This window comes from Henckelia pumila, chromosome 1 (assembly GCF_033568475.1).
Source record: "Henckelia pumila isolate YLH828 chromosome 1, ASM3356847v2, whole genome shotgun sequence".
NCBI classification, from domain to species: domain Eukaryota; kingdom Viridiplantae; phylum Streptophyta; class Magnoliopsida; order Lamiales; family Gesneriaceae; genus Henckelia; species Henckelia pumila.
The window spans coordinates 43,643,641-43,704,588 of NC_133120.1; the positions used below are offsets into that span (position 1 = coordinate 43,643,641).

The 60,948-nt window shown below is 38.0% G+C and overlaps 3 protein-coding genes across 3 annotated transcripts; all 3 read right to left on the reverse strand.

Moving 5' to 3' along the window:
* Positions 1-38,267: 38,267 nt before the first annotated feature.
* On the reverse strand, positions 38,268-40,848 carry LOC140875281 (uncharacterized). The gene is made up of 5 exons (XM_073278931.1): positions 40,497-40,848; positions 39,801-39,901; positions 38,974-39,623; positions 38,698-38,895; positions 38,268-38,589 (listed from the first exon to the last, which is right to left on the reverse strand). The coding sequence occupies exons 1-5, from the start codon at positions 40,658-40,660 to the stop codon at positions 38,551-38,553; spliced, it is 1,152 nt and encodes a 383-aa protein (XP_073135032.1). The 5' UTR covers positions 40,661-40,848; the 3' UTR covers positions 38,268-38,550.
* Positions 40,849-41,634: 786 nt separating this feature from the next.
* Positions 41,635-42,809, reverse strand: LOC140876373 (uncharacterized). Its single transcript, XM_073280330.1, has 2 exons — positions 42,503-42,809; positions 41,635-42,300 (listed from the first exon to the last, which is right to left on the reverse strand). Exons 1-2 carry the CDS (start codon positions 42,772-42,774, stop codon positions 41,964-41,966), a joined length of 609 nt encoding a protein of 202 aa, XP_073136431.1. The 5' UTR covers positions 42,775-42,809; the 3' UTR covers positions 41,635-41,963.
* Positions 42,810-44,149: 1,340 nt separating this feature from the next.
* LOC140891406 (E3 ubiquitin-protein ligase MIEL1) lies at positions 44,150-47,090 on the reverse strand. Its single transcript, XM_073299880.1, has 12 exons — positions 46,928-47,090; positions 46,212-46,299; positions 45,996-46,052; positions 45,868-45,900; positions 45,699-45,776; positions 45,492-45,535; positions 45,343-45,383; positions 45,140-45,222; positions 44,965-45,056; positions 44,794-44,863; positions 44,562-44,603; positions 44,150-44,479 (listed from the first exon to the last, which is right to left on the reverse strand). Exons 1-12 carry the CDS (start codon positions 46,981-46,983, stop codon positions 44,354-44,356), a joined length of 810 nt encoding a protein of 269 aa, XP_073155981.1. The 5' UTR covers positions 46,984-47,090; the 3' UTR covers positions 44,150-44,353.
* Positions 47,091-60,948: the final 13,858 nt, after the last annotated feature.

The window sequence follows — 60,948 nt, forward strand, 5'->3', positions numbered from 1 at the left end:
TACATTTGTCATAGTGTTTCTCCTTGAGGAGCGTCTGTTTTGTTCATGAAGAAAAAGGATGAGTCTATGCGTCTGTGCATTGACTATCGCCAGTTGAATAGGGTAACAATCAAGAATAAGTATCCTTTGCCTCGCATAGATGATCTGTTTGATCAGTTGCAGGGTACTTTGGTTTACTCGAAGATTGATTTGAGATCTGGATATAATCAGATGAGAGTCCAAGATCAGGATATAGCCAAGACAATATTTAGGACCAGGTATGGGGATTATGAGTTCCTAGTAATGCCATTTGGGTTGACTAATACACCGGCTATATTTATGGATCTGATGAATCGTGTATTCCTAGAATTTCTAGACAAGTTTGTCGTCATATTTATTGATGATATCTTGGTGTATTCACATGATGTGAATGAACACGCTTAACATTTGAGGCTGGTGTTGCAAACTCTGAGGTATAGACAGTTGTACGCCAAATTGAGTAAGTGTGAATTATGGCAGGATCGGGTGGTATTTCTTGGCCACATTATATCCAAGGATGGAGTGACTATAGATCCGATCAAGATTGAGGCAGTAATGAACTGGTCATGTCCGACAATGGTAGACGGATATTATCGTCTCTTTATCGCAAATTTCTCGCAGCTAGCTCGACCTTTGACACAACTTACTTGAAAGGGTGTGCATTTTGAGTGGTCCTCAGAATGTGAAGAGAATTTCTGTGAACTTCGTAGATGGTTGACTTCTGCGCCTCTGTTGGCTTTGACATCTAGATTTGGAGGGTATGTAGTGTATACAGATGCCTCTCTTTAGGGACTGGGATGTGTCCTGACTCAGAATGGGCATGTGATTGCATACACCTCTAAAAAGTTGAAAGTTCACGAGAGTAACTACCCAGTGCATGATCTTGAGTTAGCAGCTATTGTATTTGCGTTGAAGATCTGGCATCACTATCTTTATGGCGAGAGATTTGAGATCTTCACAGACCACAAAAGACTCAAGTATTTGTTTACTCAGGCAAAATTGAACATGAGACAGAGACGTTGGATGGATTTGCTTAAAGATTATGACTGTGAAATTAAGTACCATCCAAGAGCTGCTAATCTCACTGTTGATGCTTTAAGTCGCAAGGTGCGAATGTCTGCACTCTAGACTAGTTCTGTAACTAGTATTATTTAATATTTTAGTTCTTTAGGGTATACGTTCAAGCATAAGAAAGGTATGCAGAGTATCCAGATGTTTGCGATCTTATCTGAGCCTGCTTTGTATTCTCGGATTCGAGACGCTCAGATGGCTGATCCGAAGACCCGGTGTTTGACTCGTTTAGCCAAGGATGATAGTTCGTATGGATTCCATTATCAATCTGATGATTTTCTCTGTTTATCTGGTCGTATTGTTGTTCCAGAGGATGATACTCTGAGGGAGGATATTTTGTCTCAGACTCATCGTTCTAAGTTGAGTATTCAGTTAGGAAGCAACAAGATGTACAAGGATTTGCGTACTAGGTTCTGGTGGAAAGGAATGAAGAGGAGTGTGTATCTATATGTTTCTAGATGTTTTGTGTTTCAACAGGTCAAGGCAGAGCACTGACGACCTGGTGGGTTGCTTCATAGTTTACCTATTCCTGAGTGGAAATGGGAGTTGATCACGATGGACTTCGTGACCCATTTACCGATGAGCTCGAGGAATTGTGATGCTATCTGGGTTGTGGTGGACCGACTCATCAAGTCAGCACATTTCATTCCTTATAACCGAGACTTCAGTTTTGAAAGGATGGCACGGTTGTACATCCAGGAGATTGTTCGATTGCATGGAGTGCCTGTGAGCATAGTCAGCGATCGAAATCTCAGGTTTACATCCAAGTTTTGGGGGAGTCTTCAACGCGCTATGAGTACTACTCTTAGCTTTAGTACATCATATCACCCAAAGACTGACGAACATTCAGAGCGCACGATTCGTACTCTTTAAGACATGTTGCGAGCATGTTATTTGGACTTTGGTCCAACTTGGCAAGATCGGTTTTCATTGATTGAGTTTGCGTACAACAACATTTACCATCGCAATATAGGGATGGCTCCGTTTGAGGCGTTGTACGGGCGACGATGTCGTACTCCACTGTTCTGGAAAGAAGTGGGGGAGCGACAGATAAAGGGACTAGAGTTAATCAAATAGACTGCTGATATTGTTGGACAGATCAAGAAGATAATTAAGACTGTGCAAGATCGGCAGGCTAGATATGCGAATGTCAAGCGCAGACCTTTGCCGTTCGAATTGGGAGAGAAATTGTGGGGACCTCGGGTTGCTAATCTCATCTTAGGGAAACTAATGATTAATTAAAAAATTAATCAAAAAAATTAAAGAATAATAAATCAAGAGCAGAAATTTTTTTTTAAAAATTTCGGAGCCTCGCTCGATCGGGCAAAATCAGCCGATCGAGCGAGCACCAAAGCCCTGCTCTCGGGTCCCAAAATATATTGGCCTTGCTCGATCGGATGAACTCGTCCGATCGAGCGAGCCCAATATTTCATTTCTCTGTTTTTGCAAATTGATGGATGCGCTCGATCCTAGCTTTTCACAGGATCGAGCATGCCATCAATTCTAGAAAAACCAGAATCATTTTTCTGCTGTCAATCCTCAACTTTCAATCTCAACAATCCAAAACTCAACCTGAATCATGGTTGATCAAGATAGGAACATGCATATAATCATATATAACGACTTGAGCATATAATCATGCGATTCTTACATCAAATGGATAACGTAAAAAGCATTAAATCACAAGCTACACTAAAATCATAAGTGAGCTTCCCGTATCAAGTCTTCTACTAAGTTTGATGTACTCTAATACATATTCATTTAGCTATAACCCGAGTCCTCACGTGCTAAGTTTCGCTCCCAAGCTGTCAATGTCATCTCAGACCAGCTCCTACCCCATTTGTTGTGATGCACACATACAAAAAAAAATAACAGCCGACAAAACTCCGGTGAGAAATCATCTCAGTATAACCAACATATCAAAAGCGTTAAATAAATCATATCGAGTCTATTTAAACTCGACTCAACAAATAGATTAAATAACGCTTCAATCGATCGATCAGGAATTGATTCATACTTCTTCGTTGCCATCAAGATTCGTATCCGATCTTGACATGGATATCCATCTATCGTAGCCATTCTCGGGCTAGAAAATAAGGTCACCCTCCGACCTTGGCATCGAATCAATTCATATCATCATCGTATCAAAATCATATCGACTCAAAATCAAAGATCCACTACCTGGGATGGATCGACAACATCAAAATCAAATCAAAGCAATAAATACGTATGTGATTTTGGCGGAACAACTCAAGAAGAATCGTTCTTGAGTTTCAAAATTCCTGACTCTCGATGTCGTCATTATACCTTCGTATTTCTTCTATTTTGAACGCTTCAAATCTGAAACATAGCATCAAAACATTCATATCAATCTTCATTCTATTCAATCATTCCAAATTCGGTTCAAAATCATCAATCTAACTTCATTCAAAATCATTTCAAACCTCAACTTCTTTCTATTCGGTACTACTCGGAGTCGTGAGTCGTTAGCCTTCGAAACCCATCTAAAATTGAGAAATAAAATTGCTATATCATCGATAACATCTAAAAGAACATCTCATCTCAGTCATAGGCTATCAAAACGGTCCAAAAACACGAATCGACGGCGTAGCGATTAAAAATTGGTAACCGACGAAATATCGAATTCAAATCTAACTTCCTTTCCAAGCATTCGTATATTCAATTCAACAAAACAGCCTTCTACTCTTCATACCAGCAGTTATCAACATTAAATACAGGCTGTAATTCATAGAAAGTTCATTCAATACGCAATATTCGATTCGGTTTCGATATTAACTTGTATACAAGCTCAAGAACACCAAACTAACATCAAGTTCTGATCTCTGCTCATAACTGATTTCGAAATCTATCAAACACATCATAATACTTACACGCGATCGAAGCCCTCGTCTCAAGGATTCCAGAACATCTTTCGGAATTGAAATCAGAAGAGCGGATCAAAAGTTACGGGGTTTCGAATATCGGAAATCAAAAGAAAAGAAAAGGTTTCGAGCTCTATTCTTGGGATTTCTGATTCTCTCTGAATAATACACGTTACATGCTGATTATCTAATTCAAATTCAGATATGTATTGCATCATTTGCAATTTAGTCCCTCAAGTCTTCATTAATTGCAATTCAGTCCTCGGCCTTCGTTTTAATTCAACTTCAATCCAAAATAATTTAAGAATATTAGAATTAAAATCGAAAGTCTAAATATTCTCAAATTAAATATACTCGGATTAAATTAAATAAATTTGGATTAATTAAATAATCCTGGCCTTTTGCACTTGAGCCCATGAAACTTCGATATTTTCAAATCAGTCTCTGATCGGGTTTCATCGTCAAAATCAATCATATTAATTCCCAAAACGTGGAATTTAATCTTAAATTCCATAAATATTCAAATCTAATATTTATTCTTTTAATTTAAGAATTCTCGGAATTTAATTCTCAAAACCCATAAAATTCTCAAATTAATATTTTCGGCTCGGAAATTAAATCTATAATTTCCATAACTTCTAAAATCAATATTAGCCCATAATATGGAATTTAATTCTCAAATCCCATAATTAATAATTTAATATTTGCGGGCCTTACAATTCCTCCCCTCTAAGAAATGATTTCGTCCTCGAAATCACATTCAATCGAACTATTCAATCTGATAGACTGAATGATTATCTGAAGTTATTCTCACTTTAATCATATAACTCTGAACTTCGTATCTCATCTCTTCATCTCTTATCAGATTCTTTCTTCGAATTTGCTTCTATTCTCTTGTACTTTAAGTCCTTCAACAGAATTCATTCTGAACTGTTTATTTCTTCAATCAAGGATTTGTCGACTAATTGACTTAACTCAGAATCTTTTCGATATCTATCTCATCTAATTAAAGTACATAGGAAGAATCTACTGATACTTCCTTCACTTCGTTACGTGGAACAAATCAGATCCATCATATTAAACTGAAAAGAAGAAATCTTTCATTCACATCATCACGTTTGTTTGACATCTCAGTCAGTAAAAGTCAACTTCAGTGATGACTTATTTTTTTCTCTAGATCATTCTATGTTCTGCATAGAACATATATCAAGTCTATGCTGTCATTCAGTTCATCGCTTCAAGATCAGTATTCAACTTCATATTCTGAATCTGTAAATTAAACTCTGCTTTTTCTCTATTCTGAATTGAATGATGTTTCAAGAATAACTTTTTCGCTTAACTAATCAGTTTCAGCTTCAAAAGTTATATCTATCATTCAATTACTAATTCTGTTTCTTCTTCTCTGTTTTCATTTCGTACAGATTCATCTTCAAAATCTTTGTGTGTCTCAACTCAAATCTGATCTGATATCGACAAATCATGTCTGATCTGATATCATATACTTCAATAGTATCATTTCAACACAAAAAAAAAATCGGATTTCTTTTCATCATATCAACATAGCATTATCTCAAAATCGGCTCAATAGCTGTTACAGGAATTATAATCATCAAGTGGCAACACATCAAGTCAAGTAATACCGAATCAAGTATTAAAGTTCTGATAATATTCTCAATATCTGTAAAATTAACTCAAATAATCCATCAATCGAAGAATGGTATAATGCAATCACATATAACCAACTCTCAGAACACCAGTCAATCAATCGATGCCACATTCTGTCGAATAAAAGTCTTAATCCTGACAATAGATTTTAATCCTCTTGTAACTTCATCATATCTCTATCTTTTTCACAAATCTGAATAGATAGCTGTTATTCACATCTCATACAGTTTATTCTGCAAAATCTGATTCGTCTATTCGGACTATTCATTAATCATAGAATAATATGTTGTATTAACAGATTTCAAAGTATTCAGAGTTGTTAATAATCGGTATCATGTCAGATATAGGTCATTTTCGAAATTCGATTCTTCTTCTCCGACTATTCTTCCAATTCAAAGATAATATGTTGTACCTTTACCTCAAAAAGTACTCAAAGTCTTCTGATCATCTGTATTACAATTCACTAGTAACCTAATGTCTCAATTTGAAACAATAATTCTTGGCTTACTGTTCATCTTACAATGAATCTAATCACAATTCAGTGATTTAATCATACAGACAGATCATCGTATACGGTAATTTCAATCAATCTGTTCATAACTACCACATGTTCACCTCATTTGTACTGCTTCATCATGGTAGTTTCGCAAAATAAACTTTCAAATAATAATCTCGTTTCAATTTTTGGAGTTTCTAAACTATCACTAAACTCATCTGGTCAACGATTTTCAACTTTATCAAAAACTCTCTACACGTTTAACTTCGAAAACTTACTAATTCTGTTATATCTATTTGTTTTATCTTCTGATAAAACAATTATTAAACGAATCTTAAATTCATTGTTGTGCAATTCTTCAAATTCTGATATTTTTTTTTGGAAATATCAAGCACAATCAGATAATTAATCATAATAGAATTCATTCATTCTGATCGGAGACTTCAATTCATATCTCAATCTGACATTCTTTACTGAATCTCATCGCTTCAGTTTACTTTCTATGTTTATTTCATCTTCTGATCAGTTCTGGCTTACTTTTAATCGAAAATCATTCTGATTGGTGATATATTCGTCTGAATATTCAAACCACAATACACAGAAATCTGCAATCAATTTATCAAATGCCTATTTCATTCCTCATTTGTATCTCCAAAATACTGACAATTCATATCATCTAACCCAAAAATCATGGATCATATTCAAATTCTCCTATCAGTTACGAGCCAACAATCTTAAAATACGCTGAATTATCATCAACGAATCAATAATTCTCAAAATCTAAAGAAATAAATCAAGATTGAGAAAATCCCTCAATCAAGGTCATCCAAAAATCAAATCTTCTGGATAACAAACTCTGCAAAGTGAAAACAACTCACTTGCATCACATAACTCAGAATGAGTAAATCACTCAAGCTCTATGAACAAAACAAGGAGAGCCACTCGAAATCAAACATTTCAAGAATTATATGTCCAATTGATGTAGTCGATTCAGCATAATCAAAGAAAAGACTCATATGTAACTGATTTTCATATCATCATCTATCTTCTAAACCTCAAGATCAATATTCAGTTCATAATCTCATCAAGCCGGTACTTCATAAATTCATCAATTCATCAATTCGCTATAAAATTCCAGTTCACAACTTAAACTCAAGTAAAAAAAATCTTACTGGAACATAGCTGTAATCTCTATTCATCGGCATATCTATCAATGCTGATTTAGATCTTGAACATATCTAATGCATCGAATATACTGATTTTGGCATATTTCTGTAATCAAACATCATATACACTTAACCGAAATCAAAGAATCTTAATTCGAGATTCCATCACTATCATCATATTCATATGTACATCATGTTCTTGTTGATCTAATTCAATCGTTTCTTTTATTCATCAATTCTATTTCAGTTCTCCTTTGATCAGACCATTCATACTTCTCCTCAATAACTCGAGTTCTGATCAAGAACCAATTCTACTTCATTTTCACGGAATAAATGCTTCCAATCAACTCAGATATTCAGGTAAACATGTACTTCGTATAGCATAAAGCATACTGATTGGTTAAATCACAAAATCAAGTGATTCAATAATCTGAAACTATCACTAATCAGTACTTGGTTACAGTCTAATCATCTATCATGCATCATAACCAAATATTTCACATATGAACAACATCATGTTCAATTTCATTTCATCGAAGCAATAGTTTCATTCTTCAACTCAACTCACAAATTCTCTTTTCTGATACAGAGGTTAAAATATAACACAGCTTTCAGCTATCATGTATCTCTTGCACCTACAACATAAACAGGTTAAAACAACATAAATATGTTACCTGTAAGTCTCATTCTCAAGTGCAATGTTATTCTGATCCTCTGTATACTTTTGCTATTTGTTCTTCATTCGAATCTCCTTAGAATCTATGTTTTTTCGAACAGATTCTAGCACATCTGCCTAAATTTTCTTTACACTGCTTGTTAGAATATCTTCCTCCACAATGAGTGCAATAATCTCTAACATCTTCTGTATTCAGAACTAGACTAATCTGTCTCGGTTCACTAGAGTTAGAGAATTACCTTCATATATGCTCTGGAATTAGAAATTGTAACTAAAGCTGTGTTTATCTCACACACTGTAGCATATCTACAATTTCATTCATTCTGCCTCGTCATTCAACTTCAGTTATATTAGACAAGGTTGTGTCATTCATACAATATGTCAATCGTCAACAGTTAATCAAACATATTCTTTGAATTCAAGCCATAATTAAACAATTCAATCGCGAGCTTCGTCATCCTTTACAATTCAATGGATCGTAATAGGCTTGAAAATTCTAATAAGGCATTCCTCAAAATTCAAACTATTCAGCTTCTAGAGGGTATATTTTTTCTTTCTCATCATTCTATCTGTTGCAGCAAAGAAATATAAACAAAATTCTGTTCTAAGAACTTACCAACAATCAATATCCTCTGCCTTCTCATCATTTCTTCATCAAAATTCATCAGCTGATTGCTAGGTTTCAAAGTTGGTATTAAATCAATCTAATACTATATTCATCTGTATCTTCAAAAAAATGTGAACAACTGATCAAGTTCTTCAAACCAACTTCTACCTACAATAATAATCAAGCTCCCCTGGTGCCTATCAGAGATCACTTCAGGCCGAAGATCCAGGCTCACTACTCTGGAATAGCTCGTGGAACTATCAATGCCAACAATTTTGAGCTGAAGCCGGCCTTGATCAACATGGTTCAATCGAACCAATTTAATGGGAGCGCCACTGCTGATCCTCACTTACACCTACGCACCTTCTTAAAATTACTGATACGGTAAAAATTAATGGTGTGCCTGAGGATATTATTCGCTTAATTTTCATAATTCTAATCAAACTCAAAAGTATTAGGAAATGTGAGAATTCAGTTTGCACCTAAAACCGCACGATGAAATCGAATACTATTTCTAGTCAATTTTACCTCGTGTTAATTATTAGAGTGATCAAAATCAATTCCTCCTCTGTTTACTTTGAATCGATTAACATGCAAGCAAACAATTGGCCAGATCATTCACAAGAAAAATATAAATCTAATAATCAATAATAGAAAACTAAATCTAAAAAATCCCAAACAAACATCCAAATTTTCTACATAGATTTTTTCGGCCCAATCACGCCGTCTTGATTGAAGAAAATCAACTCAATAATTGGAAAAAATAATTCAAAAATAAAAAGAAGAAGAAGAAAAGAAGGAAAAACTCTGAAGAAGATGGAGCAGATCTCCAATCTCCAAGCCTCCCAGCCACCTCACGATCTCTGCATTTGGAACCCCTTTTCACGTCTGAAAATCTCTTATTTATATGTCTTTGAAAGTCCATAAAATAAAGCCCGGAAAGATAAGGTTTTTAATTCCCGAAAATATAATTTTTTCTGATCCGCAATCGCTCGCTCGAGCGGTAGAAAATCCCGCTCGAGCGTGCAACTTTCTGTCCCAATTCTTAAAATTTTGCGATATGAACGGACCCCGTGCCAGGTTTGTGCCTAGGTCCGTGCATACCAACTTTTCAGCGCGCATTTTTTTTGGAAAAAAAATCATATCTTGAGTTCTAGCCGTTGGATCAAGCGGAAATTTGGACAGCAGCTTCAAAAATATTGAACTTCATTTTGAACGGTGGAGATTTGATTTGGATCTCTCTATCATTAAAAATGAATTTTTGACCATTGCTGCTCCGTAATTCATTCTTTCAAAAATTCATTTTCCAACAAAATTAACCCGGAGAGTGAAATGCACACATATGCAATAAATCACATAAAAACACAATGAGATGATAAGAATGTATGCAAAATAAACATAAAAATAACATAAAATAATGCACACAAAAGACACTTATCACATGTCAATCTTGATTTTGTGTTGCTTGCTAGTTTGAGATATTTTGGTCCAATCTTGATGAAGCTTTTTAGTTGATCAACTTGTTTTATTTGTGTTGAAAATTTGTGTTCATTGCATATTTTTAAAATATATTGGTTAGCTATCTCTCTATTTTTATCGATTTCAAACTTTCGAAAATATAGGGGGAGAGCTAATTATAATTTTAAGTGGGGAGAAAATTTTGTGTTTAATTGGGGAGAAATATGTTGCATAAAAATATGATTCTTGCATTACTTGAATTTTAAGGTTCATATTTTTATCCAAGTTTTGTGATCATCAAAAAGGGGGAGATTTTTGGGTTGTGAAACACAAGCAATCTTGATTTTGATGATAAAAAAACTTTTTATTGTGTTTATAACATATTTCATCAAGTGTTGTAGTTAGTAGAACAAAGTTGGAAGTTTTTGAGCTGGAATTCATGTTTATCAAGCTGGCGCAGTTGATTGAATCGAACATATCTCATAGTTCGATGATCCAAATGACTTGAGGTCAAAACGGTTGGAAAGCTTATTCAAATATTTACAAGTCATATTTCAGACCAGATCAATTAGTTCAAATGTTATCTAGGCAAAAAGTTGGTTGCAACATCGAGTTGGATGCAAATCAGATCACTACTACAATAACCAGATCAAACATGACCAGCTCTAGTATTTTGGCAATATCTTAAAGCTCGCTTATCCAAACGGAATAATTAATTCAGTATGTGTTATGAATCTAAGAGAATGATCTACAAATCATCTTCAACCAGCTCAGTCTGAATCGGAGTGTAAGAAGCTGATAAAGCACGCTGAAGTCTCAAGTTCTGCACTGAAGTTTTGCAGAGCAGAATTTCTGGAATAGCCGAGTATTTTGAGTATATATTTCTTGTACGAACTCGAAATAGAGTGATTCTTGATTTGTTGAAAATCCAAGATAAAGGTCTACAACTTTCAGTTTTACCATTTTTCCCAGAAATCAGTGAATCAAGAGTTATAATCAAGTGAACAGATCAGATCAAATATGGCTAGACTAGATCAAGTGAACAAGACCAGATCAAAGTTGGTCTATACTGGATCAGATCAAAGTTCGACCAAACAAGATCAAAGTCATACCAGAAAAGATCAATCAACCAGCCCTATGAATAGTAAAATCATCTCAAGTTAAGAAAAATTCCAGCAACTCAAATATGACAGTTGCAACTTCAGAAAGTGTCCAGAAACTTCCCAAACGGTCATATTCTTGAATTTAACGTTCATATCATTCTTGGAGCTTATAAATACAACACTTTTAAGATCAAACACAATATTTTAATGGGGATTAAAAGTATGGGCAGATTATAGAAGCAAAAAAAAGCTAGAATGAGAGCAAGCCCAAGGTATGAGAAACAAGAAGAAGAGATGAGCTTTCAACGTTAAATCCTCTACACCAAACCCACTTTATAGAACACTCTTCCACATAAATTTCAGTTGAAGAGAGGTCACTCACACACATACAAGAGATTTTATTTAAAATATTAGTTGAGTGAAAGTCTTAACACAAAGACGTTAAAGTTGTGTTTGTATTCTTGGCATAAGAGACGTAAAACATTATGTGGATTGTGAGGTTGAGGACTACAATCGAGTGTTCTAGGAGTTCTTGTTTAGGCATTTCAAAAGAAAAAACTTAAAGAATTCAATAAGAATTCTACAAGATGGCAAACCAATAAAATTGGGTTAGGGATCATCCCCTAACCAGATTTGAGAACTCTGTTCACAAATAGAGAAAGAGACAACTCTTGAAGTTAGTGAATCATGAACATGATTTACTAGAACTTATTGAAGAAGTAGAAAAGATTAATCATAATCTACCTACTGAAGCCTTAGAAACATTAAGGCTAAATACTCTTAATCGGATTACTGAGTTACAACACAGTTTATTAAAAATGACGGGGCCATTTAGTAATCCCTTTAAGTAAAATGACAACAAGCCCTTTCTCCATATAAATTCTAATTGGGATGTTGTATGAACAATATAAGGCTGAATACTTTGCAGCCTATATTGATTTGGGAGCAGAAATTTACACAGCAAAAAAGGCGTCTTCCCTGGGAATTGTGAAGAAGACTTACCAAAAATTGTTGGACGCGATTTCTCTCAAAAGATTTTAATTCTTTGCAGAGGAATAAAACAAGCAGAGATTTTTATGGGCGGATCAGTCTAGACACCTTGGTACAAGGTAAAGACACCACCCATATATTTCCATGATACTAGAGCTGATATCTTGTTAGGAAATAACTTCTTACAAATATTTAAGAAGTGCACACAAGACAATGAGTCAAGATGACTTATGTTCACTACGATTTGTGATCATAAAATTATCGTACAAAGACTCAAGGTTGCCTTTTATCGACAGATACCGATAATGTTCCGCAACCAGCATGGTGATAAAGGACAACTTTTACAACCAAAAAATAAAAGATTCCAAAAAGTTTGGAGAAACCATGTTAAAAATAACAACGGAACAAGAACTCCAAACGAAGGATATGGATCTTCTCAAGGTAGCTCTAGTACAAAGAGATATAGATTTAGAAAATAAGGTACCCCTTAAAGATGTCAAAAAGAGGCTCAAAGAAAGTTATAATGAGAATCCTTTAGCATGGTGGGATAGAAATCAACTCAAAGTCAGCCTTACTTTAAAAGAAGGCAAAGAATATGAATTCATTAGATATAAGCCTATCCCAATGAACATAACAGATCAAAGAGATATGAGGATGATTATCAAGGAACATTTGGACCATGGTCTAATAAAATAAGGAGGCATGATTGTTTATGTGTTTTGTTTCCGTTTATGTCAATTTGTTCGTTTTAATTTTATTTTATTTGCATTTAGTGTCTTCCCTTGTGTTTTGTTCACTCCTCCTTATTTATGGTTGATTGGGCAGGAAAATTAGAAGAATCAATAATTTTTGGGAGTCAAAAGGGGATGCTATCGAGCTGCCAAATATTGCAGCTCGAGCGCATGCATCAAAGAGAAAAACAGAAAGTGGGGCAGAAACTGTGCGCCCGAGCGGTAATTTGTTACCGCTCGCGCGCATGCTTGAGAATCAGAGGCAGTAAAGTGGTGGAATTCTGAGCGCCCGAGCTGCAACTTTCTACCGCTCGGGCGCTCCCGAGTAATTTTTGAAATTTTTATTCCGAGTGTTTCAGAAGGAAAGGACTCTGAGAGCAATATAAATAGAAGATTTTCAGACTTTAGGAGGGTTGGACACGCAGAAGAACAAGGGACGGCGGCTGTGAAGAGTTGGAAGATCGTTCGGCTTGTTTTGAGTTTTCTTCTCTTCCAAAATTTAGATTTTGATATTGGAAAATATTGTTAGATTGATTTTTATTATGAGTTGTAGTAGCTAAACTTTTTTTTGTTGGAATTTAGGGGATCCAAACCCCGAAACACGTATGTGTGATTGAATTTGTTGGACGAATTGAGTTTGCTTAATATTATTATTTCATTTTGTCATGGTTGATTATTCTATGTTAAGGAGTAGCTAACTTTAGCATAGATTCGTAGGTCGTGAATTGTTATCGAGAGATAAATTCACTATTAGGACGAATGACACAATCCATAGACTTAAAATATGCATAGAGATATGATATTTAGTACATGTTGATAACCATAGACCACCAGATTGAAAGTTGTAGGAATTCAAAAAACGCAAAGAAATCAGTAACGATAAATAATTAAAGAGATTTAATTGTTTCATTAACTTGAATTATATTGGCATTAACTCGAGAGAGAGAGTGTCAATATATCAGGAATTCTTGTCGAATTTATGTGTATAAAAGTGAATGTCAATCGTTCAGTTCAATTAGGGGGAAGGTGAACCGAGATTCCAACAAAATATTCTCATATTATATTTTTTTGCTTTAAAAGTTGTTGTGGTTAATTTATTTTAATTCAAGTAATTTAAGTTGAACCCATTCATTTATAATTTTAGTATAATCATTCACCAAAACTTTGTTACTTTGGGTAGAGAATAAAATAATCGAATTATTGTGACATAGTCTCTGAGGACGAATCTCGTACTCAGTACACATTATTATTACTTGACCCGTGCACTTGCGATTTATTTGAGCTTAATTGATAGACATATTTGAGTTGATTTTCTGTGGTAGTATTTGTTCGATCAAGTTTTTGGCGCCGTTGCCGGGGACTAATGATTACTTTAATTTGTTTTTATTTACATTTCTCTATACAAATTTTAATCACTTTTTCCATCTGTGAACTGCAGGATTCTCTTGCAGTGCATGCAACATTCACCTGATTCGGAACTTGTACCTTTTGACCCAGATATCGAAAGAACTTTTCGTAGGAGAAGAAGTCTACAACAAGAAGCAATGGCGGACAAAGAACGACTACGTTTAGATGGAAATGCTGAGAATAATTCACCACATGTCTACAGATCAATGATGGATAGCGCCTTGCCATCAATAAAAAATGTCAGACCAAGTATCATCAGGCCAACCATAGCAGCGAATCATTTTGAAATCAAGCCTGCTATCATTCAAATGGTGCAAAACACAGTCCAATTTGGCGGGATGATGATAGATGTCCCATATGCTCACCTGACAAATTTTTTATAAATTTGTGATACTTTCAAGATGCAGGGAGTTTCTGATGAAGCTATTCGTTTGCGTTTATTCCCATTTTCTTTACAAGATAAGGCTAAAGCATGTCTAACGAATCTACCTGCAGGTTCCATCACCACTTAGGATGATCTCACGAAAGCTTTCCTCACCAAATACTTCCCACCATCTAAATCGTTGAAGCTAAGAGCTGACATCATAACATTTGCTCAAGGAGAACAGGAAACACTCTATGAAGCATGGGAGCGCTATAAAAATCTATTGAGGAGATGCCCACACCACCAATTACCAGACGGTCTTGTGGTACAAACTTTTATTATGGTCTTCCTCACTCTAATCGCACCATGCTAGATGTAGCTGCAGGTAGTAATTTATTACAAAAATCACCAGAGGATGGATATGAGTTAATTGAGGAGATGGCATCTAGTAGTTATCACCCTCAGTCTAAGAGAAGTGCAGCCAGAAGATCCTCAGGAATTTATCAAGTTGATGTTTTCACCTCAGTAGAAGCTCAGCTTGAGATCATGAATAATAGGATTGAAGAGCTAAGTTTAGGGCATTCTGAAATGCGTATTCAATAAGTTTGGTGTGAGAAATGTGGTGCTGAACACTTCACGAAAGATTGTCAGACTAGAAATCCATCATACTAAATAGAGGAAGGCATGGTAAACCAAGTGGGAAATCAAAACCACCCTAGGAATGATCCATTCTCAAATACATATAATCCAGGGTGGAAACAGCATCCAAACTTTTCGTGGGGAGGACAGAATAATAGGCCACATGGAAATCAGAAATATGGAAAACAGCAGCAGGAGGAGAAGTCTAGCATGGAACAGATGATGGAAAAGTTCATATCCTACACTGAAACTATAATGCAAAATCAGGATGCATCGATAAAGAATTTTGAGAATCAGATAGGGAAATTGGCTAAAGCGATGTTCAGCAGAGATCCGGGTACTTTGCCAAGCGACACGGAGAAAAATCCAAAAGAGCAGGTAAAACCAGTTGAATTGAGAAGTGGGAAGAGGATAGAATCTGAAAAACAAGAAGCAAAAGAGCCAGAAGATACTGTACCGAAGAACACTGCATGTAAGTCTTCTACTTCTACACAACCACCCACGTCACAAAATAATGTTGTTATTCCACCACCCTTTCCTGCAGCTCTCAAGAAGGCCAAGCTAGATTCTCGGTTTGCTAAATTTCTAGAGGTATTCAAGAAATTGAATATAAACATCCCCTTCGCCGATGCATTGATGCAAATGCCCAGCTATGCTAAGTTCTTGAAGGAGATTCTCTCCAACAAGAGGAAATTGGGGGAGCATGCCATGATCAGTCTAACAAAAAATTGTTTTGCCCTAGTTCAGAAAAAAAATCCCACCGAAGCAAAAAGATCCAGGGAGTTTCTATATCCCTTGCGTTATTAATGATGTAAATTTTCAAAAAAATTTGTGTGATTTAGGTGCTAGCATAAATCTCATGCCTTATTTTTTTTTTCAGAAAATTAGGTTTGAGGGAGCCAAAACCCACCAGGATGTCATTGTAGTTAGCTGACACATCTATGAAGTATCCACGAGGGATAATAGAGGATGTACTAGTGAAAGTAGACAAATTCATATTTTCGGTGGATTTTGTCGTACTTGACATGGAAGAGGATTTAGATATGCCGCTGATTCTGGGAAGACCTTTCTTAGCAACCGGAAAAACAATGATTGATGTCCAAAAAGGGAAGTTGTCCTTGAGAGTAGGAGAGGAAGAAATCGCATTTGAAGTATTTGATGCAATAAAAAATTCTATACGTGATCATGATTGTTATAGAATAGATTCATTGGATTCACTTGTGTATAACTTTGTTCAGGGAGAGTTAAAGGATCCAGTTGAGGCCGCACTCACCAATAGTGGAAGCGAGGACGTAATAGATGACAAGATAGTAGATATCATAGCATATCTCAATGAAAGTTATCCAGCAAAGAAGTCAATGAGGCTCCGACTAGAAGCTTTGGGAGACAGTAAGGATCTATCTCCTCAGAACCCAGTCTTGAAACACCATCGATTCTTGAATGAAAAACCTTACCTTCACATTTAAAATATGTTTATTTGGGCAAAGATAATAATTTACCTGTTATTATCTCATCTTTGTTGACAGATGTCATGGAGGACAAATTGGTGGAGGTACTTAAGGAACACAAAGGAGCATTTGCTTGGAATGTTGCGGAAATCAAGGGGATCAATCCATCAGTTAGCATGCACAAAATTTTAATGGAAGATAAATATACACCGTTGGTCCAACCATAGAGGAGACTTAACCTAAAGATGCAAGAGGTAGTGAAAGCTGAGACCATCAAACTTCTAGATGCAGGTATTATTTATCATATCCCTGACAGTGCATGGGTAAGTCCAATTCAATGTGTTCCTAAGAAGGGGGGTATAAATGTGGTGAAAAATGAGAAAAATGAACTGATACCCACAAGAACTGTGCCTGGATGGCGCGTGTGCATTGATTATAGGAAGTTAAATGATGTCACCCATAAGGACCATTCCCCCCCCCCCCCTTCATAGATCAAATGCTTGAGAGAATAACGGGTCATGAACTTTATTTCTTTTTAGATGGGTATTCGGGATATAACCAGATTATGATTGCGCCTGAGGACCAAGAGAAAGCCACTTTCACTTGTCCTTATGGAAATTTTGCTTATAGATGAATGCCATTTGGATTATGTAACGCACCAGCTATTTTTAAAAGGTGCATGAACGTAATTTTTCACGATATGATTGAGGATTTTCTAGAGATCTTTGTGGATGACTTTTCTATATTTTGATCTTCTTTTGATGTCTGTCTAGAAAATTTGCATTTGGTTTTATTGCGCTGCGAGGAAACTAACTTGGTGTTAAATTGGGAAAAGTGTCTGATGCAATCAAGGATAGCTCGCATGCTGATCAAGTGGCTAAGGATCCGTTGGAGATTCCAAGAGGACCAATTACGAGAGGTCGAGCTAAGAGATTCAAAGATGCGCTTCAATCTTTGATGGTGGATTGTCAAGAAGGCATTGGAATGCTTGAAGATCATTTTGAAGGGTGTTACAATGTTATTGAAGTCCAAAGAATTCAAGAGAGCGGAGAAAATGTCGAAGAGAATTCAAAAATATGCAACACATCTCGAGACGTATGCGCGCCCGCGCGCTGTCTAGCAATTTTGCAGTTTCGCGGACAAAACTTCATGCGCGCCAGCGCCTGACGGACAAAACTTCATGCGCGCCCGCGCCTTTGAATTTTACACAAAGTTCGGCGTGTTGTGTGTGTGCGAGACTTTTTGATATTTTGGCATTATTTTCTATATTTTGAGTCTTTTCATTATACTAGGAAACTTTCTAGATGATATCTTTGATATCTTTAGGCTATATTTTGCGTTATCTTTTATTTATTATTGTAAACTATAAATACACAGATGCATTCACCATCGATAATTCAAAGAAGGAGACGATGTCCTGTTATTTAACTCCCGGTTGAGGCTCTTTCCAAGAAAATTGAAGTCTAGGTGGTCTGGCCCCTACGAAATCACCAAGGTGTATCCATCGGGGGCCATTGAGATAAAAGATGCCAGAAACGAGTCTTTCACAGTCAATACTCAGAGGCTAAAACATTATGTGGGAGATGACTTCGATTCCATGCCAGTCATCACCACACTGACTGATCAAGACTAGTTTGAGGAGGAGAACAGTCGAACTCTAGACTCTAAATTGAGAACAGCTCTCTTAACTCTCTTTTATTTAGTTTATGTTGCTTGAAACATTTTTTTCATATGTTCGTTAAATTGTAGCATTTTTCTTTTCATTTATTTTTGTTAAAAAAAAAAGAAGAAGGCTCGGGCTGCTACATCTTGCAGCCCGAGCGAGAAAGTTCACTGCAAGCACTAGTTTGTTCAAAAGGTGGTGCGCTCGGGCTGCTAAATCTTGCAGCCCGAGCGCCAAATGCCACTGTCCCAAACCAATTTTTTCAAAAGGGGGTGCGCTCGGGCTGCTAAATATTGCAGCCCGAGCACAAAATAACACTGCCCCATTTTTTTCTTCAAATGGGTATGCGCTCGGGCTGCTACATCTTGCAGCCCAAGCGCGTCGCGAAATCAGAAAGTTTTAAACCCCAATCCTCTTTCCTTTCTTATCTATTTTCTTTCCTTATCTCACTCTAAACCCTACGCCTCTTTACCCTTCCTCTCAATCTCACCTTTTCTCTTCACAATCGCAAGTACTACTCCACCATATCTCAAATCTCGTTCAACATGGCACCAAAGAAAGCAAAAATCGCCTCATATCGAGCATCATCTTCCTCTTCCAACATCATCGACGAGAAATTCATCTCTGAGGAAGCCAAAGCACGTTACAAAGCGGCCAAAATCAATAGGAATCCGATCCCCGAGAGAGGAATTGATTTATCAAAGGTACGGCACCGTCTCTCTCGGCATCACTCAACGTGGCTGGACTGAATTTTTCCGCCAACCTCAAGCCGCCGTCATGCCTTTGGTCAGGGAATTTTATGCCAAAGCCCCAGAGCGGATTGATATCAAAGCTTTTGTCAGGGGTAAGTTGGTTTATTTCGATCCAGACACTATCAATACCTTATTGCAAACACCCACCGTCGATGACCACCAATTCCAAGCCTTTAAGGCTAATCCTGATTTGAATCTTGTCTCTGCTGAATTTTGTTATGAGGGTAATGTGTGGAAGGATCCGGTCAAATTTTTATCTTTCAAAGAAAAATTTTTAAGGATGGACCGGCACTGTGGTATTCGTTTCTCACTCATAGACTGATGTCGGTATCCCACATGAATGATGTGGTGACTAGCCGGGCGATTTTGCTGTTTTCTTTACACAAGCACTGGCCAATTAATGTTGGTCACCTCATCAACAAGGAGTTGTATACGTCCATCCGCACACCAAACGTTGGTTTGTTCTTCACATCCATTGTTTCAGCACTTTGTGTGCAAGCTGACGTGGTTGTTAGAGACGGAGAAGAAAGGCAACATCCAATGCAAGATGTGGACGATTCCATTGTGAGGACGAAGAGGATTGTCTGAAAAAGAGCGATTTCATCGAGCAGACAGGCGAGTTCCGGGGCCGGTTAATCGTCGAGGCACGTACCAAAACCTCCACCCAGTCATCGCTCCAGTACAGAGACGATCAATGAATTATCTGCATGGGCTCAATATCAAAATAAATGCCAGAACATTACTTTTGCTCATCAGGAGTCGACGAACGCTATGCTGCGAGGATTGCTCTCTAACGTCGTCTTGAATCATGTGGACTTTCCAGCACCACCACCGTATCCACCGCCGTTTTGTTTTCAATATGCTGCACCCATCCGTGATCTTTCTAATGATTCAGATGAAGAGCCAGCTGGCGATGACGAGGACCATTGATCAGGGGAGTTTGTGTTTTCTTTTTTTGTTTTTTTTAATTTTTGTGTGTTTTGCATCATAAGTTCTGTTTTTCCTTTTTCCGTGTTTTTAAGATTGTCTTGTGGTTTGTTTAGCATTGAGGACCATGCTCATTTCTAAGTTTGGGGAGGGTGTCTTTTATGTTTTCTTGCATTCTGTCTGTTTTCGGTGTTTTTGTGTCGTGTGATGCATGTTGTCTGTGGATGAATTCATAAAAGCCAGTGATGATGCGTAGGAAGAAATTTTTAAATTATAGCCTTGAAATAATAGACCTTTGGATTGATTGTGAACATTCATTGCACTGTAGTTCAACCGGTAAAATGCACTAAGAAAGATTAAGTTTCAGTGGCTAGATCATTGCACGGCACTAAGGGTTTATCGAACTCGAATGAATACTTTGTGATTTCAGTTAACTCTACTAATGCACTGATGATTTTGGAAAATTGAATGATTCATAGCACACCCGTAATTTTTTTATATATATGTTCCATCCGGGCTTTGATTTAGGGATTGAAATCCTAATACCTAAATCACAGCTAAGTTTGCGGATTTAATGGGGCATGAAAAACTGATTTCTTGCAAAAAGAAATCCAAATTTTTAACAAAGATACTCCATCTGGGCTATAGATGAGGGAATTGAAATTCAAATCCAATCAAAGTTATAGCTAAGTCTGCGGGTCAAATGGGGTATGAAAACAATTTTAAAAACAATTCCATCCGGGCTTGATTTGGGATTGAAATTCTAATCTCTAAATCATAGCTAAGTTTGCGGAGCAAATGAGATTAAAAATTTACTGGATGTAAAATTCAGTGGTGCGTAATTGATATATATGGATCATTCATTGGTAACTATTTTCTGCAAATTCCAAATGAGTTAAAAAGGTAGATGACATAACTGAGAGAACGGGTGTTTATGGGGTAGATTTACCTTGATGTGTCATTTTGATCTTATAGCCCAAGTGAATTGAGTTTCTTCGAGGTGCATAACACTGGGGCCACTATCCACACACTCACGTTCACATAAAATCTGAAGGGAAACCTGAAATTTTAATGCAAGGCAATGAAATCTCTGAGGCTTGGAAAATATGAGTTTATCCATTTTGTTGTGTTTTATTTTTGTTTTGTGTTTTTTGTGCTTTCTAGTTGTCACCTATTTTGTTCAAGAGCGAGCAAAAGGTTAGTTTGGGGAGGTTTTTAGGAGTCATTTTCGCTTGTTTTATTGCATGATTGTTTATGTGTTTTGCTTTTGTTTATGTCAATTTGTTTGTTTTAATTTCATTTTGTTTGCATTTAGTACTGTCTTCCCTTGTGTTTTGTTCACTCCTCCTAATTTATGGTTGACTGGGCAGAAAAATAAGAAGAATCAATAATTTTTGGGAGTCAAAAGGGGATGCGCTCGGGCTGCCAAATATTGCAGCTCGAGCGCATGCATCAAAGAGAAAAACAGAAAATGGGGCAGAAACTGTGCGCCCGAGCGGTAATTTATTACCGCTCGAGGGCGTGCTCGAGAATCAAAGGCAGTAAGGTGGTGGAATTCTGAGCGCCCGAGCTGTAACTTTCTACCGTTCGGGCGCTCCCACGTAATTTTGGAAATATTTATTCTGGGTGTTTCAGAAGGAAAGGACTCTGAGAGCAATATAAATAGAAGATTTTCAGACTTTAGGAGGGTTGGACACGCAAAAGAACAAGGGACGGCGGCTGTGAAGATTTGGAAGATCGTTCGGCTTGTTTTGAGTTTTCTTCTCTTCCAAAATTTAGATTTTGATGTTGGAAAATATTGTTAGATTGATTTTTATTATGAGTTGTAGTAGCTAAACTTTTTTTTGTTGGAATTTAGGGGATCCAAACCCCGAAACACGTATGTGTGATTGAATTTTTTGGATGAATTGAGTTTGTTTAATACTATTATTTGATTTTGTCATGGTTGATTATTCTATGTTAAGGAGTAGCTAACTTTACAATAGATTCGTAGGTCGTGAATTGTTATCGAGAGATAAATTCACTATTAGGACAAATGACACAATCCATGGACTTAAAATATGCATAGAGATATGATATTTAGTACATGTTGATAACCATAAACCACCAGGTTGAAAGTTGTAGGAATTCAAAGAACGCAAAGCAATCAGTAACGATAAATAATTAAAAAGATTTAATTGTTTCATAAACTTGAATTAGATTGGCATTAAATCGAGAGAGAGTGTTAATATATCAGGAATTCCTGTCGAATTTATGTGTATAAAAGTGAATGTCAATCGTCTAGTTCAATTAGGGGGAAGGTGAACCGAGATTCCAACAAAATATTCTCATATTATATTTTTCTGCTCTAAAAGTTGTCGTGGTTAATTTATTTTAATTCAAGTAATTTAAGTTGAACCCATTCATTTATAATTTTAGTATAATCATTAACCAAAACTTTGTTACTTTGGGTAGAGAATTAAAATAATCGAATTATTGTGACATAGTCCCTGAGGACGATACTCGTACTCAGTACACATTATTATTACTTGACTCTTGCACTTGCGATTTATTCGAGCTTAATTGATAGACATATTTGAGTTGATTTTTTGTGGTAGTATTTGCTCGATCAAAAATAAAAAGAGGTAAATTCATGCTATTTATTAACTACCAAGGTATTAATAAAATCCTGAAGTTTGATGGGTACTTCATACCCAATAGAGAACACTTAATCAGCTGTGTCCGAAATGCTAGAATTTTCTCAAAATTTGATTGCAAATCTGGGTTTTATCAGATTCGGATGGAAGAAGGTAGTAAAAAAATTTACAGCCTTCTCTACACCACAAGGATGTTATATTTGGAAAGTTATGCCTATGGGATTGGCTAATGCTCCCCAAATATTTCAAAGAAATAAGGATAATATTTTTAAAGATTATTTTAATTTCATTTTTGTTTGTATTGACGATATTCTTATAGCATCCAAAAATATAGATGAACATCTTAAACATTTAGAGATTTTCTCTAAAATATGTAAGCAAGAAGCACTGGTTTTATTTGAAAAGAAAGCAGTCATAGCAACAAGGAAAATCGAATTCCTCGGCATTGAGATTGATGAATCTGGAATAATTATATAGCCCCATATTGTGGAAAAGGTGTAAGAGTGGGTGCCCAGTGAGCCAACTGTGTGGCTATGGGCTTTGTTGACTCTTTGTATAAACAATCTTTTGTTTAATATTATTTACACTTTTATGGCAATGACTTTATATTACTTCATATTGTTATATTGTGATATACTATTGTTGTTTTGATAAAGACCTTGAATATACTATAGTGTATGTAAGATGTGGTAGAACATGGGGATGTCTATCATGAAATACATCTTATAGTCACTGTATATTCTAAAACCGTTCCTAGTCGATTGAGCCGTCCGATAATAAGGATAAGGATCGCTCGAGTTTGAGACTAGCATTTGCGATGCGGAGTACCACGTTTCATTGGTAGGGAACATGGAGATGTTCGAAGCATGCAAATGGATATTCATAGGATGAATAATCGAACTACCCTATCCGGACTTTCCAAGTGGTTATCACTTATCGAGTGGATTAAGTCCGCGGTTTTGGTTGTACACCATTAGTCCTTACGACTTGAAACATCATGGAGACTCTATATGCTAGTGCTGTGCTTTGACTCGTTTACCGACTCTATGGGGGTCATCAGGTGTCGAGATTGGGTACAGTTACGACACATATAGGAGTCAATGCATTGTTGTCAAGGATTCACCACATACTTGCGAGTGTGGATATCCTATGCGATCTGAGGAGATATTAGTGTGACAAATCTCTGGCCAGAGTACTTGATGTGATTTAAGAAATGGTTTCTTAGTAGCACATGCGATGTCACTAATTTGATCTTCAAGATGTATTGCATAGTTATCGAATCTTGAGCGACTCTCGATATACCAATGGTTGTTGATTCGATCGGGATATATGGATGAAGGGACCGTACTGTACGTTAACCAAAATCTACTGGTTCTTGTAGGCACTATCAGTGATACCTAGGGAATCATGGGGCGATGTTGCTAGGCGCTTTACCATGATTCGTTGGGCAAGTCGGAAAGTGTTGTTCCGAGTCACAAGGAGTTGTGAGCCCACGGCTAGCTGTATCCCTGAACCATTGAGGGTCACACAGTGTAATGGAGTTTTAATCCCCGTTGAGATAGTTAAATTTAAAGAGTTAAATTTAATGAACTAAGGACTTGGACTTCTTAAATAAGAGTAAGGGAGTAGGATTTCCTAAAATGACATAGGGATGGACATTTTTGGAAACCACTGAATTCGGATTCAGGAAAATTTATTTTGACTTTAAAACGTGCAGAAATGGTTTCTGTGCACATTGGTGAAATCGTTTCATCAATCGGAGTCACGATGAATTTTATATTAATTTCTGAACGAGTGGGCTTTGCTTGTCGGGCCCCAGCTTATGACTAATGGGCCCTAAGGTGTTAGTGGCCTGCATTATAAATAAGGTATTTCAGTACAGAAATTACACACAACAGGTCATTATTTTGAGAGCAATTTTCGAAAACCCTACCTCTCTCTCAAACATATTTCGGCCGCCCCCCTTCACTCTGCCCGAGAAATTCCGGTCTGTGATTTTGAATTGCAGTCAGGAATAACGAATCAAATTCGTGTATTCTCTTCGCAGAAAACTTCTGATAGATTTTCTAGTGCAATCTATCAGAGGGATTAAACCTCTGTTCGTGGACCTGATTGAAGGCGTTCATCGGTTCCAGGGAGAGACAACAAGAGCAGAATTGTTCTGTTGGTGTCCATTAATCTCGTTGCGAGATTTGAGGTAAAATTTATTTAATTGTTATTTAAATTTTACACACACGTAATTCAATCGATGAACGGTTGATACCCATACCATGGAAACGTTCCATGAGAAAATTTTTAAACTTCCGCTGCACCGGGTATCAATCGTAATTGGTCTGGGAACTCGCCAGTTTTTCAACAGTGGTATCAGAGCCAGGTTGCTCAGATCAATCGATTGAATTAATCAATTGTACAAAATTTTGAGTCTCGGTTTATGAAACAAAATAAATATTTTTAATAAAAAAAAAAAAAAAAATTTTCGGGGCAAAACCCGGGCAGCGATTGGATCGCTGCCCGGTGGGGCAGCAATTGTTGCTGCCCCGGGCGGCGCACGGCGCCGCCCAAGGCGGCGACCGTCGCCGCCCAGGGCGGCGCACGGCGCCGCCCAGGGCAGCGCTGTGCGCTGCCCAGCGCAGCGCTGGGCGCTGCGCAGGGCAGCGCTCGGCGCTGCCCAGGGGCGGCGCTCGGCGCTGCCCAGGGGCGGCGCTCGGCGCCGCCCAGCGCAGCGCCAGGCGCTGCGCAGGGCGGCGCTCGGCGCCGCCCAGGGCAGCGCACGGCGCCGCCCAGGGGCGGCGCCAGGCGCTGCCCTAAAGGGGCAGCCGGGCTGCCCCCGGCCCGCGCCCGGGTGCGGGCCGGCCCGGGAGTGTCCCGGCCCGCGGGAAAAATTATATTTTAATTTTAATATTTAAAATTTTATTTTTGGTCCGGTCAAAAATTGTTTTTGATTGGTTCACGAGATTACGGATCGAATTGTTCGAGTCCGTAAATTTTAAAATTGATTTTGGATAAATTTGAATTTTTGGAAAATTTTAATATTTTATCCGTAAATTGAATTTTGAAATCAATTATTTTGGTACAATTGATGATAAGATATGATCTTATGATATATTAGATAAAATATGATTTTATTTGTAAAATTGGATTTTATAGATAAAATATGATTTTATTTGATATGGAGATAAAATATGATTTTATATGTGAAATGTGATTTTATATATAAAATATGATTTTATCTTGTTTAAATTTGAATTGCCACAGCATGTTATCCAATAAATTAATTTTGAATTAAATGTTATTGGATAAGGATGATCGATTGCCATGACCAATTTTGTAGGTGTATGTTAGGAATTTACATTTTGTCTTTATTGTTGTTGGTTTTATTAATGGGCCTGGTTTATGGCCCGATATGAATGTCATATGTAATAAAAGTGGGCTTGGTTTATAGCCCGTTCCCACCCCCTAAAAAATGTATCCCCTACTTGTCATTGTTATTTATTGTAAATACATTAGATTTAGTGGGAGATCAAGATTTGAAGATGGTGGGCCCAGCAGACAATGAAGACTGAAGAAATGTAAATTGGAAGCATATGTAATAGGATTGCATTTGCATACTGCATATTACCTAGGATTGGACTAAGACCCGTGATTGGCAACCACGGGTCAATTAGAAATGGAATCGATCATCCTATATAATATGTGATATTATGATTGTATGCATGTTTAGACATAAATTGCGTGAATCCGGCAATGCATGCAATAAATTAAATATGATGAGACAAATATTTTTATAAATAAAATCCCTCATTTTAAATATGATTTAAAATTTATATCAAGATAAATAAAGGAAATTTAAATATTGTTTAAATGTTCCTACCTTCCATCAACGGTCAATGTATGTGATGCTACGCGGATACGGTCCGGCTCATATTATTGGGGGCCCGTCCGTCGGAAAGCTGTACATTGGATCGACAAATGTTGTAAGTTGGGTGGAACTCCCATGGGATCGGCTCATATTATTGGGGGATCCACATGGCGACCGTCCATCACAACTTAATATTGATGGGTCATCTTGACATGTCACTTTAAACGGCGTCATATTATTGGGCCCTTATTGGACATGAGGTAAATACATGGGGGTTGCTTTGGAAGCAATTGGGCTCTACCTTTTGAGAATTATGGTTGGCTGATATTATTCGGGACCATAAGTTTGTCAATTGGACTCCATGTTCTCACTAAGGAAAAAGTTTCCCGTTTTCACTAGAGGGTGGTGAAATCGTTAAAATAGTGGGAGTGAGATTCATAAAATTAAATTCGCCTATTTTATGTCTTAGTAAATTGTTAAACAATCATTGATATATGTCTGTTTTCCTTTTCAGTATTTCATACAATGAATTCGCGAAATCCTTTATTCTCGATCCTCGAACAAAACAAGCTGACTGGCGCCAACTATACGGAATGGTTCCGGAAGTTGAAGATTGTCTTAACTTCGGAGAAAATGCTCTACGTGTTAGAGAAAGCACCTCCGAAGGAAGCACCAGCTGACATAAGTCCGGAGGAATTGGCCAAACTTGATGCATGGTGCGACCATGACATCAAGACCAAATGCTATATGCAAGCCTCGATGTCTGATGAACTCCAGAGGCGATTTGAGGACACGGTGAATGCTGCTGACATTCACACGCAACTCAAGGAACTTTTTGGGGCTCAGTCGAGGGCTGAAAGGTTCTCTACTGTTAAGGAGTTGATGACGTGCCGCATGCGTGAAGGGACTTCGGTCCGTGATCATGGGGTACGAGTGATTTGGCTCATACAGAAGTTAGCGACCCTTGATTTGGTGTTGGAGCATGAACTCAATGTGGACTTGCTGCTTCTATCTCTTCCTTCTTCATTTGATGGATTCGTGATAAATTTTAATATGAACAAGATAGAGGCCACCCTTGAAGAGATGGTCAATATGCTCGTTACATATGAATCCACACTTAAGAAGGATAAGCCAGCTTTCTTGGTGGGCTCCTCATCTTCTGCTAAGAAGGGGCCAAGTATGAAGGGCAAGAAACGTTCTGCCCCACCCAAGAAAGTGGAACCCGAGAAGAAGCAAAAGACAAAGGCTTCAAACGATGGAAAATCCAAGGATGTTTGCCATTACTGCAAGAAGCCGGGTCATTGGAAGCGCAACTGCAAGGAGTATCTTGAGCAGTTGGGAACTGCAAAGGGTATGTTCTATATCGAAATAAACATGTCACTTAATAAAACTTCTTGGGTATTGGATACCGGATGTGGATCTCACATTTGCAATGATTTGCAGGTGATGACAAGAAGTCGCAGGCTTAGAATGGGTGAGACCCAGCTGAGGCTCGGGAATGGTTCCAGAGTTGAAGCTACGGCCATTGGAGATGTTTGTTTGATTTTGCAGAATGGTTTTAAATTATTGTTGAGAGATGTTTTATTTGTGCCAGATTTAATTAAAAACATTATTTCTATTTCTATGCTTGATAGAGATGGTTATTCTTGTAATTTTGTGAATGGGATTTGCAATATTTACAAGAATGAATGTTTAATTGGAAATGGACAACTTGAAAACGATCTATACAATTTAAAACTAAAAGACGTTCCAGTAAATTGTATTGACAAACGGCGACAACAAACAAAAGGAAAATCGATAGTCAAAACCCGGCAAACCTTTGGCACGCTAGACTAGGTCATATTTCCTCAAGGAGGATGAACAAGCTAGTGGGAGAGGGCATGTTTGATATGTCTGATATTAACTCTCTACCTACTTGTGAATCCTGCCTAAAAGGGAAAATGACTAAATCTCCTTTTAAGGGGAAGCCTGAACGTAGTCAAAATCTGTTGGATTTGATCCATACAGATGTTTGTGGTCCATTTAGAGTAGGGACTCAACATGGCCACACCTACTTCATTACCTTTACTGATGATTATTCTAGGTATGGGTATTTATATTTAATGAAATATAAGTCTGAAGCATTTGAAAAGTTCAAAGAATTCAAGGCTGAAGTAGAAAACAAGCTAGGTAAAAGTATTAAAGCACTTCGATCGGATCGAGGTGGAGAATACTTGAGTACCGAGTTTTTGGACTATCTAAAAGAGAATGGGATTCTCTCTCAGTGGACTCCTCCTATGACACCACAGCTTAATGGTGTATCGGAGCGTCGTAATCGAACTTTGTTGGACATGGTTCGATCCATGATGAGCTTCACTGAGCTTCCACCTTCGTTTTGGGGCTATGCGCTTGAAACGGCGGTATTGTTGTTGAACAACGTCCACACTAAAGCAGTGGACAAAACACCATACGAGTTATGGAATGGCAAAGCTCCTAAGTATTCGTACTTGAGGATTTGGGGATGTCCTGCTTACGTGAAGCGGACAGTGGGAGATAAGTTGGATAGTCGATCCAGCTTATGTTATTTTGTAGGGTATCCGAAGAATTCAATCGGATATTATTTCTATTATCCTGCTGAAACAAAGGTGTTTGTTTCACGGAATGCCACCTTCTTGGAGAAGGAGTTCTTATTGGATAAGAAAGGCGAGATGATGGAACTCGAAGAAGTTCGAGAAGAACCCGAAATACAAAATAACGATCCCACACCTCAGGAACCATTGCTGGACACGCCTGCACCTAGAAGATCCGAGAGGACTTCTAGACCTCCAGTTCGATATGGTCTTCTTCTTGAAGAGGGTCAAGATGAACCCGACATTGGATGTGATCCAAGAAGCTTCAAGGAAGCAATTTCTGATGCGGATTCGAATTTATGGCTTGAAGCTATGCAGTCAGAATTGGATTCGATGCATACTAACCAAGTCTGGTCTTTAGTGGATCCTCCCGATGGAATTGTTCCAATAGGGTGTAAATGGATCTACAAAAGAAAGCTTGGGCCTGATGGTAAGGTATTGACCTACAAGGCGCGATTGGTGGCTAAAGGTTATACTCAAAGGCAAGGAGTTGACTATGACGAAACCTTTTCACCAGTTGCAATGTTCAAGTCCATAAGAATCCTTATTGCCATAGCTGCATGGTATGACTATGAGATATGGCAAATGGATGTGAAGACTGCTTTTCTTAATGGAGACATTAAGGAAGAAATCTATATGAAGCAGCCTGAGGGGTACACATCCATGGGAAGCGAGCATAAGGTATGCAAGCTTCAGAGATCAATTTATGGTCTAAAACAAGCATCAAGAAGTTGGAACCAGAAATTTGATGAAACAATTAAAGATTTTGGTTTCATCAAGAACCGGAGGAACCTTGCGTGTACAAGAAAGTAGTTAAGGATGCGGTGACATTCTTAGTACTTTATGTTGATGACATCCTACTCATTGGGAATGATGTAGGGATGTTGCAGTCAACAAAGATATGGTTATCAGGTAGATTTTCGATGAAGGATTTGGGTGAGGCATCCTACATTCTTGGGATACAGATCTATAGGGATAGATCTAAGAGAATGATAGGACTCACTCAATCAACCTACATCGATACCATATTGAAACGGTTTTCAATGGATGGGTCCAAGAGAGGACATCTACCCATGTGTCATGGAGTTTCTCTATCCAAGTCTATGTGTCCCAAGACTGATGCAGAGATAGAGAATATGACACATGTACCATATGCGTCAGCTATAGGTAGTATCATGTATGGGATGATATCTACCAGACCGGATGTAGCATTTGCTCTGAGTGTCACGAGCAGATATCAGTCTAATCCTGGTCAGATGCATTGGAAAGCCGTGTGAAGGACATTCTTAAGTACTTGCGAAGGACTAAGAATATGTTCATGGTTTATGGAGGACGAGAACTCAAACTGGAAGGCTATACCGACTCTAGCTTCCAAAGTGATGTGGATGACTCGAAGTCAACCTCTGGATTTGTGTTCATGCTCAATGGCGGTGCTGTCTCTTGGAAGAGTTCCAAGCAGGACACCACAGCGGATTCCACCACTGAGGCTGAATACATTGCAGCATCAGCTGCTGCTAAAGAGGCCGTTTGGATGAGGAATTTCGTCCAAGAGTTGGGCGTCATTCCTGAATTTGTTGGTCCAGTCCCGGTGTACTGCGACAACACGGGTGCCGTTGCTCAAGCAAAGGAACCAAGGTCTCATCAAAGATCCAAACACGTACTGAGGAAATACCACATAATCCGGGAGATTGTGGAAAGAGGAGACATCAGTGTCGAACGAGTGGCCTCTGCAGACAATATCGCTGATCCACTTACTAAGCCTTTGCCAGGACCATTGTTTGACAAACATCGCGAAGCAATGGGTCTACGTAGTATGACTAGTTGGCTATAGGGCAAGTGGGAGATTGTAAGAGTGGGTGCCCAGTGAGCCAACTGTGGCTATGGGCTTTGTTGACTCTTTGTATAAACAATCTTTTGTTTAATATTATTTACACTTTTATGGCAATGACTTTATATTACTTCATATTGTTATATTGTGATATACTATTGTTGTTTTGATAAAGACCTTGAATATACTATAGTGTATGTAAGATGTGGTAGAACATGGGGATGTCTATCATGAAATACATCTTATAGTCACTGTATATTCTAAAACCGTTCCTAGTCGATTGAGCCGTCCGATAATAAGGATAAGGATCGCTCGAGTTTGAGACTAGCATTTGCGATGCGGAGTACCACGTTTCATTGGTAGGGAACATGGAGATGTTCGAAGCATGCAAATGGATATTCATAGGATGAATAATCGAACTACCCTATCCGGACTTTCCAAGTGGTTATCACTTATCGAGTGGATTAAGTCCGCGGTTTTGGTTGTACACCATTAGTCCTTACGACTTGAAACATCATGGAGACTCTATATGCTAGTGCTGTGCTTTGACTCGTTTACCGACTCTATGGGGGTCATCAGGTGTCGAGATTGGGTACAGTTACGACACATATAGGAGTCAATGCATTGTTGTCAAGGATTCACCACATACTTGCGAGTGTGGATATCCTATGCGATCTGAGGAGATATTAGTGTGACAAATCTCTGGCCAGAGTACTTGATGTGATTTAAGAAATGGTTTCTTAGTAGCACATGCGATGTCACTAATTTGATCTTCAAGATGTATTGCATAGTTATCGAATCTTGAGCGACTCTCGATATACCAATGGTTGTTGATTCGATCGGGATATATGGATGAAGGGACCGTACTGTACGTTAACCAAAATCTACTGGTTCTTGTAGGCACTATCAGTGATACCTAGGGAATCATGGGGCGATGTTGCTAGGCGCTTTACCATGATTCGTTGGGCAAGTCGGAAAGTGTTGTTCCGAGTCACAAGGAGTTGTGAGCCCACGGCTAGCTGTATCCCTGAACCATTGAGGGTCACACAGTGTAATGGAGTTTTAATCCCCGTTGAGATAGTTAAATTTAAAGAGTTAAATTTAATGAACTAAGGACTTGGACTTCTTAAATAAGAGTAAGGGAGTAGGATTTCCTAAAATGACATAGGGATGGACATTTTTGGAAACCACTGAATTCGGATTCAGGAAAATTTATTTTGACTTTAAAACGTGCAGAAATGGTTTCTGTGCACATTGGTGAAATCGTTTCATCAATCGGAGTCACGATGAATTTTATATTAATTTCTGAACGAGTGGGCTTTGCTTGTCGGGCCCCAGCTTATGACTAATGGGCCCTAAGGTGTTAGTGGCCTGCATTATAAATAAGTTATTTCAGTACAGAAATTACACACAACAGGTCATTATTTTGAGAGCAATTTTCGAAAACCCTACCCTCTCTCTCAAACATATTTCGGCCGCCCCCCTTCACTCTGCCCGAGAAATTCCGGTCTGTGATTTTGAATTGCAGTCAGGAATAACGAATCAAATTCGTGTATTCTCTTCGCAGAAAACTTCTGATAGATTTTCTAGTGCAATCTATCAGAGGGATTAAACCTCTGTTCGTGGACCTGATTGAAGGCGTTCATCGGTTCCAGGGAGAGACAACAAGAGCAGAATTGTTCTGTTGGTGTCCATTAATCTCGTTGCGAGATTTGAGGTAAAATTTATTTAATTGTTATTTAAATTTTACACACACGTAATTCAATCGATGAACGGTTGATACCCATACCATGGAAACGTTCCATGAGAAAATTTTTAAACTTCCGCTGCACCGGGTATCAATCGTAATTGGTCTGGGAACTCGCCAGTTTTTCAACAAAAGGTACAAAATTTTCCAGATAAAATCAAATATGTAAAACAACTCCAAAGTTTTCTCGGAGTGGTTAATTTTGCAGGGATGTTCATAGATAACCTATCAATGTACAGGAAGGTGTTCAGTCCTTTGTTAAAAAAGGATGCAATGTTTATATAGACCGATAAATATACTAAATGGGTAAACCAACTGAAGAAGATATGTAAGAAACTCCCAAAAATGGCCATACCCGTAGCTGAGGATGATTTGGTATTATTTACAGATGCCAGCGACGATTGGTGGGCAACAGTCCTTACTAAACTCACTCCAGATGGGGAAGTACCATGCAGATACTGTAGCGGCATTTTTACAGAATCTGAGGGTATTAGATGACATATCAACGAAAAGGAATTTTACGCAGTTAAAAAGGCTTTTGAAAAATGGTCTTTATTTTTACTTGCTAAAAAATTTACCTTGAAAGTTGATAATACCCAGGTAAAAGATTTCTTAAAGAATAAGATTGAATCTAAACCAGAGAAAGCTAGATTATTAAGATGACAAGCTTTATATCAAAATTATATTTTTGATATTATTATTATTAAATCTCATGAAAATATTCTTGCAGGTTTTTTAACAAGGGATGAAAGGCAGTGACGTGGATTTCATCATGAAAATGCAGAGGCATCTGATCAGGGAACACCTTGAGTTGCTTCAAACCGAGTTCAACCAGTTAGTCATTAATGCTGAAATGGCTGGCAGGTTACAACAAGCTGATCAGATCAAAGTATCTAATAGAATTACAGGATGTTTGCAAGTTCAAACTCAACTATGGGCTGTTATTCAAGGGCCAATTGTGGAAGCTATAAAGAAACCATTGGTTTCTCATAAACAAGAAATGACAAAACCATTGGTTTTACAAGAAGAAAAAATACAGCCACTGGTTGTAGAACAAGATGTTGGAGATTCTAAAACCCAAGAAATAAGTGCTAATCTATCATCATGTTTTGATGAATTGGATGAAACAACAATTGATGAGCAAAACTCATCAAGTCAACCCTCTGCCTTTGGGGTAAAAGAGGAATAAATCAATTTTAGGCCCAACACTGACAAGATAAAATCTAAGATTGATACTAATCCAGCTATTATTTCTCCATTCCAGGTTTATCAACATAGGTGGGAGAAATTGAACACAAGGAGTGAAATCAACCCGAATACTTGCAGGGTTGATGTTGCAAGAATATATCCAAGGGTTTGGCTAAAAAACAATGTCAATTCTAAGGATGTAAAGCTCTAGTATGAATTTGGGGCTTTGGCCTCAGTTTATACAACGTCACTAGGCTTTCTGGAGATATCACAGTTACCAAAATGGATCCAGGAAGCAGTCCAAGAAACATGGGCAAATAATGATCATTTGTCCAGAGGAGATGTGCTAGAGTTATATTTTTTCAGTGCAGCTCCAGAACCATTAGAGAATGGATCACACGAACCCATTAATTTCATCAAGCTGAGGAGACCTGATATAAATATTCATAAATTTATCAAGGATCCTAAAACTAAATAAATACCCTTGGTGTCCACTTTCGGAGAAAATAAAATGTCTTACCGAGATGGACACAGTCAAGTTTTCATTCAAATTTTATCAGAATTCTGTGAATGGATCGTTCCTGTTAAACACAATGACAGGAAAAACTACGACTTTCGTGGAAGAACTCTTCGAAAAGAAGAGAAAACTTTTGTGGAACAATAAGCTGCCGGTAATTAAAGAAACTCGCAGAAAATTTTGTAACATGACTCATGTTGGACGATGGTCAGAGAATATCCTGTCCAGAATGTCCAAATCAGAAGGAGCCAGAATTTGAAAAAATCTTTAGACCCCGAACGGATCGAAAGGATTTTTTCGAGACAAGCAAAGGTGGACAGGGACCACTAAAGATGCGTTTTCACAGTGGCCCACTTCAAAACCAAAAGATGCCCCGATAACAATAAATAAGGCGTGTGAGGAGAATAAAGCCAAAAAAAAGTGGCAGACATGTGACTCATCCATAGGGGTGTAAACGAGCCGAGCTACTCGTGAGCAACTCGCGAGTAGCTCGGTCAAAGCTCGACTCGAGCTCGATTTGACCGAGCTCGAGCTCGAGTAGCTCGAGCATACAATCGAGCTCGAGTCGAGCTTTGAAACTATGTGATCGAGTAGCTCGCGAGCTACTCGATAAGCCGCATATATATATATATATATATTAAAAAATAATATAAATATATATAAATATAAATATAAATATAATATATATAATATAATATTATATTTATATATTAATTTATTTATAATATTTATATATTTATTTATAATATTTAATTAATTTTATTTTATTTATTATATTTATATATATATTTATTTTATAATATATATAATATAATATTTTATTTATTTATTTATTTATATATTTTTAATTTTTATATATATATATAATATAAAAGCTCGAGCTCGAGCTCGAGTACTCGAACTACAACCGAGCTCGAGTATTGTGCTACTCGAGCTCGAGTAGTGTTCGAGCTCGAGTACTCGAACTACAACCGAGCTCGAGCTCGAGCTCATATTTTACCACTCGATCGAGCTCGAGCTCGAGTAGTAAAATATGAGCTCGAGTAGTGTGCTACTCGAGCTCGGCTCGACTCGATAACACCCCTACTCCTCCACTAGTAAAAGATGTCATCAATAATGACATAAAAAATACAAGACAGCTGTAAGATTCCCTGATGTTTTTCGGTGAAACCAGTGGAACTACAACTATAAATACATGCATTTGAAGAAGCTGAAGACATCGAGCATTTCCTTCAGTTTTCTTACGAATAAAATTGTTGTATTTCTCTTTCTAAGTTTTGTAATAAGTTCTTTATTTTATGTATTTCAAGAACAAGACTATCATGAGTAGCTAAATAAGTTATCTCTTCCTCTTCAAAGAAAATCATTTATGTAATAATAATATGTCTGAATAAATTTCTATAAGTTTCTTGTCCTTCTATGCTCATATTTTATAATTAAATTTATATACCATATGCCTTAAAGTAGAAAATGAATTAATGCTGTGTTGGGTGTCGTTGATGGAACTTGTGAAGAAACCATCTGTTGTGACCGCGTGGTTGGAATGGGAGGAGCACTTCATAAAATTCGGCAGGTATGACCCGACGACATTATGGTCAAAGAGGTATTGGAATTTAATTCATCTTACGGAAGCATATGTTGGACCCTAATTTAGAGTATATCGGCTGGAAACCTTGCATAACCGATAGTCTTGCATGGCCGGAACTGGTTTGATAGGTATAACAATGCCACATACAAAAGAATAATTTTTAATTAATTATTAATTCAAAAATGGTGACCACTAGGGAGTGAAAACAAAAAAAGAGGTGGGTAGGGAGTTAAGATAAAGAGAAGTTTGGTAATAGGGAGTTTTAAATAATTTGCCCATTTTCACCACTTTATACTTCCATCTATATATAATTTTGTACTCAATGTGTTAAATATTTTTCTAAGGTATCTTATTTTTTACTTATGATATATTAACCTATAAAATGTAAAATATTCTTAAAATGTAAAAATATTTGACTAAATGTTGTCTGTAAAATTTTATATTATATAGTATACATAGTCTATCAATAATTAATTTTGATATGATAATTGAATATAAATAAAAACTTAAATACACTTTCATTAGTCATAATGCATTAAATCACTCCTTAAGGTTAAATCTTAATACCTTTTTTTCCCTTGATTTTTACCTCATTTTTCAATAATTGTCCATACATATTTTTTGATCCATACACAATTTGAGAGAGTTAAATCTTAATCCCTTTTTTTTCTTGTTTTTGTTACCTCATTTTTCAATAATTGTCCATACATATTTTTTGATCCATACACAATTTGAGGAAAAAGTTCTAAATTTGCAATGAAAAAACTTTTCTCATCATTCATATTTTTATAGTAGAGATTTTATTTCACTTATCAAAAAATAAAATAAGACATTGATAATTATTGATTGAAGAGAGCATAACCTTGAGCTATGAATAATTCTTATTGATTTTCTAATACTTGTTAAGAGTCTTATGTTTGAATTTTAAATTTATTTAGGTAAATTTGGATTACGTTTTGACATTTGTTTTCAATAATTATCTTTGATTTATTTATATTGATGAATTTAATTTCCGTTTCTACTAATAAAAATAAGAATGATTCATTTAGAAAATTCAACAATAGTTTATAAGAAAAAATAGATAGTAGAAAAACTTTATATTTATAATTTTCTTCTCATTATTGTATTTTTTTTTAAGAATGAATTTAGGAATATGATGACAACCATTGAAATGTTGCATTCAATGGATAAAAAATTAAATAAATGCACCAATTAAATGAAAAAGCATACATTGATTTCCACAAATTCAATATCCCAAATTTGACTCTAAATTTTACACCATTTTTTCACTCATGCTCATGCAATTAATACAAATCATTCATGTTTTTTAGGCAATATAATAAAAACACAATGCAAAAACTTTGTCCTTCATTCATACTTTTATAGTAGAAAATATATATATATATTCCTTAATCATACAAAAGATAAAAAAAAATATATGGAAGTCTCCCAAAATCTCAAAATGGGGCTTCTAAATTCCGTCTCAAACAAACATTTATTTGGTTTGAAGCCCCAAGGAATGGGATCTCCAAATCCTTTTTCTATGTTTGGTTGAAATTTAAAAATTCCATTTCTTACGTGGAAGTAAATTAAAATTAAATTAAATTTGAAATTTTAGATTCTTATTACTAAAGCAACATTTAGGAATTTTCTATTACTTTTTATAAAACATATACGTTAAGAATAGAGATACATTTGTAATGAATAAATAAAACTTTTGAAATTAGTTTCTATTAAACTATTAAGGAATTTTTATGAAAGTCTTTCATCTCTTCGATGGAAGTTTTATTTTCCCAGAATGTCTCCTAATTTTTTGCCTTCTTCTGATGATCGATTGAAACTCTGATAAAAAAGATTTACATTGGTTATATTTCATCTCTTCAACAAGTTTAGTAATTAGCAAAACATGCCTATTGTTCCGATGTTCCGCCAGTAGAGCACTTCGATGACCGTGTAGATACTATCACAACTGGCATTGATGATTCCTCTAAATTTAGTTGTAATTTCAAAATGTTTTAAAAATAATAAATCTTTCTTGAACAATTTTATATGCAACTATATATAATATTGTCATATTTCCAATCTGTTGAAAAATAAGCTAGAGGTACCAACCTGGTACCTAATTGGGATTTCTTGAACAGGATGATTTTGACGATTTTGAGAAGATAAATGGGCAAGAGAATCTAATAATATCTGAAATGTAAATCGGTTTAACCCATTTTAAAGACATAAACGCATCCTCGGCTACTAGCTCGTTTTTCAGAGCAGATATCTTGCTCTTCACAAGGTGACGTACCAAGGAGGAATAGTATTTGTATACACACGCTTAGCAATAGCTGCTCAAATATGTCATGAAACATATGTTTATTTTTCATTACAATAATGTACACAAGTAGCTAGAATCTTTGAATCCCAAGTACTACACATATATATAGCTTGTAAGCAAGTGTAACAAAGCATGTGCCACCTTTACTGAGCCATGCTACTAAGAATAAAAGCTCCTCCCAAGCAAATACTACACGGAAGTTGCAGTTTCGACTGCTATGGCGATTTCCTGCAGGGGGTTTAGTGATTGGCAAATGAGCAATGTAAGCAAAGTAATGCAGCAACAGGTACTTATTTATACAATAGCGATAAGAAAACAAGTGTGTACTTAAATTACCTTGACCTCCGCAGCACTTGAAAAGGTGCATTTTGAGGTGATGGCTTGTCCTTGATCCAACAGCCAGCCAACTTCACAATCAGTTTCCTTGTTTTCTCGTTTTTTGATTGAGCACCAAAGATTTTTTGGCAGTAATATGAGGTCTCCTTCATCTCTAATTGACTTGCGTGAGTATTCATCCCCAAGGTGTTGGATCATCTGTGGAATAACAACGCAACTCCATCACGTTCGTGTAAGACTGGAACATAAACAATAATTGAGTTGAGTGGTTATTACGTTTTGAGTATTATGGAATGTGGCGATAGCACCAACGCCTTGCCAAGACCCGGCAACTTTTGAACCACTCAAGGGTTGAGTAGTGGCGAAAGCATAATTGCTTATAGCACATCCACCTAGTTGATCACCATTTCTAAAGGGGCCATACCATTGCTCAGAAAACACCTTTATGTTCAGCAACCTCACCTCAGAGTCATTTAATCCGAGGACTTGAATGACCCTCACTCGTGACTCTTTGTCCCTAGGATCAATCAAGCAATGCTCCAACTCCAATACTTCATTGGCACTTTTAATCTTGTAATCGGAAATGGGCCATACAGAAACATAACATCCACTAGATTGATAAGCAATAGCAGAATGATGGGGTGGAGTTATAATCCTTTCCTGCACACTGTACCTGGTAGCGGCATCAGCTTCACATCCAACAGTTGGAAGAAGCTTAATGGCTTTGTACATGAAATATGGGATGTCATGATTGAAGTGAGCAAGAGTTGGACATTGGGTTTGCCAATCAAAAACCTCAACCTCCCATTCTCTGTAAGCATCTGGGACCACCGATTCTGGCAATTCAACAGGCTTCCCCTCCACGGTGAAATCTGCTCCAAATCCATCCCATTCTCCAGATACTCTCTCAGAAAATTCTTCCCAACCTGTATTAGCCGATGAAAAGACATACCCGATATTTTAAAAACATCTAAATCTATTATTCACACAACAAATTAGTATGAGTTTACTTTTGGCGACATGCTTACACACCTTACATACCTTCCAAGTAGCACGAAGTAAGTTAACTACTGAACTAATTACAGGGAAATTATAGGACATACCAGTGTTGGTGATGCTAGTACTAGGACTAGTTAAGGTTGTTTCTGCAGAAGTTACTCGAAGGCCGGGGTGATTGGCAGGAGCCGCAAAACTTTGTGCATCCCTGCAAGTATTGAAAGTTGAACAGATGTTTATCTATAGAAAATTGGTGAGATGGAGTAGAAATGGAGAAGGTTGCCGCCATAATTTTAAATTTATTGCTGTACACTCTCCTATCTTCATCCTCATCTGCCCACACTCTCCGACTTTGCCCCACTGCCCCGCCCCGCCCCAACCTCCACCTCCACCTCCACCTCCACATTTGATTATATTTGCATCATCAAGACTAAAGAATGAGTAAGGTTGACAATTTTCAACTTTTTCCAAACTGCTTAAGTTTCTTTACCCAAGAACTACTTCCTTTATATCACAAAATCTAAAATTCAGCAATTCATAATCCAAAATTGTTCATCATAACATGATAGAATGAGGCAAATGCGTTACCTTAATTTTTGTTCCCGTTTTACCAAATTAAGGAGAAAATTAATGTCAAATTAACAATTAAATTATCAAAATTCGAGACTCCACATTTATTGAGTGTATTGATTAACTGATGAATTCATATCTACTTTCTGCTTTCATTATCAAACGAAAAAGCTGAAAAAACTGAAGTTTAACACCCAAAATCGATTAAATTAAAAGAGTCAATGAAAAATTACTTGCTGAAGGAGATTCCGGCGTTCTTGGAACGGCGGAAGGCGCATGCTGCTGCTGCTGCTGCGGACGAAGAAAGCCTCAAGTAGCGCTCCTGCTCATGAGTTTTCGGTAGAGACACCGGAAGGGATTGCTTTCCCTGAATCTGGAACATCGACCGGCAGCTCATTCTCCGATTCTATGAGCTAGGACTCTTTAGGCTATATATATGTGTGTATAAATATGTATATATTTATCGAAGCTCTTAATTATACACGAACAAGTTCCGTAGCGGTAACGGTAAATGCGGCGGCGGAGAAGGCGGTGGAATGGCGGCGGCGCCAGAATCCAAAGGATAGGAGGAGGTCTGGCGATGGAGAATATTCTCCTACGTACGCTGCGTATTTATAGCCAATCTTATTATTATTATTATTATTATTATTATTATTATTATTATTTATTGATCTAATTAATCGGAACTATTAGTTCTGTTAAACGTATTTATTATATTATAATAAATATTGATTTTTGACATTGAAGGGTAGCGAAGGGCTACAAATCATGATTCTTCTCTAGCTCATTTTTGTTGAGAGCTGTCAAAACCGGTCGGCGGAATGAGTCAATCCGCAACCCATCATAATCTGTTAGTCGACGGAAAGAGTTGACCCATCATATAGGCGGATTTGAAAATTATCAAACCAATCTGTCTATTTGACGTTGCGACATAGACCGACCAGCTAATTTTTAATAATATTTAATGGGTTAAGGGCGGGACACCACTTGGTGGAGCGGGGCAGACCTGCATTTAGACGGTTTGGAAATTGTCAACTCAACCCGTCTATATAATGGAGCAGCGCGGGCCAATCTAACGAATCCAACCTACTTTAAAAGTTATACTTTAAAATTGCTAAAATATATCAAGAGTTTCTAAAGGCATTTTATGTGTAATATGTAACCTAATGTGTAACTCAATGTATACATGTAACATTCCCCATTTTTAAAACCTTCGACAATGTCTAATTTAATGTTATTTATTTGAATGTACAAAATTTTCATTAAAACAACACAAATAAATGTTGTTACAATAATTAAAGTGTGATAGCTAGTGTTTTTGCAACACGGCATTATAAAATGATAGAAGAACTAAAATAAAAATACGATAACTTGACTAAATTAAAGAATTGTTATTTATATTGATTTATAATGAAATAAATTTTGAATATATGCAGAGAAGAAAATATGTAAACATAAAAATTAATCATGTATATTACTATATGACTATTATAAATCTCAATAAGACATATCACTCCAACAAGAATACATCTTCACTAACATTTTTTTTTCTTAATACGCACGTGCAATATAGTACTTAATTAGGAATTGATGAGAAATCTATAATTTTTTTAGTACTATATGATAACATTTTATTTCTAATATTTATATACTTAAATAAATAAAAGATATTATGCATTAACTCAAATGAAATAAACACTTCAATTATCTTTCCTGAGGATGTTGAAAGCAGCAGACAGCATGTTCCTAAAGAAAGCATTGGTAGCACTCACATCCTTGGCCATTCCGTCGAAAATGATGGATTTTATCTGAGAATCGCATGCCGCGATGTTGGCCATCACGGCATCCATGAACTTCTCAGCATCCGTATACACGTTCGCTAGCACCGCATTGATAGCGTCCTCTATCAGATCGTCCACCGGGTTGTACTGATCCATGCAGTCGCTCAAGGCGGATTGGAGACTCGGGGGAAGATCCGGGGTTGCTGCGAATGCTTTTATTCTGTATGAGAGATTGGCTGCACGATCTTCTACGAACCTGATGACAAAGTATTATTATTATTATTTTTTTTTTTTTTGAAAAATAAAACAGCTAGCAATATTGAACCGCTTGTCATTTTATCAAAAACTATAGCTCATGACAACCAACATATATATATATATATATATATTCTGGTTGAAAATCATACCATGCATGATAATATTGAGTAATATTTGTTCAGAATATATGATCAATCTACCTGAGAGTGAAGAAAGCCAATCCATTGGGATCGTTTTTCTGGTGGGGAGCTGAGGATTGCAGGGTGGATAAGCAATCGGATTCATAATCGCCTACGCCGTGGCATGCCTTTTGAATAAGAGATGTTTCTTGGACATCTGAAGTTCTTTGGATATTGATGATATGGGGGAGGAGAAGGTGGTGGCGGAGGGAGGCGAAGGCGACCGGAGGAGACTCGAGGACGAGGCAAAGGAGGAGGAGGAATGCCAATGGCAACAAGTTCTTGGAAGACATGGTCAGATTTCTTTGTCTCCTTCCCTTCCACTAGTTTTGCTTGTTATAAAGAGTGTCAAGAAAGTTGAAGAGGATTTGTTTTGTGTATATATAACAATGATAACTGATGGCTTGAAATTGTTGGCAAATGAGCAATGTCCATTCAAGGGACGTAGTGGGGCTTCAAATTAAATGGCATGAATTTTGAAGGGTGGTGCTTTTTTTTTTAATCATTATTAATTATATTTTTGAGGGAAAATTCATTTGTTCCCTAAAATTTTATTCCAATTTCGAATTTATCCATATATTTGAAAAAAACACATTCTTGTACTTGTCATTTTTTTTTTCTCAAAACAAATCCTTACACTATGTTTGGATTAGTACAAATTGGGATATGAAATTGGAATTGAATTTGGATTTGAAATTCATGGATTTAGAATCACATTATGATGTTTGACATGCATGAAAGGTTAAAATATGATTTAGAAATTGGATTTGAAACAAAGATAATATTATTTAATATAAAATATTATATACATATATATATCAATTATTTTTAAATATCTTACATCAATAATATTTTTGTAAACATTCATTTATTTTTTTCATAATATAAAAGAAAGAATTATTTTTAAAAATAACCAAAACAAACCATATCGTTATTAAATAGTATTTTTAAGAATGGAAAAAAATATTCTGTAATTTTGATCAAATTTTAATAAATTAAACTTTTATATTAAAAATAATAGTATTTTTAATAATTAAAAAAATATTATTATGGAATTTTGATAAAAAAAAAATTAACAAATTAAACTTTTATATTAAAAATAGCGGGGATTTTTTAATATTAAAGAAATTTTGATGTATAAAATATTTATATTTGATTTTTAGATAAATTTATCAGAATATTGCATATCACTAAGTGAATTTTAAAAATAATTTTAGGAATATCATATTTTATTAAGTTTTAAAAAATAATATAAATTTATGATTTATGTATGTAAAAATAATATTTGAAAATGATTTTTTTTTGTTGTTGTACATAGTTGAAATCTGATAAAATATATTCAATTTGGTAAGGATTTCATTTCATATATGGTCTGTGAATGGAAATGCTTCGGCTAAATAAATAGCTTCGCATGTCTTGTAAAGATTGTCTACTTTGGAATGATATCCCTTTGGTGAATGTGGCAAGACTGCTATTTATTAGTATCATATTGACCACAAGTTTTAGTATTTCTTTCAGCTTCTTGTGCTTCATTCATTGTGGCAAATTTTAATCCTCAACTATCAGTAGTCTCTCTTTATTTTTTCATCCTCAGATCTCCAACCGTGTTCCATGTTGGCGGTTCGCGCAGGCGGGTTTCAATCAAAGAAGCGAGAAAGTAGTCCCCCACAGATAGTTGAAACATAAACTTTTTGTTTCCAATACAACAGTAAGTAACAAGAAAAGACAGACGGGATCCCCGACGAACTTAATTCTATCATACACACACATTGATTTCGAGTCAGAAAGTGTTTGCAAATCGTTTTCTGGCTCACTGCACTGGCTTTTAGTGCAACAATACAAAAGAATCCAATCTGATTGATGAGAAGGGCTTCACTGTGGGAGAACTGGAGGCGCGATTGTGCGCGTGTTGTATGACCCACAATGGCTGCATTTCTGGCCGATTATGTGGAAGTAAACCTCGGTTGTGTCGTTGCAGTCGTTACAAAGAATCCAAACCTGTAAAGCATTGGCCGGGGTATTGGGTGCTTTCATAAGATTCTAGGTGTATCTAGCAAGGGTTGCTTTGAGTTAAAAATACCTTCTTCTGTCTGTATTCATCTGGCATGACAGTTGCTTCAATCTGTACAAGGGAACATTTTAAAGTGAGACAACGAAAGGCAGGCATCGCGGTGGAAGCAGGGAAAACTAGTTTAGCTTTTGAAGATCCAGCCAACTCAAAAAAAATAGAGTATCAAAACATGAATAGGGATCGCTCAGCTCGATGTGATTCGTTTATACCCCTGATTTCAGCCACATATAACATGAATTACCTCCTCATCTATCATCTCCCATGCTCGGGACATGTCCATGATCGATCTCGAGCATATTGGGCAGCAGTACCTACGTCCACATTCCATGAAACATCCAGCAAAGCGTGCAAATATGATTAGTGGATCGTAAAAAATGTTGAAAAATAATTCTCCAAGGAGTCTGTACTTTACTTCTCACGCTTTATCATCTCAAGGTAACATTCACAGTGCATCGTGTGTCCACATTTCATGACAGCCGTGTCTTTCAAAGAGTCGAATAGATACTGCAAATACGAAAACATAAAAATAAAATTCTCGAGTTACACTATATACCAGATTTTTTTACTCGATAGAACTAGTGGAAGACCTCGTAGCATATCGGACAATGATGCCTCATGGAGTTCTCCACACACGAATGATTGTTACGTAAACTAACCGAATAACACGACCCTGAACAAGTAAACTTAAAATGGGATGAAAATAGACTTCAAGGAATATACAGTTCCATGTTACAAAAGGGTAACCACAATACTCGTGACAGTTTAGCTGCATTAAACAGTTAAAGCATACCACACTTGTTGCAGTGAAAGTAGTTCTCGCGGCCTCCAATTCTATCAAGAAAACACATTCAATCAATTTTCACAAGCACTAGAAAATCGAACATTGCATACGTATTGTTGATCCGGTACGTATGAATGCATGTTTGTTAGTTCACTAACCTGCAAATCCCACACTCATCACAATGAAACAGTCCTTTGTCTATCTGCACCAAGTTAACACAAATTTCAGCATCGAGATTTTTAAGGTTGTAAAGGAAATTTTATAAACATTTGAAGCTAAACTAAAGGTATGGAGATGGTGGGTGAAAAAGACTAAAGATTGAACTACTTTAGCTATCTGTTTCTGTAAGGCAGCAAGTTTATTACATCATCATCATAAAATTTGCACACTTTGCAAAAATATTCTCCCATGTTCACGCCACAATTTGTACAAACACGTGCAACCTGGATCAACACGAAAGAAGACAATTATCTCTATTCACTCCGAACATGGACTAGAACAAAGAGTAGTACGAAACAGGGGAAGAAAACATACCGGCTGCTCTGTGTCGCAAACAGAACAAATCACCTGCAATATTAGCAAAAATTTAAATCAATGTTCAATAAAATCCTATACCAAGAGGATTGTACAGTAGGAGATTAAAATTAATTTGAGAAACATACTTGCTTCACATCGTACCGGACTATTTCATGGCGATCAAACAAATTACGCAGCATACCCTGATGATTCATTCGCACAGAATTAAAGCCATGAAAACCAGATCAGAAACATTGTTTTTCTCCATCATTCAGATACAAAATTTCTATAAGATTTAATTAGGGAGATTCATGTCCACATTTCCGCCAAAAAATCGGATGCAGAGAGGGATAATAGATTACCGCTGCTTCATTGTGACAGTGGCGGCAATCATAGACCTCGTTACAGCACGGAGCTCGAATCTTGCATCTTCGTCTATAATGCTTGCATCTACAACAAGATCATGAAATCTTTTATAAAGAAATGATTCATTATCTGGATTTTGGATGGTCTATCAAATGACACTTGTAAACTATATATAATCTGCAGCTGGATACTGAGAATTTTGTATATGTCCAACCCCAAAACAGCTAAATCAACTACCTTATGCTTTATAAAAGAAATCTAATCTCCATATTTTACCATAAACCCATATTCATGTAGCCCAATATTATAAACCAAACTATCATTAACGAGTAAGACATGAGCTTACGGCCAAAATCAGAGCAGAGAATAATAAAGGAACTTACAAAAGCAAGAACACCACAAATCATAACCAAATACCAGAAATATGGGTAAAGCTTATGTTTTTGAAAAGATTACAATCGAAAAGATTTCAATTTTCATGCATAAGCAATCAGCAGAATAAAAATTTGGCTCGGGAAACACCAAAACACTAGTTAAGCACCTAGATGATTAATTTTTTTTTTGGCTCACAATGACGGAATAAATGCTTTTAATGAATCACAAGAAATCCATGAACACAAAAACAAAACAAAACAAAACAAAATTTCCACATAAGCATCTGAATATATACAAGAATATGTACATTAAAAACAATAAAAAGATCAAACTTTACCCATAACCCATCTTCCCAAAAGTAAGGCGATCTTTGGAGGCGCCTTCCATAAGCATTTCCAACCAATAAAACGAGAGAAAAAGCCGAGGCGCAAAGGGGGAAGATGAGTTGTGCCCAAAATCCCCAAATTTATCAGACCAAAAATACCATCATAATTTGATACCGAGTGGGCAATGACCCTTTTATATACCCCCCCTCCATTTAATGCCCGAAACAACTCCCCATTTTTTAAAATATTACTATATTTGGAAAGAGTTGCATGATAGCCGCTTAAATGAGGAAAGAGGATAAGGTGGCGTGATAGAGACTAAGTAATGGGACACAGCACCGCACAGCTTGGCCAATGAGAAACCATTCTAGTGCTGATTTTCTTGATTTTCATGCTGACAGTTGAAATCCTGTGGCCCGTAACTTTTTCATATATTTGTTTGTGGGAGTTTGTTGAAAGTGAAGCCATGTGGGGATTTCGCATTAATTTCTTCATCTTTTGGTCAATTCTCCACCTTCCTTTTCTTTTCTTTCTTTTTTTTAAATAAAATTTCTCCTTTCTTTATGAGCACAAGTGACTAGAACCGTCAATTTAAGTTAGGCCTGCCGGGTCGGCTCGGCCCGCCGCACAATTTAAATGGGTTGGGTTGACATTTTTTCAACCCAACAAAAGATGGGCCTAAATGGGCCAACCCGCCATGGCCCGCGACCGGCGCGGGTTGGCCCGCCGCGGGCCTGGAGGATTATTAATTAATTTTTATTTTTATTATGATATATATATATATTTTTAATAAAAGTTATGAATTTTTTTTTGTATTAATTACTTTATATAAAATTTATACACATGAAATCAATAATTTAAATTTTTATTAATATATTTATATTATTATTTATTTATGAAATGATATTTATAATTAATTATAATTTTTTTTATTTATTTTTATTTGTCGTGAGCCAACCCGCGGGCCGGCCCGCCTAACCAGCAACCCACCTTGGATTGGGTTGGGTTGAGAATTTTCGGCCCTCCAGAATGGTGGGTCGGCCCGCCATCGATCCGCCAAAAGGTAGGTTTTTGGTGGGTCGGGCGGTTGGCCCGTTTGACAGCTCTACAAGTGACCCACTCTTTCACCACATTCATGCATGTACAAACGCCAGTGTATATGGATAGAGTCATAAAATTCAATTAACAAGTATACAAAAATATTATTTTAAAAAAAGAGTATACGAAAATAATTTAGTAAAAGGACGAGTGGCAACGTGGATAAATTATTTTTTAAAAAAACTTCATTATTGACATATTATATATGCGACAAAGTTGAGAGAGCGTAGGTGCAATCACCGGCCCTCCTTGTGCTATGGTCTATGTTTTTATCCCTTATTTTTTTTAATAAAAAATTCAATAGAAAAACTCTTATAAGACGGTGTCAAGGTTAGAAAATATCTAACATGCAAGGTATCGACAGAACATGATAGACATATTAAAAAATTTAATGCACTGATGTTGTCCTATGATGTTGGTAACATCAAAGACAACATCAACGAAAATCTAATATGTTTGAATGAAAAACAATTAAGCACAGATAATTAAGCAGTGGAAATAATCAGTAAAGAACAGTTAACACACGAATAACTGTGCACAAGTGCGATGCCTCAAGGAAAAAAATTATTACCAGAATAAAGTAATATCCAATTACAAAATTCAATCCTAGTAATTCCTATAAAATTCATATTCTAAACAAGTTTAGAAATCTAAACAACACTCTAAATTCAATCCTAGATTGAAAACAAAAACTAGAGAGTGTAAAGGAAAGATCAAATATCTCTAACAGTTGAGATATGAAAATCACACCCTAACACATTACGCAGCATACTTTTGCCATGCTTCCTTCCTTGACAGACACACTGGTTGAGATAAGTCTGAACATCCGCACAACCACTGTTGAGAATATGACATTCAGGGCTTTAGCATTGAAGTTCGATATTTGAACTTCCTCAGCAGTCCAGGTGGGTTCTGGTTGTCTCTGCCATCACCATCACCATCTATGATTTTCGAAGGTGTCCAGCCATTAAGCATACTCTGCCAGGCTCTTTCTTCGAGGGACTTAATGTAGACTCACATTTTTAACTTTCATAGAGGGAAATTTGTTCCATCCAAGACCGACGATTTTAAAGATGCATGAGCTGAAGGTGTATCTGTAGTGACCCGCACCGTGATCACCTACTAATCAGAAATTTAAGCATGCAATAATCTTAATTAAAACATAATAAAAAATTATCAGCAGAAAACACCAAAGTTATACAACCCAAGCAAAAGAAATCCGAATACTAAAGTTATTACAACCAAATCGAAATAACTACTCAGTATCAAACCTACAAGTTCTGATACAATCCTCGGAATAAACAAAAATTCCAAGCAGCTGCCCAAACTCAACAACTAAGTCCGTCATGAGCCTTCTGCTCCATCCAACCTAAGGTCTGTCCCGTCGAATGGGGTCTCAAGAAACAGAGAAATATGGACGTGAGAGAACTACGTTCAGCACGAGAGTATGAGTATACTAACTATATGAGCATGAGTGCAAGTGTACGGGGTACCAAGACTCAAGGTCAAGAAACTCTTATAAAACAGACTCGGCGTCAAGGTATGTAGCACTATGTGTCGTCGCACCAGGAAGGTGGCTCACACACCTTACTGTGTATATCGGTGACCTGATCACGAGTACACATGTTCAACCATCCACTAACATATTAGGGTAACCACCCTAATACAGGCTATCTCAAGGATAAAAGCTCAATATGATAATGCATGAAGTCGTGTCATAATATATGCAGATAAAATAATTCCACATAAATAATGAAACACATAATATATACATACTCAGTTAGGGTCTCTCGAACACTACTTTCATACCTCAATAATATCATATAAGCTACATCAACTCTACTGTACAAGCCTATAATAGGATTATTATATCACTAATCATCATCTAAAAGTCTTAACTAAGCTAATAGATACTCTCAAACTATTAATAAGAACTCGGATTATAACTTCGTTCGTCGTTAGCTCGCTGATGTCGAGAGTCCCACCTCGATAACCAAGGCTAGAAAGTCCCTAAAACCCTCAAGAGCAGAGAGATAAAGTTGTGAATTGGCAAAGAAAATGGGCTCCCGGATGCCCTATTTATAGGCAGAGATCAGACGTTCCGAACCCCAGATCGGATGTTCCGATTTCTTCATGTTGACCACGTCCCGAACGGCCATGATCGGAACTCCAATCTAAACTTTGGAAGTTCCGATCCATGCATGCAGCTACGTGTCCAAACGTCAACGACACGTCACAAGTGTGCATGGCCTAACTCGATCAAAAGTTCCGATCTCACCTTCGGGCGTTACGATCTAGTTTCCGAACTCCATCTCTTGATCCGATCACTTTGGATCTTTCGATCTTGTTCGGACCTTCCGAACTTGTCCAAGTCTACTTCGACCCTTTGACCACTTCTGACGTCTTGGAGTTGATTTCTTGGTCATATTAATTAAAATCACTTAATTAAGTTTAACCATTTAATATTTTAAAATAGAACTGTGTTACTACATTCTCCCCCACTTTAGAGATTTCGTCTTCGAAATCAACTTTTAAGTAAACGAACTCAAACTGAACAAAACATCCTTTTATTACCACTAAATATTTTACAAGATACAGTAATTAAAACAACAGTACAATAAAAAAAACTCAGGATATTCCAAACGCAGGCGGCTCTGTAGTTTCCAAGTGGCTTTCTCAGTGCCTCGACGCTGCCACTGAACTAAAATGAGAGGAATGACCTTGTTTTGCAACACCTTGTAGTAGCCCGTAACCAAAATCAGTAATTAAGAAATTAATCATAATTACTTGGATAGAGTTCGGAAGCTCCGAAGGTAGGTTCGGAAGTTCCGAACAGGATCGGAAGCTCCGATGCAGGATCAGAAGCTCCGATGGTATTACGTCAGGCATGACGTGTGGCAAGATCGGAAGCTCCAATCAGGATCGGAAGCTTCGATCACCCCTATCCAAGTCAACAAGTGATATTTTGACACGTGGTAGATCAGGATCTTCGGAAGCTCCGATGGCAGGATCGGACGTTCCGATCGAGGTTCGGACGTTCCGATCGAGGATCGGAAGCTCCGATCGTTGTCTATAAATAGAAGGCCGAGAATTCATTTTTAAATTGCCAATTCCGGATTTTCTCTCTACTCTAGTCGTATTCGAGTTGTTCTAGCCATCCTAGGCTTGACCCGGGAGTCGTCGAGGCATTCGATAGTCGTGGCAGAGTTGTGCCCAAGTTCTGGAGGCATCGACATCAAAGGGCTAACGACGGACGAAAGTATAACTTTTGCTTCCTATAAATATTTAGGAGTATGCAATAGCTTAGTTAAGGCTTTTAGAGCACTTTAATGATAGTAGTATCATTTGGCAGTGTAGAGCAGACTATAGGCGTGGACCTAGAGTTGGTAGAGCTTGCACTGTTTTGAGGTATGAAAGTACTGTTCGAGATATCCTGACTGAGTATGCATGTATTATGTGACTGCATGGTTTATATGTCATTGATTTATGCTGCATTCATTTGCATACTGAGCTATCTCCTTCGAGATGTCTGTTAGTAGGGTTTTTCCCTATCCTGTTAGTGGTTGGACTTCCATCGATTTGGGTCCAGCATATCCACTTGTATTATGGTATGGGAGCCACCTCCTGAAGCGACAGCACAGCGTGCTACATACCAGGGCCCGGTCTGTCTCTGTTATCTGATTCTTGATCTCGAGTTTATAGGGAGTTCACTTTGCATGCATGTATACTCATACTCTCGTACTGAGCGTTTTATGCTCACGTCTCGTACTCTGTGTTTCTGGACACCCTATTCCATGGGACAGGTTTGCGATTGGACGAGGCGGGTGGATCCAAGAGGGGCTAGTCAGTGGTCGACCAGTTGGGGGCTTCGTCTAGGTTTTATTTCTATTGTTTTGAGGTTGATACATCTATTCGATTTGGTTGTATATTATTTGGATAAATTACAGATTCCTTTACTTGGGATTGTATAATGTTTATGGTTTCCGCTGTTTTATTCTGATATCTGTTTTATTAAGCTAATTGCATGCCTAAGTTCTGTTAGTAGGTGATCCGGGTAAGGATCACTACATTTATGGTATCAGAGCATGCAAAAAGTATTCTTGGGATTTAGTTTCTACATAAGATAACCGTTAGGTTAATTTTGTAGATGGCAGATCGTGATGACCAAAGTTCTCATGGCAGTATTGGTGGGCATTGGGGTGATGCCGACCGAGAGCATCATCGAGAACGGCGTCATCGTCATCATGACGACGAGCGTTTCACTGTGCGTTGATTCTTAGCTATGGGTCCTAAGCCCTTAGTTGGAGGTGAGTCTCCGGAGGATGCGGAGAATTGGTTAGACCGCATGGAGACGACTTTTCAGACTTTCCACTGCACCAAGGAGCAGAAGATGGAGACCCTTGGCTATCTTCTGGATGGACGTGCGCGCAGGTGGTGGAGGTTTACTTCTGCACCTTTTGTTGCGGCGAGAGCAGTGGCCACCTGGGCAGAGTTCTGCACAGCTTTTCAGAAGCTGTATTTTCCTCCTACACTCCGTCAGTCGAAGGCGGGCGAGCTACTGAGTCTGCGATAGGGAGCCATGTCTATTGATGAGTACCAGCAGAAGTTCTTTGATCTGCTATCCTATTGCCCCGAGATTGCTGATAGCTCTGAGATGAAATATAATCTGTTCCTTCAGGGCCTTAACCCTGAGATCCATGACCGTGTGGCGGTTGGCGACGACATGTCCTACGAGGGTTTGGAGAGCCATTGTCACCAGGCGGAGGACAACATTCGGCGGAACAGGTCTTTCCCTCAGTCGAGGCCTGCTAGTTCTTTGGGTCCCCGTGCCCAAACTTTTAAAAAGTCTGGATCTACTTCTTCCTCTGGTTCTGGAGGTGTTGTCCGTTTCCGTAAAAAGGACAAGTGTGATCACTGTGGAAAGAACCATCCATCCGACAAGTGCCGTAGAGCTTCTGGAGCTTGTTTCCGTTGTGGAGAGACTGGTCATATTCGGAGGGATTGTCCACTATCTGGGGGAGGTGGTTCTGGTTTTGGTTCAGGATCTGGTTCTCAGGCCACCATTCAGCAGAGGTCGCAGGGACAACCTGCTGGGAGTTCTCATTTGAGGCCACGAGCTTCTGGCCAGGTGTTTGCCCTGAGACATGATCAGGCAGTGGAGGAGAATGAGAAATTCATCGCAGGTACATTTCTGCTTTATGGTATACCTGCTCTTGTACTTATTGACACTGGTGCATCTCATTCCTTCATTTCTGCACGTTTTGTTAAGAGGCATAAGTTACCATGCATTGCACTAGACGTAGTGATGTCTGTTTCTACTCCGACGGGCCAATCTGCTTTGGCTAAGCGTCTAGTGATGAGTTGCCCTTTAGAGTTCGAGGGTAACATTTTGATTGCGAATCTCATGGTCCTGGCGATGGACGACTTTGATTGCATTATGGGAATAGATATGTTGACTACCTATCAAGCTTCAGTGGACTGCTATCAGAGGTTAGTACGCTTTCATCCGGAGGGGAGTGAGAGCTGGTTTTTCTATGGAGAGGGAGCGCGACCCCCGATGCCTTTAGTATCAGCTTTGAGAGCCTGTCGAGCTCTAGAGTCTGGCGGGGAAGGCTACCTTATCTATGCAGTTGATTTGTCCGCTGAGAGTATTGGGATAGAGAGCATTCCTGTTGTGGATGAATTTCCAGATGTATTTCCTGATGAGATTCCGTGTTTTCCTCCTGCTAGGGAAGTCGAGTTTGGCATAGAGTTGATGCCGGGTACTTCACCTATTTCTCGAGCACCGTATTGTCTGGCTCCGTCAGAGATGCGCGAGTTGAAGAATCAGCTATAGGATCTTTTGGACAAGGGGTACATTCATCCTAGTGTATCTCCTTGGGGAGCTCCTGTTCTCTTTGTAAAGAAGAAGGATGGGTCGATGCGGTTGTGCATTGACTATCGGCAGATGAATCGAGTCACTGTGAAGAACAAGTATCCGTTGCCTCGTATTGATGACTTGTTTGATCAGCTGCAGGGCACGTCAGTTTACTCCAAGATTGACTTGAGATCTGGGTATCATCAGTTGAGAGTCCGCGATCAGGACGTAGCCAAGACTGCATTTCGTACTCGCTATGGGCATTACGAGTTCCTAGTAATGCCATTTGGTTTGACTAATGCGCCGGATATATTCATGGATCTGATGAACCGTGTCTTTAGGGAGTATTTGGACAAGTTTGTCGTGGTCTTCATTGACGACATCTTGGTGTATTCGCGTAATACGAAAGAGCATGTTTCTCACTTGCGATTGGTACTGCAGACTCTTCGAGATGAGCAGTTGTACGCCAAGCTGAGCAAGTGTGAGTTCTGGATGGATAGAGTGGTCATTCTTGGCCATATCATATCCAGGGAGGGAATTTCTGTTGATCCAAGCAAGATTGAAGCGGTGCTTAATTGGTCGCGTCCGACAACGGTTGCGGAGATCCGTAGTTTTTTGGGTCTAGAAGGGTATTATCGTCGCTTCATTCTGAACTTCTCTCAGTTAGCTCGACCTTTAATGCAACTTACTCGCAAGGGTGTGGATTTCGAGTGGTCCTCCGAGTGTGAGGAGAATTTCTGTGAGCTTCGACGGCGGTTGACTTCTGCGCCGGTGTTGGCATTACCGTCCGGATCTGGAGGGTATGTGGTTTACACGGATGCTTCTCTTCAGGGGTTAGGTTGTGTCCTGACTCAGAATGGGCATGTGATCGCATACGCTTCTAGACAGCTGAAGCTTCACGAGGACAACTATCCAGTCCATGATTTGGAGTTAGCAGTCATTGTGTTCGCTTTGAAGATCTGGCGTCATTATCTGTATGGCGAGAAATTTGAGATCTTCACTGACCATAAGAGTCTCAAGTATTTGTTCACTCAGGAGGAGTTGAACATGAGGCAGAGACATTGGATGGACTTGCTTAAGGACTATGATTGCGAGATAATGTACCATCCGGGAGTTGCTAATCTCACCGCTGATGCCTTGAGTCGCAAGGTGCGACTATCCGCACTTCAGACTTGTTCGATGTCTAATGCGATCAGTGACTACTGTACTTCAGGTTATACCTTCAAGCATAAGAAAGGTATGCAGAGTATCCAGATGTTTGCGATATTATTTGAGCCAGCTTTGTATTCGCGGATCCGAGATGCTCAGATGTCTGATTCGAAGACCCAGCGTTTAGCTCGTCTAGCTAACAAGGGTAACTCGTCTGGATTTCATTATCAGTCAGATGGCTTTCTGTGTTTGTCTGGTAGGCTTGTGATTCCGCAGGATGAAGAGTTGCGAGAGGAGATTTTGTCTCAGGAACATCGCACTAAGTTGAGTATTCATCCTGGGAGCAACAAGATGTACAAGGATCTACATACTCATTTCTGGTGGAAAGGAATGAAACGCAGTGTTTATCAGTTTGTTTCGAGATGTTTGGTGTGTCAGCAGGTCAAGGCAGAACACCGAAGACCTGGAGGATTGCTTCACAGTCTGCCTATTCCTGAATGGAAATGGGAGTTTATCACAATGGACTTTGTGACCCATTTGCCGGTGTTCCCGAGGAACTGTGATGCTATCTGGGTTGTGGTGGACCGATTCACCAAGTCCGCGCATTTCATTGCCTATAGCCGAGAGTACTCTGTGGATCGCATGGCTCAGATGTACATTCAGGAGATCGTTCGACTTCATGGAGTGCCTGTGAGCATTGTCAGCGATCGGGACCCCAGGTTTACTTCTAGATTCTGGGGGAGTGTTCAGCGTGCGATGGGTACTACTCTCAGTTTGAGTACTGCCTATCATCCGAAGACTGATGGTCAGTCGGAGCGCACTATCCGTACTTTGGAGGATATGCTTAGAGCTTGCGTCATGGATTTTGGTTCAGCCTGGCAGGATCATTTGCCATTGATCGAGTTTGCGTACAACAACAGCTATCATACTAGTATTGGTATGGCACCTTTTGAGGCGTTGTACGGGCGACGTTGTCGTACTCCACTCTTCTGGGAAGAAGTGGGGGAGAGACAGGCTGAGGGACCGGAGTTTATCCAGCAGGCGATAGACATTGTTGATCAGATCAAGAAACAGATTAAGACTGCACAGGATCGTCAAGCCAGTTATGCTAATATCAAGCGTAGGCCTTTGCAGTTCGATGTCGGGGAGAAAGTGTTTCTGAGAGTGTCACCTTTCCGCAAGATTCTCAGATTTGGCCTTAAGGGCAAGTTGTCTCCCAGGTTTATCGGTCTGTTTGAGATCTTGGAGAGCATTGGCGATTTGGCTTATCGACTAGCTTTGCCACCGCATCTATCCAGTATTCACGACGTGTTCCACGTATCTCTGTTGCGACGGTATGTGGCGGATGAATCTCATATTCTGCAACGGTCTGAGGTTCAGGTGAGCAAGGATTTGACCTATGTTGAGAAACCTATTCGTATCCTGGATTATAAGGATAAGGTTTTGCGGAACAAAGTCATTCCTTTGGTTTTAGTTCAGTGGCAGGCACTGAGGAAGCTACTTGGGAGCTTGAGGACAGGATGCGTGAAGACCATCTTGAGTTGTTTTGATTTCATTCTTAAGTTGTATTCAGTTGCAAAATCTGTAAACGTTTGATTTGAATAAAGAATGTTTCTGATTTCTGTATTACATTCAGTACTTAAGATCTGATTTCGAGGACGAAATATCTTAAGTGGGGGAGAATGTAGTAGCCCGTAACCAAAATTAGTAATTAAGGAATTAATCATAATTACTTGGATAGAGTTCGGAAGCTCCGAAGGTAGGTTCGGAAGTTTCGAACAGGATCGGAAGCTCCGATGCAGGATCGAAAGCTCCGATGGTATTACGTCAGGCATGACGTGTGGCAAGATCGGAAGCTCCGATCCCCTATCCGAAGTCAACAAGTGATATTTTGACATGTGGCAGATCAGGATCTTCGGAAGCTCCGATGGCAGGATCGGACGTTCCGATTGAGGTTCGGACATTCCGATCGAGGATCGGAAGCTCCGATCGTTTTCTATAAATAGAAGGCCGAGAATTCATTTTCAAATTGCTAATTCCGGATTTCCTCTCTACTCTAGTCGTATTCGAGTTGTTCTAGCCTTCCTAGGCTTGACCCGGGAGTCGTCGAGGCGTTCGATAGTCGTGGCAGAGTTGTGCCCAAGTTCTAGAGGCATCGACATCAAAGAGCTAACGACGGACGAAGGTATAGCTTTTGCTTCCTATAAATATTTAGGAGTATTCAATAGCTTAGTTAAGGCTTTTAGAGCACTTTAATGATAGTAGTATCATTTGGCAGTGTAGAGCAGACTATAGGCGTGGACCTAGAGTTGGTAGAGCTTGCACTGTTTTGAGGTACGAAAGTACTGTTCGAGATATTCTGACTGAGTATGCATGTATTATGTGACTGCATGGTTTATATGTCATTGATTTATGCTGCATTCATTTGCATACTGAGCTATCTCCTTCGAGATGTCTGTTATTAGGGTTTTTCCCTATCCTATTAGTGGTTAGACTTCCATTGATTTGGGTCCGGCATATCCACTTGTATTATGGTATGGGAGCCACCTCCTGAAGCGACGGCATAGCGTGCTACATACCAGGGCCCGGTTTGTCTCTGTTATCTGATCCTTGACCTCGAGTTTATAGGGAGTTCACTTTGCATGCATGTATACTCATACTATCGTACTGAGCGTTTTATGCTCACGTCTCGAACTCTGTGTTTCTGGACACCCTATTTCATAGGGCAGGTTTGCGATTGGATGAGGCGGGTGGATCCAAGAGGGGCTAGTCAGTGGTCGACCAGCTAGGGGCTTCGTCTAGGTTTTATTTCTGTTGTTTTGAGGTTGATACAACTATTCGATTTGGTTGTATATTATTTGGATAAATTATAGATTTCTTTACTTGGGATTATATAATGTTTATGGTTTCCGCAGTTTTATTCTGATATTTGTTTTATTAAGGTAATTGCATGCCTAAGTTCTGTTAGTAGGTGATCCGGGTAAGGGTCACTACACACCTTATCCTTATGATCCAGAATAATCAAAGGTCTCTCCACATACGTTGAATCTGTATCCAACTGTACCTAAGATGGCTATAAAATATGAAACTAATTTGCCACATACCGTCGCAATAGTGATACAGGGAACACATCATGGATTCTAGACAAATACGACAGCAAAGCAAGTCTGTAAGCTAAATCTCCAACAATTTCCAAGATCTAGAATGGACCAATGAATCTCGGAGATAGCTTTCCCTTGAGACCAAATCTCAATATCCTGCGAAAGGGTGAAACTTTTAGGAACACTTTTTCACCAACCTGGAACTGCGAAGGTTTGCGTTTGGCATTAGCATAACTGGCTTGTCGGTCCTGTGCAGTTCGAATGCGTCTCTTAATCTGATCAACTATATCAACGGCCTGCTGCATTAGTTCTGGTCCTTCCACCTGTCGTTTCCCAACTTCTTTCCAGAACAATGGAGTACGGCATCGCCACCCGTACAACACTTCAAATGGTGTCATACCAATACTGCGATGATAACTTTTGTTTTATGTGAATTCAATCAATGACAAATGATCTTTTAAAACTGGACCAAAATCCATAATACAAGCTCGTAACATATACTCAAGAGTACGGATCATGCGTTATGTCTGCCCATCTGTCTCTGGGTGATGCGATGTACTCAAACTGAGAGTAGTGCCCAAATCATGCTGAAAACTCCCCCAGAACCTTGAGTTAAACCTTGGGTCTCTATCACTGACAATACTCACAGGTACTCCATGGAATCGTACAATCTCTTGAATGTACATGCGAGCCATGCGATCAAAAATTCAATCTCGGTTATACGGAAGTAAATGCACTGACTTGGTGAGTCGATCCACCACAACCCAGATAGCATCACAATTCCTCTAAAGCACTGACAAATGGGTGATAAGTGCATTTTGTATGCATTATTTCATGTTATTTTTATGTTTATTTTGTGTGCATTCATATTATTTTTATGCGTTTTTATGTGTTTTAGTTCATGTGTGTATTTCACTCCTTTGGTTAATTTTGTAGGAAAATGGATTTTTGAAAAGTTAATTACGGAGCAGCCTTGATCTAAAAATCATATTTAATTTTAGAAAGATCCAAATCCGATCTTCACCGTTCATAATGAATTTCAAGATGTTTTGAAGCTGCAGTCCAAATTTCAGGTCAATCCGACGACTAGAACTCAAGATATGAATTTTTCAAAATCGTCGCTCGGAGCAGGTTGAAGGTTGCGCTGATGGTGAGAGTTGTTGCGCGTTTGCCCTTGTCTTGGCGCTAATAAGCATGGGAGAAGCGCTAACGCGCTGAGAAACAAGTTGTTAGCACAAGAATTAGCGCTATCGCGCTTTATGGCTGTGGTTGGCGCAAGAATCAGCGCTATCGCGCATGTTCAGAAATAAAAGAGCGCGCGCGCGAGGGAATTATCTCGCGCACGCGCAAGAGGAAATTCCAGAGAATTGTGAGAAGAACGCGCGCGCGCGAGAGGAAGTCTAGTCACTGTTTTATATAACTCCAAGGCGCCAAAAACTTGACCGGATAAATCGGTGAAATAATGAATTACACACCTCCGGATTTTGCACCCGGTATTGCTTTAGCCCCAATAATTACCCGCTGACTTAGCTACAACTGGCTAGGATACGAAAAATCATTCTATTTTTTCTTTCTAATCCCCTCGTCTATAGCCCGGATGGAGCATCAATCCCATTTTACCCGCATACTTAGCCTTAAATTTAATTTTTTTTTTTTTAGGATTTTAATCCTTTCAAGGCCCGGATGGAATTGTATATAAATTTTTTCTAGGTGCGCCCAAGATCATAAGTGTAAACTAGAGCCTCATCAAAATTCATAGAACACAATCAAGATCCACAAACCACCTATTGTCGTGCAATGGTCAAACAGACAGAAACTTCATCAAATCTTTTGTTACAGTCCACTGGTCTAACACAAGTGCTTATAAATATTCACGGTTCAACCTACAGTTTCCCATGTCAAGCCAAGAGCAAAATTTTTCAAAAAAAAAAAACCACTTTCTTCAAATAAACTCCATCATCATTGGCTATTATGACTCATCTCACTCATGCAAGACTAAACAAACAACAAAACATAATGATATGCATGAATACAAACTATATGCAATAAACTATACCAAATGAATGCAAACAACAACACAAACAAAACTAATCTACCCCTCATACTTATCCAAAGCATTGCCCTCAATGCTTCAGAACAATAAACAGAATGCAAGACAAACAAAAACACAATGAAAACAAAAATAACACTCCCCTGGTTTTCGATGCATTCTCTTCCTTCTTGACAGTATCCTCTGGGACGGTATCAGCAGTCTAGATTATCGGCGGGCACGACTAACTGGCATGGGATAGAAACAATAATCAAATAAAAACAAAAATAAAAACCAAAAACATAATAAAAAAAACAAAAACACTGGGTTGCCTCCCAGTCAGCGCTAAATTTATAGTCTATAGCACGACTATACTCCTCTTTGAGTGGCGAAATTCAAGGTGGTTTATCCACCGTCTGTGAAAAACTCGAATCAGTCCTGCACTTGCATGCTACATCATTAAAGAACTTGTGCAAGGGATTAATTCCTGCAGACAACTGCACCTGCAGACATGCACCAACATCATGCATCTCATCAACCAAACGAATAGCAGAACAAGATTTTAAAATTGGGCTCTCAGTAGCCGACTTAGACATAGTAAAAACTACTTGTTCATCGTTCAATCTCAGAACCAACTCTCCCTTCTCAACATCAACTAGGGGTCTACTAGCAGCAAGAAAAGGACGCCCTAAAATCAGTGGAACCTCACAGTCCTCATCCATGTCAAGAATAACAAAATCTACAGGGTATATAAAGTGTTCTATCTTGACTAGGACATTTTCTACGATCCCTCTCGGA

Bases quoted from the DNA above. Each gene is read 5' to 3' on its own strand.
- LOC140875281 (XM_073278931.1), bottom strand. From the start codon at position 40,660: ATGAGCTGCCGGTCGATGTTCCAGATTCAGGGAAAGCAATCCCTTCCG. The intron at 39,624-39,800 runs GTATGTCCTATA...CGGCTAATACAG, and splicing joins TACTAGCATCACCAACACTG to GTTGGGAAGAATTTTCTGAG. The intron at 38,896-38,973 runs GTAATAACCACT...GTTATTCCACAG, and splicing joins CATTCCATAATACTCAAAAC to ATGATCCAACACCTTGGGGA.
- LOC140876373 (XM_073280330.1), bottom strand. From the start codon at position 42,774: ATGTCTTCCAAGAACTTGTTGCCATTGGCATTCCTCCTCCTCCTTTGC. The intron at 42,301-42,502 runs GTAGATTGATCA...CTTTGTCATCAG, and splicing joins TTGGCTTTCTTCACTCTCAG to GTTCGTAGAAGATCGTGCAG.
- LOC140891406 (XM_073299880.1), bottom strand. From the start codon at position 46,983: ATGCTTATGGAAGGCGCCTCCAAAGATCGCCTTACTTTTGGGAAGATG. The intron at 46,053-46,211 runs GTAATCTATTAT...ATGAATCATCAG, and splicing joins ACTGTCACAATGAAGCAGCG to GGTATGCTGCGTAATTTGTT. The intron at 45,384-45,491 runs GTTAGTGAACTA...TTTTCTTGATAG, and splicing joins GATGAGTGTGGGATTTGCAG to AATTGGAGGCCGCGAGAACT.